This window comes from Dipodomys merriami, unplaced genomic scaffold (assembly GCF_024711535.1).
Source record: "Dipodomys merriami isolate MVZ:Mamm:240054 unplaced genomic scaffold, mDipMer1.0.p SCAF_15, whole genome shotgun sequence".
Lineage (NCBI taxonomy): Eukaryota > Metazoa > Chordata > Mammalia > Rodentia > Heteromyidae > Dipodomys > Dipodomys merriami.
In genome coordinates this window covers 27316797-27388885 of record NW_027202826.1, presented here as the reverse complement: position 1 = coordinate 27388885, position 72089 = coordinate 27316797, and the positions used below count along the sequence as shown (strand labels likewise).

General features: G+C 38.6%; 2 protein-coding genes and 1 non-coding gene across 3 annotated transcripts; 2 read left to right on the top strand and 1 right to left on the bottom strand.

The window, feature by feature from the left end:
- Positions 1-15087: 15087 nt before the first annotated feature.
- Arsj (arylsulfatase family member J) lies at positions 15088-71134 on the top strand. Its single transcript, XM_070022495.1, has 2 exons — positions 15088-15812; positions 68907-71134. The coding sequence occupies exons 1-2, from the start codon at positions 15415-15417 to the stop codon at positions 70300-70302; spliced, it is 1794 nt and encodes a 597-aa protein (XP_069878596.1). The 5' UTR covers positions 15088-15414; the 3' UTR covers positions 70303-71134.
- On the bottom strand, positions 27000-27063 carry Trnaa-ugc (transfer RNA alanine (anticodon UGC)). Its single transcript has one exon. It is a non-coding gene; the product is annotated as a tRNA-Ala (tRNA).
- Positions 47958-49797, top strand: LOC138827006 (pseudouridine-5'-phosphatase-like). The gene has a single exon (XM_070022496.1). It carries the CDS (start codon positions 47995-47997, stop codon positions 48676-48678), a length of 684 nt encoding a protein of 227 aa, XP_069878597.1. The 5' UTR covers positions 47958-47994; the 3' UTR covers positions 48679-49797.
- Positions 71135-72089: the final 955 nt, after the last annotated feature.

Sequence of the window (72089 nt, the reverse complement as noted above, 5' to 3'; positions counted from 1 at the left end):
AATTAATACCAAAAAGTACAGAAGAAAAATTGATTTCTGTGCACTGATTTGTTTGGAACTTGAGAAAGGAAAGCATGCATTCTCCATGAGAAAGCTTATAACTTGGACAATGCCTAGAAATAAAGTTTACCTATGTGCCCAATGTTTTTGAGGTTGTCATAGTGTGTTCTCCTCATGCATGTTTTAACTGGAGTAGGATGTGAGTGAGTGAAAGATGAACACCCTTTGTTAAAACTTGGCGGCAAAGTCTTTTCAAAATATGATTACCTGTGGGACCAGCTTCAAAGAGTTCCTTGTTTAGATTTCTGAATCAAATATCAGCCCCACAATATGCAGCCTTAAAAGAAATTGCAACACAAAACTACCTTTGTTGTACTAAATTCCTCTAGCTATGTCCAGAAAACAAAATTGATTTAACCAATTCAGCTAATAAACATGATACAGAAATAACATTCCAGTGGTTATCATTACCGAAAATGATTTTTTCAATAAAACATACTTCATAATGTATAATGAGAAGAAACATTTTCTAGCTTCTCTTGTAGCTCCAAATGAAACAGCTATGCTCTCAACCCAGTAGAGAAATGACACACCTGGATCCATGTATAACCAGCTCTGCTCAAACCACAGTACATTTAGCTCAAAGAACAGGTAAGATTTTATGAAACAAGTTCATGGACCAGGCCCCAAGTAGTAACAGCTGCAAGGAAGGCTGAAGAGTCAATATCCTATAACAACACGAAGCAACAAAACTACTATGGACACCACATCTGTTAGGGGCCTTGGTGTAAGTTGTTCCCATAAATGTTCAAATTGTGGATTGTTTTCAAGCCTAGAGGAGTAAACACAGATGTTTAACCCCATCAGTTGCAATGCAACTGACTGATCTACTAAAGATAAAAAGTAGGACCCCCAGGCTCTGAGACAGTATGTCAAAAAAGCCTTAATCGTTAGTAGGAAAGCAATAGGGCCGGGCACTGGTGGCTTCTGCCTGCAACCCTAGTTACTCAAGAAGCTGAGATCTGAGGATTGCAGTTTGAAGCCAGCCAAAGCGGGAATTTCCATGAGACTCTTACTCCAGTTAGCCACCAAAAACAAACAAACAAAAAACAAAAACAAAAATGAATAGAGCTCTAGTTCAAGTGGGAGAACATTATCCTTGAGTCAAAAAGCTCAAGGTCAGTGCCCATGCCCTGAGTTCAAGCCCCTGGACAAGCGCGTGCATGCGCGTGTACACACACCCACACCCACACACACACAAACACATAGGAAATATATCCAACATTTAAAAATCTACCAATCTGATATTCCATGTCACATCTTTAGTAGGAAGCTTATTCCCTAATAAGGCCCTCATCTAAAAATACTAGGTATATCCATTATTGTAACATATGCACAAATTTCAACATGGAAATACAAGAAACAGGAATAAACAAGATCACATGATTTGTACAAGAGTTTGTAATCCTGTAGAAATATTGAAAAATAATGAAATGGATTAAATGCTAGTAAATTAATAGAGCAAATAGAGTAAATACAAAAAAAACTAATTGAGTTAATTAGATAATGCAGGATATAAATGAGAAATTTTTTAAAAAAAAAACATAGATATTGTGAAAAGAACCAAACAAAAATCTTACCAATACAAAGCTCAATAAGTTAAAAAAAAAACTTGATGGAAGCCGCATCCACAGATAATCACAAATGGAAGAGACAGATTGTGAGCTTGTAGATGAAACTGATGAATGAGAACTTTAGACAGGATTAAGAAGAAAAGAACCATGAACAGGATATGATTTAGAACCCATATTTACATTATTTTTAATGTAGAAGATGAAGTCAAGTTCCAGGCTAAAGTCATAGAAAACTTACATATTGGAGTATTTCTATTATTATAGAAAATCACCCAAATCTTGAGAAAGTTATGAACATTCAAGTATGGGAGACATTTAGAACCCCAAATAAACATGAGCAGAAAAGAACCTCCTCAAACTACATTATAGTTAGAAAATCCCAAAATACAGAACAAAAGGTAAGATATTGAAAGCTGAGAGTAAAGCACCAAGTCTTAACAACAGATTTCTCAACAGGAATACTATAAGAGCTAGAAGGAAATACAGTGCTGTATCTTCACACTTTAAGAAAATAACCAAGTCCTCATCTCCCTTTCTAAGTCATCTAAAAGGATTTAAAGCACAGATACTTTGTAACCCTCCTGATACAATCTGAAATTTACTCAATTTCAACACTATAAAGATTTCACATCATTTGTTTTCTTGCATTTTGATGGATTCTACTTCCAAGATGGACATTTTAGTCCATTTCCACCATCAATAACACAAATCCACAGATTGGTTAGGCCATAGAGAAAAGAGGCTTATCACACCTCACAATTCTAGAGGTGTAAGAGCAATGGACGCGTGTGCCAATGTGAGTGGTGGTAGATTCCTGAGGGACCTAAGGCATGACAGGGAAAGAGACAGGAAGAATCTTTATCTCCTCTGGTTTCTCTCCTTCTTATAAAGACATCAACATTCAGTAATAGAACCTTTACCACAACAATTTTTAATCCTAGCTATTTCCTAAAGCCTTACCTCTAAACACCAAAAAAGGATTAAATTTCCATCATTTTAATCTAACATTGGGGATTAAGGGACACAAGCCAAACCACAGCTGTGCTTGTGAGCAAAACACTCCTTAATTTCAAATATCATCGAAGTTCACATACATAGAGGAAAGAATAATTAACCCAATCAGAATTGTATTCCACTTAATTGGTGAATTTCAAACATTCCTATCACTCTTCATATACAAAGATACATAATTATTGGTCTTTTATATTGAATACAACTACATGTAAGACAAGTGCATTTCTACAAAGATCTTTTTTGTGTTTAAATGTATGTTCTTACATAACTTTGGGTGAAAACTATTTAAATTTCATTGTAAAGAACTTATGGGTTTCTTTAGTTCATACACAGAGAAACTTATGAATGTTATACAAGTAATTTCCATATGGCATTAAACTGGAAGAAACTTAATAAAGACATTCAATTATTTCCAAAGACTTTTAAGAGTACATCCTTAAATTTAAATCAGACTTTATAATAAAGTTCTGAATATTCAATATACTGTTAGGAACATCTGCAGAAAATATGTTTTCCTATTTATTGATGCAAAATAACACAGATAAATCATAAGGCTCTTTCCTGTAATGACTTAGGTTTATTAGGCATATCTTTGATATTAAAAAGATATCATTCTATTTACAGTGATGCTTAAAGTATGGAACTTTCCAAGATTATTTATCACAAGATTATGTTAATAGAAAAATATGCCAAATAATATTTCAAAATATGAAATGTTGCTTTTTTAAGTTTTAAAAATTCTTATAAGCAAATTTAGAATGTCCTGTTTGTACAACATCTATTGCAAAATATCTTAATTTTTGTTTTAATGTTGCCAAACAGCAGTTTTCTTGCTTTCAGCTAATCCAGTGGTTTAAAGTCAGATCCTTTGTGAGAAAATTGCATAAAATAAAACTTACTTCTGAATCAAGGACAGCATCTGACACCATTAATAATTTGCTTACACAGTGCTATGTTTTCAATTGTTTTCTAAATTAAAATCTTCTGGTGTTTATTAACAAGAACAAAGACATATGCTTTGTCCAAAATGACTAAACATGCATGATGTAATGAATAGAGAAATTACAGAAGCAGAGGCAAGCGACCAGCATGGTTACAGCCATTTCGACACTGTGAAAGCCAAGTGAAAATTCAAAGCCTACCTTTTCTGTTCTGTGAATTGGAAAAACAATAATGGTTATCAGCTGTTACAGGTTTAATGAGCCTGGGTGGGTCTTCCCAAGCTACATAAATATACTCCAGCTTGGCCAGCTTGAGTCCATATACTGCCAAAGAGGCAAGCTCTATCCACAGAGTTGAAACCCAATCCGGATGCTATTCAAGATGGTGCCAGGCAACTCAAGTGAGAGGGTACCTAGCAAGGTTCCCACTGGGAGAGGCAGGCTACCTTCTGATCTCGGCAGAACCAGAGGCAAAGAAGGAAGAAAGAGGAAGAAAACAAAAAGAAAAAAGTTTTAGGGCTGGAGGCATGGCTCAGTTGTTAGAGCTCTAGCCAATGAGGGCAAGTTGTGTGGGTGGAATAAGGACCAAAATGAGCCTATTTTGAGCACCTGCTATAAAATGCAGATAATAGTACCTGAGAGATAAATTATGAGAATTATATGTCTTGACTTTTACTTACAAAGCTTTAGCAAAATGGCTGAAATAGGAAGTGCTAAACCAGGGACCAGTAGTTCACATCTGTAATCCTAGCTACTTAGTAGGCTGAGATCTGAGGTTCAGGGTTTAAAACCCACCCAGCAGGAAAGTCCATGAGAATCTTATCTCCAATTAAATGCCAGAGTACCAAAAGTGGTGCTGTACCTTTAAAGTGATAGAGCACGAGCCTTGAGCTAAAGAGCTTAGGGACAGAGCCCCAGCCCCCAGTTCAAGCCCCACCTCTAACAAAAAAATAAATACATAAATAAAGGATGTAAAGATAATGCTACCTATGTGTAGCGAAAGATTAAATTAATTAATACACATGGCATGAAGATGCTTCTGGGGTGCATCCTGAACCCCACAGTAGGTGAATTCTGCTTGAAAATGTGAATGATAAAGGTAGTTATACAGGGCAGAAGTGACGGCCTGACTCTTGCAGGATAGTTATGATTAAGTAAAATTCACTGGTGGGACATAAAAATTCATGGCCGCTAACAAAAACAGTTGGCTACAGAAGTGGCACACAAAGAGTAGCTGGGGTTTGAATAAATGCTCCCTGTGCATGGAGGAAAGATTGCTTCCCAAGCCATTCATTTGTTTGCAAGCGGGGCTACCCTTCTGTTATTGGGGCTGAGGAGGTCCCCCGGACCTCTGGGCATAGAAGCTACTGCTCTTGCAGTTGGTTGCATCTTAGAACTAGAGAGGGAGCCCTGATTTCTGAAGTCAGGGTTGCAAGTCCAGGACACACAGAAGTCAAGCTCGGATAGAATGAGCTTTGTGGCTCTTGGCTAGTGTTTGTAATGCCAGAGAGAACCACGAAGGCTGCTGTGGGACAATCGTTGCCAATGATCCTGCTCAGCTGAGTTTCCAGGCATCACACTAGCAGTATGGCCTGCAGGATGTGATCACCAGCGAGATAGAAAGTGCAACTAACATGGGTGCCATTATACATTTGGATGGGATTTCAGGCCAACTCCATAGAAGGGGTTGAAATAGGAAGTTCGGGGAAGTGGTGCTGTGGCTCAGGAGAAGTTTGGGTCTGGCTGGCGCCATCTTGGCCACATAGTGGATGGTAGGGCCTGGCATCTTGTCTTCATGGTGGAGGAAGTTGAAGCCCCTGCCTCCCAGGCAGTGGCCGTGCCTGAATCCCTCGAAGCATGGGCAGGCACTTGGCTGATAGCTTACTAACCCTCTCAGTCCAGTATCTAGGACTGAGAATTTCCTGTGACCCTGCCCACTGACCTGACCCTATTTAGGCCTGGACCAGCTCAGGTGCCATTACCATGCCAAATGTCTCAGTGTTCTTCTTCTGGCTCCTGGGTCCTGGCTTCTGGTTCTTCTCCGGTAACCATGTTATCCCAATTCAACTGAATTGGTTTGTTGGTATTTGTTTTTGTTCTTTCTTCTCTGGCCTTCATGGCTCAGTTTCCTAACAGTGTTATGTGTATTTGCTGGCTGCTGGTCTATGAGACCACCATGCAGTTGTAGGCCTTTTAATAGAGACTCCAAGATTCGACCTCTCAAAATGTGGCTTCTCTGTTTTTTCACCTTACAACAGGGTTCTTGTTTGATAGTGTAAGCCCAAGGACAGAAACCTGTATCTGAGCAGGCAATAGGCCCCACAGGGGAAAACCACTGCTATTGTTTTGTTAATTAAATCTGAAATATCGGTAAACCTGAAATATAAAGAATGTATCTGAACCCATAGGTCACCATTGCTGTCAAGCTACAATCCAGGGGAAATTCTTCTTGCAATGGCAGTAACCACAATTAGTCCATGTTTTGGGCTTCAAAAGTTTACTTGCAAACGATCATACAACCCGGTTTTCAACTAATACTACAAGATTAGCATCATCAACAATTGGGACCTCTAGATCAAGCTCAGCTATCACCTCTAACACACAGCAAGGAGAAATAATACATTCGGAGTTGGAGCCAACATCCCTGTTCAGCAGAAAATAGTTGTTATTTTTGTTTGTTTGTTTTTAAGTAATTTACAGCTGGGCATCCATGGCTCAAGCCTGCAATCCAAGCTACTTAGGAGGCTGAGATTTGATGATCATGAAGCCAGCCTAGGCCAGAAAGCCCATGAGACTCTTATCTCCAAATAACCAACAAAAAGCCAGAAGGAAAACAGTGGTTCATGTGGCTTGAGCTGTGGCTCAAGAAGCTCAGATACAGCACCTAGACCCTGAGTTCAAGCCCCTAGATGAGTACAAAAAGCAAAAAGCAAAAAACAAAAACAAAAAACAATCTACAATCCTTCTGTATCTAAGGATATAATGAACCACATTCCTTGAGGGTAGAACAACAGAGCCTATGTAGGAAATTAGGAAACATGATGACTAAGAGTCATGGCTAGGTATTGATTTAAAGAAAGGGAAGTCACATCCTGGCTTGTTGACTTCTAAACAATGACTCCTGACAGACAGCAAAGTCTTGTTGGCCTGCAGCAGCATCTGCACCCTACAAAGAATGAAAATCCCCAGTAGCCATGGTGACTAAGAGGTGGACTGACTACTTAGAACTAGTTAATATACAACTAGCATTGCAGTTAGACAAAAATCTCTTCCCACACAGGTTCTATGACTCTTTGATCACCTAAGACCAAAGCAACAGCCCTGGACATGGGGAAGATATTGATGAAATAATCCAATCCTCATGAAAAATCTTCCCATTTTCCAAGGAGTTTTCACTTGAAGACTCAAGTCTACAGATCCCAATAAAATCTTCAAATCTACAATCCCTCAAAGTACTCTGTATTCTCCCAGCTGCCTATTCTTCTGTTTCTAAAGTGAATTTCCCTTTTGCTTCTCGCTAATATGCTTCCTCTTGCCAAGGTCTTCTCAGTGTATAGCCTTGAATTTTTTCTCCAAGATGATAAAGAAACTTCTGGACCCCTAAACCCAGGAATATACATCTCATCAAGTTTAATTCTCACATTTGTATTCTTTGACAATGATGTTATTTTCATATAGATTCTGGATTTCAATATTTTAGAGCCCAAACTGTGTTCATGTCAGAACTCATAGATAAGAAAACCATTTGTTTAAAAAATGTGTATTCACAAAGGCAAGTCCAGGTGGCTCCTGCCTATAATTCTAGCTATTCAGGAGGCTGAGATCTGAGGATCAAGGTTCAAATCCAACCCAGGTAGGACAGTATGTAAAACTCTTATCTCCAATTGACCCCCCAAAAGCCATACTGGAGTTATGACTCAAGTGATCAAGCACTAGTCTTGAGCAAAAGAGCTCAGAGTAGCCAGGCGCCAGTGGCTCATGCCTGTAATCCTAGCTACTCAGGAGGCTGAAATCTGATGATTGCAGTTCAAAGCCAGGCAGGAAAGTCTGTGAGACTCTTATCTCCAATAAACCACTAGAAACCGGAAGTGGTGCTGTGGCTCAAGCAGTAGAGTTCTCACCTTGAGTTGAAGAGCTCAGGGACAGCGCCCAAGCCCAGAGTTCAAGCCCCATGACCGACCAAAAAAAAAAAGAGCTCAGAGTGCCTAGACCATGGCATCCCTAAGAAAAGAAAAAATATTTACACGAACATTGTCTTAATAATGGATGTGTACCCTTTGACTTATCTTTTTGATCCCATCAACTTCTCCCATTAGTTTCCTTCCTGCAGATCTAGTTTCTCTCTTTCTCTCTTTCTCAGTTATTTGGTATCTTGTTATCTTATGATACTGCTTTGTACTTGATTGCTCACATGTACTTACACACAGAAAGTGGTCCCAAAGGACATTGAGATACTTCCTGTGAAACCACCAAAGCTTACTATTGAGTAATGCTTAATAAATATTACTCTCTTTGCAGTTGCATTTCTCATACTACTTCTTTTTTTTTCTCATACTACTTCTTTTTTTTTTCTCATACTACTTCTTAATCTCCCAGAAGAGTCAGTGTCATCTTCCCTAGCACCTTTTCACTCTTCAGTTTCCATCTTTTCCTGGAAAATATTACCTGCCCTATCCAGACACCAGTCAAATTTCTCATCCCACTCTCCACCCAGAGGTCCATCTATACTGCATTTGGAGATGTTTACAGAATCTAAATTCACTGGTACAAAGTGATTTTTGTCATTTACTCTATACACCTTCTATTTTTTTCTAACTTCTGCTATAAAAAATAGTATATTACCTAGTCCATTATCCTAGGCCAGAATTTAGCTATAATCACATATTCCTTTGCCCTGTTTCAACCACCAACTTCTGTTGATTTTGCCACCAAGTACCTTAAAAGTGCATATGATTTTGCCATCATTTCTTGATGACACATCAGGCACTTATTCTTACTGATTAGCTTCCCCCTGGAGTGCACATATGTGTCTGGTCCCATGGAGATAATACCTCCATTCAATCTCCCTGTCTATGCCTCTCAACACTGCCCTTTGCCACATGAAGAATATCAGGAATCTGGTCCAGACCTCAGTATGGAGATTCCTCTGGTGCTTTGTTAGATTGTAACTAAATCTAGCAATGTCAACAGAATATTGCCTCTGACATTGATTTACCCAGCAAGGCTTTAATGGCCAGATATCAACAGTGATCTTCCTGCCATCTTACACAAATCACCAATTCAGCCCTCAGACGTTCTGACTCTAGAATTATCCATTTGCTATCCAACTGTATTTCTTATATTGTTACTTGGTCAGTGGCAGCCACTTGACCCATTGAGAAATCCCATTGAAAGTGTATGGCTGTTCTAGAAGCCAACCCAATGGTATTCAGCAGTCAGTACACACAGAATCTCCTACAGGGCTTTCAGTAGTATAAATGTTAGGGTGCAAACACAAATATTACTAAATATTTGTACTTGGTCATTTAAATACTCAGGAACATTTTGATATTTTGCTTGAAGTCTTAGGTAGAGTAAAGAATTTTCTTAAAATAGACATCTGAGCTAGTCACTAGTGACTCATGCCAGTAATCCTAGCTCCTCAGGAGGCTGAGATTTGAGGATTGTGGTTCAATGTCAGCCCTGGCAGGAAAGTCTGCGAGTCTTTCATCTCCAATTACCCATCAACAATCAAAAGGCAAAGGTGAAGCTGTGGCTCAAATGATAGAGCACTTGCCTTGAGCAAAATAATTTCAAGGACACTGTCCAAGACCTGAGTTTCAGGCCCCAGAACTGAGACTAAATAAATAAATAAATAAAAATCTGTAAGGGATTCTAAGGGCAGCAGTTTACAAACTGATAGTCTAAGTACAAAGATATATACAAATAATATAGAATTATGTTTATAGTTTGAGCAATAGGCACGTATTTTAAAATGTTAGAAATTATTAGGTTTAGCCACTGTAATATTTTTTGTAAAGCATTTTCAGAAAACACAACTTCTTTTTTTGGTGCCATCCTGGGAGAGCTCAGAGCCTGGGCACTGGTCCTGAACTATTTTTACTTAAGGCTTGTGATCTATACAACTGGAGCCACAGTTCCACTTCCAGCTTGTGTGTGTGTGTGTGTGTGTGTGTGTGTGTGTGTGTGTGTGTGTGTGTGTGTGTGTAAGTGTAAGTGTATATGTGTGTGTTTAATTGGAGTTAAGTGTCTCATGGATTTTCCTGCCTGAGCTGTCTTTGACATGATTCTCAAATCTCAGCCTTTTGGGTAGCTAGGATTATAGGCATGATCCACCAGCACCTGTCCAGGGGAAAATACTTACTGAGTGGACAAATAGTTTCTTCTTTAATAGTTTAGATTTTATAATGCCAAAAACTTATTTTTTGAGTTGCTGTGTATATAATTGAAACTTTAGTACCTCCTTTGTCACCCTCTCTCAATCTCTCTCTCTCTCTCTCTCTCTCTCTCTCTCTCTCTCTCTCTCTCTCTCTCTCTCTCTCACACACACACACACACACACACACACACACACACAAAAGTGACTGAAAGCTAAATGATCCTTTTTGGGCTTATCCAGAATATCCATTGTTACTTGTGATCATTTATTGGTTCCGTGTGTAATAAAGTTTATTTCTATAGCCCAACACAAGCTTTACCATGTGAACTCCAAGCCAGGATGACCAGATTAGGACAAACATCCACTTTTGGGTATGTTCATTAAGTTAAAGTTCATGGCATTCCTTCATTTTAAAGTAGTTAATATACTAATAAACACAGTCAAAAAGAGCAATTGGGTTTAAATCTTTTAAGAGGTCTGTAAAACCTAAGACTGGCAGTTTTCTCATTTTTTTAAACCTACAAAGAAATGTACTCATCATCTTACGGTAATTGTAACTCCTCTGTACATCACCTTGATGATAAAATTAAAATAAAATTTTAAACGTCTATATTATTTCTCAATCATCTGTGTTCCAGTTCAGTTTAAAATAAATACCTATAAAAGAGAAAGAAATAGCCTGACAGTCAAGATGTTTTTGCAGGCATCTTTAGAAAAAGTAATTCGTGCATACAATTTGTAAGCTTAAGCATCTCTACACCTGCATACTGGAAGGGCTCTGGGCAGCATCACTTTTATAATGGGATCTCACACAAATATCTTAAAGAAATTCTGCTCACTCATCTTACCAGCCATAAAGGTTTTCAGTGTCTCTGTTCACTGATGGACTCATTATACCTACACCTCCATTCCAGCCTCCACTCCCAGCCTCAACACTCAGCAAACTTGTTTGTCCCTGGGGATCTTCAGGTGGTCATGTGATTCCTTATGTAAATTCATGGTAGTGAACATCTTCCCAATTTACTCTTTCTTTTTTGCATTATCCATTCAAAAGAAGTCCAATTTGGAGTCCCTTAATCTTTTTATCCCCTCTTTTAAAAAAATCCTGATTAAGCTTCACCAGAAGACGAAATCTGCGTTCATTCTTTTCTGAGAAAGTCTGTTTTTTGCATTGGGAATCAAATAGTTCCTTCAATGTCACATGACCATTCCACAATCCCAGTGTTGTTTCTTTTAATGTAAGAATATCCAAGCTAATAAAACTAAAGATAGGCTTCTGTAAGGATACCCGGCTCATGCACACCAAAAAAAACACAAGAAGGTAGACTAAAGGTGCTTCAGTGTCAAACTTCATGAAGTTGGTAAAACCATTGCTCAAAGAACATGAAAGCCAACTCTATGAAATGCAAGGTTTATGTACTTATGATACCTCTGTGTGTGTGTGTGTGTGTGTGTGTGTGTGTGTGTGTGTGTGTGTGTGTGTGTGTGTGTATACAGCAAAACACAGGACATTTAATACTTCTGATTTCATTCTCCACACCTTTCCCAGAGGTGTGGAAGTAACCACAACATACTATGGGCAGAGCCCTGGCTAACCTTGAATTTCCTTTTTGAGTCACATTTCATTTGGTCTGCTGTAGCATGCTCAGTCTTGGTTTTGGCTCTTTGACTAACTGTAAACAATTCTTGGACTCCTTTCAATAACAGTCTTTAAGAAAATTGGCTGTACTACAAATTGAATTCAGGGCCTTACATTTGCTAGGTAGGCCCTTTCTACTGACTTAGCCACACCTTCAGCCCTTTCTGCGTTCTTCATTTATACCCAAGCCAGCCTGGACCTCAATCTTATTTATACTTCCAGTATAACTGGGATGACAAGTACGAGTTACTGAACCTATCTTTTTGTTGTTGTTGTTGTTTGTTTTTCATTGGTTGAGAAGGGGCTCTCCTGAACTTTTGGCTTGTGCTGGCCTCAAACCATAACCCTCCTGATCTCCACCTCCTGAGTAGTTAGGATTACTGGTGTGGGCCACTAGTCCATTTAGAAATGGCTTCTTACCTTTGTTCTCTGCTTTTATAGGCAGGGTGGGCAGGATAGAATCATAACTCTGCCAGCTCTGTACACTCAGAACTTTGTGGCAGGACAGATTTTAAAATTCATTTGTAGGAAGAGACATCTCTTTGGAAGTGAAGAATCTGTAAGTCAGATGCATTCCTAAGAGTACATTTTCTGCCAAAAGAAGATAATGAGCAAAATAACTTCCCCTCAATTTAATGTTCACTCCTCTGAACTATTTAATCCATTAATGACACTTGGGCAAGTCAGGTTTCTTTCCTTTTTTTTTTTTTAGTAAGTGAATGACATAACATGGAAAAAATTTGAAATGAACAGAAACGTGACAAGAATAGTACAGCAAACAAAGTCAAGTTTCTTAACTTCAATTTTTTTCCCCTTTTCTCAGATATAACTATTGAAGTTTGGGAGTGGATCGAACATGAGCTCAGTGGAGAAGGAAAAGATATATGTACATAAATCATTATAGAAATAATATAGAGTATAGGTGAATGTATGCATAGAAAGTACTATAGCCAGCACAGGATAAATAATCTACAAATATTGACTATGTGTTGTTATTTTTCATTCCCCTGAAATCTAAACAGGAGAGGCTTCTGTGTCACAGAGCCCTTTCCAATTAAATATGACTTATGAAGCTTTCTCCACCTTAAAGCAGGTACATTGATCTGTTAGCATCTCTTCCACTCCACCACCCCATTGGGCCCCCAAAACCTGTAGCTCTTCTTCTTAAGTTCTCAGTACTCAGAATGTTCTTAGCTATCTGGACATTTAAACTCATAGAGTTGGTAAATTTATATTCTTGAACATGTCTTGTGAAAGTGACCATCACATCTCAGACCAATCAGCATGGCTGCAGGGAAGGGCAGAGGCTGAGAGAAAGCCTACACATGGTGGCAAAACCACTGCCTGCAACCCATCCTTTCTTTTGAAGTTGTTTTCATTCTGTCAGGTTTGGCCTAGGAATTCCATAGAAACCTGAGCAGTGAGAGAAGATTCAAGCTAAATGGTCAAATTAAAACCTCAATTTATGTTTTATTTTTTATTGGAAGATCATTGCATGTTCCATAGAAAAAAATAACTAAAGTGAAGATGCTGGGTGCTGGTGGTTCATGCCTAGCTCCTAGAGAGGCTGAGTGCCAGGAGGTTTAGAGGCCAATCCTTTCATAACAGTTCCAGAGACCCTACCTGAAAAATAACAAACAGAAAAACACGTTTGGTTATGGCTAAAGTGGTAGAGTGCAAGCAAAAGGTCCTGCATTAGTAGGAAGGGGGGTGTGGGGAGAAAGTCAGGGAAAAAGAAAAGCACCACAGTGACTCTTGGCATTGATTGCCAAGTCTTTTTTAGAGATAATATAAATCCCTTTCCTGCCTCTAAGCAGTGCTTTAAAACAGTACAATTCTAGTACAAGTACAAAGGTTTTATAAAAATGAGAGGAAGAGGGAATGGAGAGGGGGAAAGGGTAAAGGAAAAATAGGAAGGGGTAAAGTGGGATAGGAAGGGGAGAGTAGGGCAGGCAGGGAGAAGAAGACAGCAAAGGGCAGAGGATGGAGAAGAGGGCCAGAGAGAGGTGGTAAGCAAAAGGAAAGGAAGGGAAGGAAAAGGAAGGGAAGGGGGCGGGAGGGAGGGAATCTCTGCAGATCACAAGAGAGGCAATGATTTCCTCTGTGGAATGATGCCTACCAACTTCTTGGTTGTGAAATGTGTAATTCCTCTTCCTGTCCACATTCTTGGCTAGAGAAGCCTGTGGTAAATTTCTAGAGAGGAAGCCAGAAGCTAACCATTTTCATGTCTTCACTTAGGAAGAAGTTAATGTGTAAGTCAGGCTTTACCAGTCACCTGTTGGTAGAAGAAAGTCGACTTTAAAACATCTAGCTGTAGGCTGGGAAGGTGGCTGGGTGGTAGAGTGCTTGCCCAGCATGCACGAAGCAGCCCTGGGTTCCCTAACTCAGTACCACATATACAGAAAAAGGAGCTGTGGTTCAGGTGATCAAGAGCTTAACCTTGACCAAAAGTTGAGGGACAGTGCTTAGGCCCTGAATTCAAGGGGGATGGTGGGGGGGGGAGGTGGTGAGGGGGGAAAGAAAGGAGAGAGAGAGGGAAGGAAGTAGCAAAGCAAAGAGAAGCAGGAAAAGATGAAACTTGCCAAAGTTTCCCCTCCGTGCAAGAGCACCCACACTGCCCGCCCCCTTCTCCCGTTCCCAAGCAGCGCCCGCCCTCCTCTCCCTTGCCTTCTCGCCCCCGCTGTTCTTGCCCCAGCACACACGACATGGGTTCTGGGGTAGCAGTCCCCTGGTGGTGCTCCTTGGGTGGGTCGTGAGGCCCAGGACGGTGCGCAGGCTCCCCTTGGGCTAAACCTCTCTTCCCCTGATCCATGCCAAAGGAAAGACTGAACCTGGAGCCGGCCTTCCCTTCCCGCTTCCTGGGGGCGCCCAGGCTGCGAGTGCGGGGCTGTGATTCACCGGGGCGAGAAAAGAGGGAGGAGGCAAGCGAACTCCAGAGCTAAAACTAAGTAAGTTGGCCCAGCAAACGCGCTCAGCCTGCAGCTCCAGGACCGGGGTTACCAGCCACCCCACCCCCACTCCCGCGCTCGGCGGGGACTTTGGGACCTGACCCCCCCTATGTGCTTCCACCCCGCTCGGGGGACAAGGAACCGCGGCCGACCACTCTGCAGAGAAAGACGAGACCCTCCATCGAGGGGGTCCGGGAAGCGGCTGCGCCGCCGCCTGGTGAGTGCTTGGAGCCTGGTAGACGCCAAGGAGAGAGCCCTGGCAAAGTGGAGAAGGTGATCGGGCAGAAGCCAGGCCGGTCCCAGGCTGGTGTGGTTGGCTGGGAGGAGAGCAGGAAGCACGGGACCCCTTCGTGGTGCATTCCAGATGTTGGCACCGCTGGATCCGGCGCCCCAGCACCGCGCGCCCAGCGTGGGCCCCCCACCTCTGCCGCCCGCATCTCCGCATCTCTGCCTCTCTACCGGGTGTGACTCGGGATGCTCCCTTTGATTTCCTTTCTTTCTGTCCTGGCTCCCCTCCCCCCCCCCCCCGAGAACTTCTTGATGGAGATACTTTTCTTGTTGTTGTTGTTGTGGTTGTTTTCAATGGAAACAGCTCGTGGAGAGGAGTGGAGGGGGGTAGAGAAAGAAAAGTGAAAGCAGACAGCAGGACCGCTTGTCCTGATTTCGACACCTCGGATGCTTCCAACCACCACTTCTAGAAGAAGACTGGAGTCCAGTCTTGCTGAGCTCGGGGAGGAGCGCAGGATTTCCTTCCAGGTGGAGACAGCCCTCTCCCTTCCTTCCGCACGCATGCCTGCGTGCACTGGTACAAGTGCAGAGTGCGAGGTTCTGCGGGGCGTCTTTGCCGGCACCAGAATAAATGGCCCCCAGGGGCTGCGCGGGGCCTCCGCCTCTGCCACCCGCGAGGGCCTGCGTCTGGCCCGGGAAGGTGTTAGCTATGGGCGCCCTAGCTGGCTTCTGGGTGATCAGCCTCCTCACCTATGGCTACCTGTCCTGGGGCCAGGGCTTAAAGGAGGAGGAGGAAGGGGCCTTGCGAGCTCAAGCCGGAGAGGGACCCGAGCCCCATAACCCGGTCACCTCCCAACCCCACATCATTTTCATCTTGGCGGATGATCAGGGATTTAGGGATGTGGGTTACCACGGATCTGAGATCAAGACGCCCACTCTCGACAAGCTCGCTGCCGAAGGAGTGAAACTGGAGAACTACTATGTCCAGCCCATTTGTACACCATCCAGGAGTCAATTTATTACTGGAAAGTAAGTGCTCCTGGCTTCTTTATTTTCATTCCTCAGAAAAAGTATTTATGATTGGTTCTTAATTTGAGGGAGTACCAGAAAGTATGGTGAACAGTTGAATGAATGAATGAACGAATGATGTACGGCATGGAATGATGGTATTAAAATGGATTACCCTTCAATAATTTAACCAGTCTGATCACTTGTCTCGCAGTTTTGTTAAGCTGATGCTGTGAGCAAGTTGTGAGCTGCTGAATGAGGTCAGGACTTGTAACTCTAATTCACCAACCAGAGAATGGAAAAGACCTCTCTTATCCCAAATCGGAGCATGCTCAGATTTTTGTTTCCAATGTCATGTTAATCATCAACTGTTTAAAACAAATAAATAAAAAGCCAGGCACCAATGGCTTAAAATGCTGAGGTCAGAGAAGCCTAGTGTGAAGCCATCCAGCCTACTAAGCAAAGTTTGTGAGGGTCTTATCTCCAACTAACTACCAAAAAGCCCAAAGTAGATCTGTGGCTCAATGGTAGAATACTAGCCTTGAACAAAAACAGTTAAGGGTTCTTGAACTCTGAGTTCAAGCCCCAGAATCAGCACAAACACACACGCACACACACCACACACACACACACACCAAAATTACTAAATCTAGAGTCATCACAGACAGAAGACGGCCACAAAAACAAATAGTACCTAATGTAAAATGTGACCAAATGGATCTCTGATGAGTGACTTTCTTTTGTGGTGTAACTAATAAGACATAATTTAATTAAGAAAGTAGTTCTCAGAGTGTGAATAAATTCAATTATTTCAAACTTCAATTAATTCAAACTTCATTACAAGTGTCTCATATATATATATATATATATATGTGTATATATATATATGTCTGGAAAATGTCTGCATAGCTAACATGGTTTAGATTATTTGGATGTTTATCTGTTTAACATTAGAGTCTCTTTGCTTAATAGCTGTTCATATTTGTTTATATCTTAAGTAGTTCCATCAAAATATAGGCGAGTGTGACTAGTTACATCGTGCAAATACAGACTGGCATGAGATAAAGCCAAGGGTCAAGCTTCTCTTGGACAGAGGTGCAGGAGAAGCCTTGCTCATTTCACCTAAGTACCTTGTGATTCCGTTACAGGACAGGGAGCCCTTGCTTCAGTGATGTTGTTCTTGGAATCAGATTCTAGAGGAGTAGCCAGTATCCACTGGAAAAATAAAGACTACAGTCATTTGTAGGAATATCTGCTTTGCAGAGACTTTTGCTCGTAACAGAATTTCCACTGCCTAGCAAACTGTCAAAATTTAAAATCACTGCCAGGAGAAAAAATTCTATCCTTAGAAAGAGAATAAGGAAGGTTAGACATCTCCCTGTACTTGAGAGTCAAGTTAAAAGTTGACCATGGCATAGTAAAGTCAAGAACATTTGCTATTCATAAAGGAACAGAACCTTGGCTGAGAAACAAAAATTCCATGTGGTCTCCTGAGGGTCAAGTCCCTCCTGTCTAATCCTGACCACCTTTATGCTTGGCTCACGATAGAAGTATGTCATAAAGCAGCATCAACTAACTTACAGAATTTCAATTTGCACAGATGGCCAACAGTAGTTGAAAATATGTAACTGAATCATATGAATTTATTTCTCACAAACAAGCGTATGCTCAGAGCTTTTCACCCAACAAGAAAATATACATCTTATACATAGATTTTGTCTTTGGGTCTTTTTTTTTAAAGAACCTTATTATTTGATGAAACAAAGTCTAAGCTGGAAATAATTTCTAATTTTTCTCTGCAGTCGAAGGTTGGTCCTTTTATATTTTCAATGCAATCAAACATTTGATGAGAAAGTTTTATTTCTCTTCATTAGGAAAATTTTCTATTCAGTGCAAAAGTTTTATAACTGCTTTGTAGATAGAAAATTCAAATACCTACTTGTATAATTTGATTTAAACTTCTCCCTAAAGGGTTGAAGTTTCCCTTGTAGTTCTTCTTTTAGACAAACTACTGGAACTTCTTTTATTTTTGAATGAACACAAATGTAAAAGAAAAGTGGGGTTTTTTGCACTTTCATGCTGGTGATTTTTCTCTTTAAAATGTAAGCCACTAATGTTTTTAAAAATTAAACCAAAATTGCCTATTAATATTATACACAAACTGAAACATAGTAACTTTTAGCACAGTGTATACATGCTTACATAAACTTAAAATGTGTTACACATTTTAAACAATTTGCTTTAACATATGAAAGTTCTAAAAAACATAAAAGTACAGTTAGGAAGTCTAGTTTCAGGTCTATTTTTAATAACACAGGGCCTTAAATATGGCCACTTACTTCATATGAGCACATGCAGATGCTTCCTACGGTTAGCTTTCATAAGAACTTCCACATAGTTCCCAAAGTGATGCTTTCAGTTCACACTATTATAATTTGTGAGAAACTCCATCTTTGCCAACATTTGGTAGTGTCTTTTCTCATTTTAGTCTTTCTAGCAATTATGCACTGGTACAACATCTTGGTTAAAATTTTTATTTCTTGGTGACCTCGTAAACTTGAGTGTCTCTTAAGGCATATTTTTTGAAGTCTTTTCTTTGACTATTTTTCTCTTTAGGGATTGTTTGTTCCTTACTGATACATATATATATATATATATATATATACATATACATATATACATATATACATATATATGCGTGTGTGTGTATTTAGAATATATAAATAATTATATGTTTTGTTTCTTTGTCAGAAATGTGTATTACAGATTTCTTCCAGGCTAACTTGCTTTTGCACTCTCTTAGTAGTGGTTTTTGGAGAATAGGTTTTAATTTTACTGTAATCCAATTTCCATTCTTGTTTTTATGTCTCATCTAACATAGTCTTGATTCCATTCTGGTAAATTTATTTATTTATTTATTTATGCCCATCATGGGGCCTGAACTCTGGGCCTGGGCACTGTCTTTGAGCTCTTCAGCTTGAACCACAGCACCACTTCCAGCTTTTTCTGCTTATGTAGTGCTGAGGAATAGAACCCAGAGCCTCATGCATGTGAGGCAAGCACTCTACCACTGAGCCACCTTCCCTGCCCCTACTTTATTTTTTTATATTTAAGTCTACAATGAATTTAGAAGTAAGTTTTAGTATGTTAGAAATCAGAACTCAGGATGATTCTTTTCCCATCGCATTTGCACACTGATATTAAAAAGACGTTACTTTCTCTGCTGTCAGCTTCTTTAGAAATCAGGTGAATGAACTCTTGGCCTGTTCTTGGACTCCTTTGTTTCATAGTCTATCCTATGTCAGTGTTGTGTTTTCTTACTTACTATAGCTTCATAGTAAATGTTAATATCTAGAGAAAGTTTCCCTGTTTGTTCCTCAAAATTTCTTTGGTTATTCTTTAGTATTTTGCTCACATTAATCGGAAAGAAGAAGAGCAACACATGGAAGACACAAGTAGATTGGTTGAGCTAGTTGAGGGAACGTAATATAACTCTCTTTTGAATTATTGTACTTTGTGAGTAATACAAAAGTGAGATCACCAGCTGAGAATGAAAATATGGAGATGTAAAAGATAGTGAGTTGCAAAACTGGGAAGTGTGGGTGCATGTTTCTTTTTGGGGGGTCCAGTCGTGGGGCCTGAACTCTGGGCCTGGGCGCTGTCCCTCAGCTCTTCAGCTCAAGTCTAGTGCTCTACCACTTGAGCCACAGCGCCACTTCCGGCTTTTTTCTTTTTTTGCTTATGTGGTGCTGAGGAATCGAACCCAGGGTCTCAGGCATGCAAGGCAAGCGCTCTACCACTGAGCCATCTTCCCTGCCCCAGGTACATGTTTCTTATGCCTGAAATCCTATAGCCTTAGTAGCCTGACAGCTGAGGATGGCAGTTCAAAATCACCCCATGTAGAAAATTCCATGAGACTTACCTCCATTCAACAAGCAAAAAGCTGGGAGTGGAGGCTCAAGTGGTAAAAGACTGGCCTTGAGTGGAAAAATAAATAAAACAGGAGTGAGAGGCCCTGAGTTCAAGCTCCAGTAACCAGCACTTAAATCAGATGCAATATAGAGAAATTTATTTTCATTTGTTTCAGTCTTAAGTGAGTGTGCATACATAGGTACTTTATGTGTTAGCTAAGCCAGTACTAAAACAGAATAAAATCTGGTTATAAACACCAAGCCATCTATCGTGATACTTTGTGTTTTCCTTTGTCAGTCATGGGGCTTGAACTCTGGGCTTGTGCACTGTCCCTCAGCAATTTAGCTCAAGGCAAGCACTCTACTACTTGGGCCACAGCATTATTTCCCCTTTTCTCATGGCTTACTGGAGATAAGAGTCTCATTCATGGACTTTCCTGCCTGGGCTGGCTTTGAACTGTGATCCTCAGACCTCAGCCTGCTGCATAGCTAGGATTACAGGCGTGAGCCATCGGTGCCCGTGGTACTTTTATAGTCTCTGCTTTTCATCATCTTATCATCTGCTTGATTACCTGTTCATCCTTATAAGATGGGATAGCACAAATAAAGCTCCGATCCAATGGTAAACAAAAAGAAATAGTATGAAATGAATCTGGGGGAGAAGGAACAGACAAGTTGGGGGGACTGACGGGACAGGTGAAATTGTAATCTTCTTAGACAACCATTTGAAGTTCAGAAAGAAAATATTTCTCTAAGAGAAAGTGAACTGGATAAAGAAGTGCAGGAAAAACGCTGAGTAATAATGAAAATCTTCTCGAGATTTGAGTTCATACATTTTTCAGAGACTGACATCATTTGTTAATATTTCTCCCACCATACTGAGGTGCTTGTGCACAATGAAACCTATTGAAGAGTGTGAGTGTAAGTCAATCTGGTGATTTCCCAAATGAGTAGAGTGGTGGATCAGATAGATAGACTATGAATGTGGCAAGGCAAAGAAGAAGATGCTGTGAGTGTGTGTGTGTGTGTGTGTGTGTGTGTGTGTGTGTGTGTGTGTGTGTGTTCTGAAAGACATGCTCAGGGGGCAACACAGCTTGGCTGCCTTTGTGGGGTAGGGGAGGGGAAAGCAGAGAAAATATTACAGTGCATTTGGAAAGCTGGAAAGATAGATGACAACAATGGTGAGCTTAAGTCCAAAATTCTGTCAATTCCCAGTAAGGTGTGAGAGAGGAAAACATCTTTGAGAGTGAGACAAAATATTAAGACAGGATGATAAAGGGATAATTTTATGGAAGCCACTGGGAATCATGAGAAAAGTAGCAGTAAAGAGGAAAGCAACAAATAATGGGATTATCCATGAATGAACAATCAGGAGAGGAGGCTGCAATTGGCTGAAGGTGTTATACAGGAATTCAACTCGAGATACAGAGAAGCCACATTTTAGAGGTCATATCAGGAGTCTTTATTGGAAAGCCAGTGATTGTAGGTCACTGTCCCCAAAGAACATGCAGCTTCGAATACACTTACTACTGTTAGAAAACTGGGCCATGAGGGTAGTAAAACAAAGAAAAAGCAGAAAAACAATCTCAATCAACTAATCATGAACTCAAGAGGGACACCACGGTACCTGAGGAGAGTCAGGAGACACTAGGCATGGTGCAAAATGGTAGCTGAGCTGGTCAGGCTAAATAAAGTCCTGTTCAGGGAGCAAGGTTACGGGGAGCTTACGAGTCTCAAGAGTTCATGGCACAGGTTTGGCAGGTCCAGTAACCTATTGTCCAAGTCCCTGCCCCTGCCTCTAAAAATTCAAGCACTACCCTCATCTGAGGGTGGGACTTCATCTTCATTCACCAAGAAGACAAGAAGATGCCAGTTAGACCCAGGATCCTTTTTTCAAAGGAACCCAGGAAGAAAGAAACCAAATCTATTCTATTGCTTTGCTTTTCACAGCAATGGAGTTTTCAGAGGGAGTCAGTAGTGAAACTGTGTAGAAATGCCAGTGAAGACTGAAGCAGACATCCCTGCTCACCTCAAGATGTGACAACTGGGGGGTCTGTAAAATATCCCCTTCCCCTGCATGAATGATTAGAATGGTAGAGACTTCCAACAACTGGAGAGCAAAATGGTAGAAGGAAGAGATGAAGTCAAAGAAGGTGTTGTAAAGATCAGACCTTCAAGAACAAAACTCTTGTTGGAAAGGGCTGGGGAGTTAGGATAGAAGTGCTGAAAGAGCATAGAGAACACAGAGATATCGAGGTTTTAAGGCTGGGAGTGAACACAAGTTTGTTGAGAAGGTTGGAGTGATAGTGAAGATGTAAGTACATAGGGTTGAAGGAATAGACTGATTGTGTGGAAACTCAGGAAATAGTAAGCTGTTGATTATGTTAGCCTTTCTCTGGAGCTAGATTGAGCTGGGCTCCCCACCATCCATTCTGCAGCTGATTCTGCAGCCCCATTGTATGCAGACAGGAGCACAGTCAGATGCTCCGGGGCTTAGCACAGTCCAGGAAGAAAAAGACGCAAGTAGGCATCTCTGTGTGCTGCAGAGCATTACCAAGGCATGGGAACATGAGTTTCCATCATTCACAACTGGACTATTTGGGAAAACTCAAAAAGAAAGCAAATTCTTTGACCTTCTGTCACAGAAGACTCAGGAGGACATTTAGGGAAATAGGGATTGCCTTGTGCATTTTATGAACACCTTAGTGTATAGTCTGAGCATGAAAGCCATGCTTAATTCCTCATCCACCTACTCGTTATATTGAAGGCCTGATTTTAAGGAGTATTCTACACCCAAATGGTCCTCAGTAAATAGCAGTTGCTGATACATAGAAGAGCTCACGCGTCACCTTCACAAATATCACATTAATACTTGGACATTTTGAGAAGCGTAAATGTTTATGGGTAAGATATTCCGATGACATAAGAATTTCTTTCAAGCCTAATTTTTCTTTTGGAAAACAGATGCAACAAATGAAAAAAAAAAGGAGGGCAGAGAGCTTTAAAACCCCACACAGGCCTTATGGCTCAAAACCCTTGGCCTATTCTGATTTGACCTTGTGAGCTATCTAGGAGAAAAATCATGGTCAAATAAACACTGAGCTCACCTTGATGATCAAAGCAAGCACCTGATATTTTAAACAAGTCTTTCTTAAAAGACATCCTTTGATGTGAATGTCAACTCAGGTACTATTCAGTACCTGCGTAGCTGTTGTGCAAGAGAACAACCATTCAGGTGCAGGTGGCATGCAGTTTTGGTTTCCTTCAGTGACCCTTGACAGAGCTGAAAGATGGGAAGGCCCCCACTTTTAATGTAGGGCAGCATATGAAAGCTGTTTTTATTTCAAAGTTTACTTTAATTCTGTTGTTTCCCCTCCCTATAGCAATGCTCTACAAATAATCTTTATTTGATCTTCTTTGGTCTTGGGCTGTGATATCATTAGTGCGTTTGAAATGTTCTTTTATTGGTTGTAGATATTAACAATTCCCAGTTGTGTTACCTCACAGACGTAGCTATTTCTTTTGTGCTGTACTGATATCAACAACAACAAAAATGTTTCTGCCCTTTCTATCCTAATCCACCCCATATATTTGCTTTATTAAAGCCTGATTCTCATTATATGATCCCTCTCAGCGGAAAATCTCTTTGGATTCTCATCAGCTACCGAAAACAGAAAAAAAAATTAATTTTTCCCAGAGCCTTTCATTCTCCACTTGAACATTTCATTGCTACATCCACATAAAAGGTAAACTAATTTTTATCATTTTGAAAATACCAGTGAATGATGAAACAAACACAGGTCCTATTTTTCTAGATGGTGTATTAAAAGTTGTCGGGAAGCTGGGCACTGGTGGTTCACGTCTGTAATCCTAGCTACTTATGAGGCTGAAATCTGATGATTGTGGTTCAAAGCCAGCCTTAGCAGGAAAGTCCTTGAGACTCTTATGTCCAATTAACTTCCAAAAAGCCTGGAAATGGAACTCTGGTTCAATGGTATAGTGAAAAAAGCTCAGGGATAATACCTAGGCCCTGAGTTCAAACCCCAGGACTGGCATACACACAGAACAAAAAGTATAGAGAAGTTATCTAAGGTAGTTGTAATTATGCAATTCCTAAGATGCAGAGCATATATCTATACCCCAATTAACCCTCATTGTTTCCATCACTGAATCCTGTCTCATACTTACATTGTAAGTACCTCTTCCATTCCTCAATTTGGTAAACCTCTTCAACGTTTCCATATAGAAAAGTAGGCAGTTTGCAGTTCTCTTTTCTTTTTCTTGTTTATCATTCTAAGTAGTTGCACAAAAGGGGTTTCAATTCAACAAGCCAGAAAATGAGTACAGTGCATCTTGGTCAATGTCGCCTCTTTGATCATTCTCCTTATCTTTTCCAAGATATGTAGTTCCTTCGAGATATGTGGTTCAACTTTCCCATATGTATGAATAAAATGACTATACGTCCCCTTCCCCTCACGATTTTTTGAGCAAATCTGGCCATCCCTGTTTCTTTGTGCATGGGAGAATTCAGATCCTTTCTTTCTTTGTGCACATGCCAGCCTCTCATTAAGACGCAGCTAAAATACCACATTCTTCATACAGCTTTCCATGATACCTCAGCCAGAAATAATTTATCTTAACGATGATCTCCCATAATTCTTTCTATATCTGTCTTGCTGGGCAGGATTTTCCACTCCTTCACAGCTATTACCGGATCTTTTACCTCCCTTACAGGTCTGCTGAGAAGTAAAACTTTGATTTATGATCTCCATAAATCTCACAGCACCCAGTGCAGTGCTCCCTAGTAATAAGTACTAAGTAAAAGTGTGAAGAATGAATGAGTGAATGTAGCAATGAATAAGAGAGTATTTATTTTCCTCTGGCAGGCAATGTGATGGCGCAAAAATAGCATAGGAATTTATAGTGAAGAAATCTAAATTGCAGTTGTGGATGCAATGAACAAATTACTAACATGATCTTGAATTAAACACTTAGTTTCTTTTCTGAAACACATATAGTTCTCGTCATAAGCTTGGAAGTAGTAATATTACTTGTATTTCCAAATTCCAAAGTGATTCTTCAGAACAATTGAAGCAATATATATGTACTAATGCTTTGAGAAACCGTGCCTATTATATAACTAAACTTAATTACTTTAAGGTTGGAGCTACATCTCCAAGACATAGATAACCTTAAAAATCAGTTGGCTATTTGTCTTCTTCATAGTTTTCTATGAAGTAAAGCTATCTGTCTTCTTCAATTTCAACAGCGATAAATAGTTAACAATTAAACCCTTATGTCTTTTAATTTTAGTGTATTTTATTTGGAAATATTTTCCACCTGATATTCTTGTTCAGTATGATGAATTATTGCTAATTTTATATGTATAGATGCATATATGTATGTATGAATGCATGCATATATGTATATATGAATGCATGCATGTATGCATGCATGTATGCATGCATGTATTTGTGCATGTATGCATGCATGTATTTGTGCATGTATGCATGCATGTATTATAGTTTTGGTGATTGCATCTAGGGCCTTGCACACACTTGGCAAGACTCTAACACTTGTGCCACACCTCCTACTCCTATCTTTAGAAACATTTCATTGAATGACCTTAAGTAATCTTGCTGAGCTTTGAATTCCAGTGCACCCCAGGGACCGCCATGCAGTAGGTTCAAACTTGGTTTTGAATCAATACGTTGTTCTAGGCATCGTAGGTAAGGGCCTTTATGAGCTCCTAAGCTCCTAAATAATTATTGTGCCTGCAGCATCTATGAATGTACACTGCACAAAGAACCCAAGTGAAACTTCTGCAACACCATCCAAGCCACTCTACTGCCTAACAATTTTGGCAGCTCCCATTTCCTCCATAGCCCCGTTTCTAAGCATGCCATATAGAGGCCTGCAGCCTTCCAACACTTCTCCATTTATCCAGTCTTTGAGTGATTACTGTCAAAAGTGCTTGTACTTTCTCAGGTGACTATTTCCCTTTACCCTGCTCCCTTCTAGAACATTCGTCAACCTCCTCTGGGAAAAGGCCCCTGCATTCTCCTATCTTTTCCTGATCACTCTCTCACTCCAAAGCAGGCAAAGTTGAGTGCATCATTTTTATTGTTTGTTTGTTTCTATGGCCTCTTCTGCATACCTATATATTAATTTTATAGGACATTAGAACCACTTACTTTTCCTAATTCCCCAGATGTAGAACAGTGTGCTAAATTATAAACTGTCTACAGAGGCTAGTTAAAATAAATAACAACAAGAGCTGAACATGATAGTTAACTCCTGTAATTCCAGCACATATGAGGCTGAAACAGAAAGATGAAGAGTTCATGACAAATCTGGACCATATAACAAAACTCTATTTCTCTGTAGGCAGAGACTACTGGCTCTCCTAGAGAATAGCATTAAATGCAAGGTACTTGTGTTATGCCAACCTTATATCTTTATCTGTGCTTCAGGTTTCTCATAGGAAAGTTTCAATGATAATTACAATCTTATCTTGGTGGGTTTTATGGGGGGACATTAAGAGAGATTATATACACACAGCTCAGGGTATGCTGTATAGAAACTTACATAATCTTGATTATCTCAGTTGTCAGCACAATGAGTAAACGTAAGTGATCCTATTAATAAATAGTGTTTGCTGATAAGTAGACTCTCAAGTAGGTAATTAATGATTTGGGAGGATGAAGTGATAAAGATATGAATGAGAAAAAATTCAAAAATGCTTTGAAGTACATTATGACTGAGATATTTGATTCATCCTGAACCTCAAGGACTATCATGCTTTCACCAAAAGGTAAAATTAATATCTGAAAAGAATGTTTTGGTTTAAAACTGGTGAACAGGCCAGGCACTGTTGGCTCATACCTGTCATCCTAGCTACTCAAGAGGCTGAGATCTGAGGACTGTGGTTCAGAACAGCCTGAGCAAGAAAGTCTGTGAGACTCTTATCTTCTGTAAAGCTCTCTGAATAAACCAGAAGTGGTTTGTGGCTCAAATGGTCAAATGGTAGCCTTGAGCAAAAGAAGCTCAGGGACAGTGCTTAGGCCCTGAGTTCAAGCCCCAGGACCTGCAAAACAACAACAACAACAACAACTAAACACCAAAAAACTTGTCAACATGTATGTCACCATGCTTTTTTTTTGGGGGGGGGGGAAGAAGTTCAGTCATGGGGCCTGAACTCTGGGTCTGGGTGCTGTCCCTCAGCTCTTCAGCTCAAGGCTAGCGCTCTACCACTTGAGCCACAGCGCCACTTCCGGCTTTTTTTCTTTTTCTTATGTGGTGCTGGGAATCGAACCCAGGGCCTCATGCATGCAAGGCAAGCGCTCTACCACTGAGCCACCTTCCCAGCCCCACCATGATTCTTTAATGGAGATATGATGCTGCATTTGATATGGTTAGATGGGCATAGACATTAAGATTGGTAACAACCTTTAATAATTACCCAAATATAATTTAATCTATTATGTTCAGGGAAAGCAGTCATATTGAGTGCAAACTATCTGAAAAGTGGTCAGCACTGTATCCAGTCCTTAGGTCTTTAACAAACTCCCACTTGCAGTGAAGTTAAGTCCTTTGGAGAGCTAGAGTCTCCTAGTCAAATGTAAGAAATGAGCATTTAGCAGCCTGCTGCCTTCTGTGTGGTTATCTTATTCAATAAGGACACTTTGTTGGGTGCCAGTGGCTCAAGCCTGTAATCCTAGCTACTCAAGAGGCTGAGATCTGAGGGTCACTGTTCAAATCCAGCCCAGGCAGGAAAGTCCGTGAGACTTTTATCTCCAATAAACCACAAGAAAACTGGAAGTGGTGCTGTGGCTTAAGTGGTAGAGCACTAGCCTTGAGCTGAAGAGCTAGGGGATAGTGCCCAAGCCCAGAGTTCAATCCTCACCACTGCCAAAAAAAAAAAAAAAAGAACACCTTGCCAAAGGTCTATGGAGCATTGTCTCACTTAAATAATAGGTGCCCAATACATGCTAGTGTTAGGTTTAGCTGAATTCTTTCTGGTATTTATTTTAAACAGAAGCGCAACATGTCTTAATTACTATTATATGTGTATATTATTTTACAAATTGGGCAGGCATATGAAGAATTCTTATCAGAATTATGACCATAGGATCATGCTAATGTGCTCATGATCATCTATATGTACTATATTATATATAAAATATAAATAATATAAAAATATATAATATATGAATATAATATATAAAATAAAAGTAAACATGTATTTATAAATTTTTGTTTATATATTTTATAAAAAGTTATATATTTATAACATGTAAATATGTAACATAAAATATGTATGAAAATATCTAATACATATATAATACATATTCATGTATTATAGATATACATATATGCTATAAATAGCATAGATGGATTATATATGGTATACATATTTTATATTATAAATGGATTCCTTTATAGTTTATAATTAAGAGGACATATGAAGAATTTTTATCAAAAATTATGACTGAACTGATGAACCTTCATGAAATGAGTGTGGGTGGGTGTATTTTACAAACTGAACATGTAAAGCATTTGTATCAGAAATTGTATTTTTAATAAGTTTTTAATTGTGAAAATACTGTACAGAGGGTTTCTAATTATATGAGCAAGGTAGTGAGCACATTTCTTATCAAGCATTGTTGCCTCCTCCTGTTTTTCCCCTACCATCCCTTCTCTCCCCTACACTCTCCCCCTTCCCCTCCCCGCTTGCCTAAATAGTAAAGTTCATTTTCAGAAAGTGAAAATATGCTCAAGAACCTTCATATTTTTGTTTTTTTCTATGAAGTGATTCATCACGCAAAGCTATTATTTCCAATTTGCTCATTTGTTCAAATGGTCAATTACCTCTCACCAGTGCATTGCTTTCCTTCAAAGTTCCCTAAACGATTAACAAGAGGAAAGAAAAGAAAGAAAAGAAAAGAAAGAAGGAAGGAAGGAAGTTTTGCACATTAATAATACCAAATTTATGAACCTCCCAACATTAACTTCCATGTTTTCTGTCTTCTTTCCTGTGAGTATGTATGGATCACTCAAAAACATACACCTTCCCAGCTGATAATGATGTGATGCCTTTGATCTCTTTCTTTACTGATTTCCTGTCTCTACTTTAGGTTAACTCAAGTAACGCACCAGCAGGCAAAATAGACATATTCGAAAAATCTACAAATTCATTTTCAACCTGGCTTTCTTATATCAGTTTTGGAGATGAGAATGAATTCCTGTTTTCCTTTGTTTTACACATAAGAATGATACTGTTTACCTTCCAACACTTCAACCACTAGCCAAACTGTACTTTCTTTTTGTAAGCTATGAAATGTCTTACTCTTTTACTATTACTGCAATATCCTAAATATTCAACAAATGTAGATCCTCATAAGCTATTTAAGACATATTTTGAGTTCTTTATATGTTATGCTTTAAAGTATGTTACCTAGCTTCTATAAAATATTTTACTGATTATGGCCTGGAAAACTTTTAATAATTTTTCTTACAAATTGCTAACAACTTCTTAAACTTAAGCATTTAAATATAAATAGTATGTAAGAATCTCATAGAAGATGTTAAAACATTATTCATCTTGACCCCACCCTAGAAATTTTATTGCAGAAGGCTTAGGGTGGGGACTGAGATTTTTACATTTTCAGTAAGTTCTCTGGTGATGCTGAAGTTGTTGGTGTGAGAACCTCCCATGAATTACCATCTCCCCCTTTTATTTCATATTGCCATTGATTTAACACCAGCTGTATGCACATAACCATTTAAGTGCCCAGCCAAGTAGCAAGTCAGTTGGCTCATGTGTTTTGCCTCATAATACTGTGCAAGTGAAGGCTTGTCTCAGGCTTCATAGATCTGTCTTTTAGAAAACACATGGTCTCAGTTAAAAGTGCGTCTGTTCTCCAATAAGATGAGTAATAAAAAGATTCCCATTTTAGGTAAAGCAATTGGTTCAAGAACAAAGAGCAATGGAATTTCTGAGAAGTAAATCATGAAATTAAAGTTAAATCATAAAATTAAAGTTAGTAGGCGACGTTTGGGATATTGCATTTTTTGAAATCTTATGTGACGATGCCAACTTGAACAAAAATGGGTGGTTTGTCTGGAGTCTTGTTTGAATGCTGACTTTGATTTTTATCATCAGTTCTATTGCATATAAACACACATACACACACACACTCCACACACACATATTCTGTGTAAATTATTTTTCTCATCACTCTAATATGACATCTGACATGAACAGCTTAAAGGAGGAAGATTTATATGGGCTCCTAGTTTCACACATGGCAGATCTTGGTTATTGGCTCTATAGATTCTGTCGAGGATGCTGCAGAAACTTATGGTAGTGGGCACCAGTAATGGAGAAGTTTCTTATTTTGTAGTAGATAAGAAGAAAAGACAAGAAGACTGGAACGACCCAGTGATCAGATAACATCAAAGACTCTCCCTTATTTACCTACTTCCTTCCTGCTAGATACTATTTCCCACAAGTTTCCCTAACCTTCCAAAATATCACCACCCACTGAGTATTTTTAAACATGCGTTTTTAAATTGTCATTGTAAAGGTGATATACAGAAGGTATATCTGACTTATACAGTTATACAGTATATCTGACTTATACAGTCAGTATATAGCTGACATACAGTTATATAAGTCAGATAAAGAGAACATTTCTTTTTGAACAACTTCTCCCCTCTCCGCCCTCCATTCTCTCCCAGTTTTTCCCTCCCTTCCCCACTTACAAATTGTGCATACAATTCATTATCAACATAGTGTCTAGTGGATACCACTGCTGCATTTTTTCACCCTTTCTCCCTCCATTTACATTTCTCCCCTAAAGACAGATATAGGAACAAACAAGACAAAAAGAAAAGAAAATACCCAACTACAATGGTAAATAGAACCCTTTTGCTTCCATTTCCTGGAGTTCATGTCTATACATATTACTTTATATGATCAAATGCACATAGCTATTGGGTCTTTGTGATTCTATCCTAGGAATATCCTCCTTTCATCTCACTCCATATGAATGCCTAGAAACTTGTTTAATTTATCATGTCCCAGTGTACTTTTTTTAAAATTTTATTTTATTTTATTTGTGAACATACTGTACAGAGGAGTTACAATTACATGGGCAGGATAATGCGTACATTTCTTATCAAGCATTGCAGCCTCCTCCTGTGTTTACCCTTCACATCCCTTCCCAGCCTCCCCCTTCCCCCCAATCCCAATCCTTCTCTTTCCCCCCCCCCTTCCCCCCCCCCGCACCGACGTTGTAAAGCTCATTTTGGACATGACAACTTGTACTTCTCATTGTTGCAACAGGTCCACCTGTATCCTTAAACAATTGGTTTTTCCCCATCTCCTCCACAAGTTATACTGACATCAAATATAGTGAAAGCAGGGGTTATACTGTGGGGGAGGGACATACAAAGCAACAAAGAGATAATCTTATAAATGCATTAGAAACACATGCATGAAAGAAAAAAACCTTAAAATACACATCTAAGGGTTCATTTTCCTGACATCACATTATCTGACCTTTTCCACTTGACTCATACATATACTAGATATTACAAATAAGGGAAACCATTGGACCTATGTTTCTTAGGGCCTGGCTTACTTCACTTAATATAATTTTTTCCAAGTTTTTCCATTTCCTAACAAATGGGGCAATGTCATTCTTTCTGATGGAGGCATAGAATTCCATTGTGTATATATACCACATTTTCTTGATCCATTCATCTACTGAGGGACATCTGGGTTGGTTCCATATCTTAGCTATGGTAAATAATGCTGCAATAAACATAGTTGTTGTAGTAGCTTTAGTGTGGTCTTGTTTGTAAACATTTGGGTAAATGCCCAAAAGTGGAATTGCTGGGTCATAGGGGAGTTCTATGTGAAGTCTTTTGAGGAACCTCCATACTGCTTTCCAAAGTGGTTGAACAAGTTTACATTCCCACCAACAATGAAGTAAGGTTCCTTTCTGTCCACATCCTCTCCAGCATCTGTTGTTGTTAGAGTTCTTGATTTTTGCCATTCTAACTGGAGTGAGGTGATATCTCAATGTTGTTTTGATTTGCATTTCTTTTATGGCTAGGGATGTTGAACATTTCTTCATGTGTCTATTGGCCATCCTTCTTTCTTCTTCAGAGAAGTTTCTCTTTAAGTCTTTCGCCCACTTATTTATTGGGCAGTTGTTTCTTTGAGGATTTGTTGTTGGGGGGTTTAATTTTTTGAGTTCCAAGTATATTTTAGATATGAGACCCTTGTCCCCAGTGTACTTTTTTAAACCATGCTGTGTGTTTACTTGTAGATTTATAAGCGAATGTCAGCTTACCACAAATGAGGAAAACCATGCAACCTATGTTTCTCTGGGTCTGGCTTACTTCATTTAATATAATTTTTTCCAAGCTTTCTATTTCCTTATGAATGGTACAATATCATTGTTTCCATTGGGCAAGCAGAATTCCATTCTGCATATATACCACATTTTCTTGATCCACTTGTCCACTATGGAGCATCTGGGTTGATTCCATATCTCTCTCTTTTTTTCTTTCATTCTTTCTTTCTTTCTTTCTTTCTTTCTTTCTTTCTTTCTTTCTTTCTTTCTTTCTTTCTGTCTTTCTGTCTGTCTTTCTTTCTGTCTTCTGTCTGTCTTTCTGTCTGTCTTTCCTTCCTTCCTTCCTTCCTTCCCTCCTTCCTTCCTTCCTTTCTTTCTTTCTTTTCTTTCTTTCCTTTCTTTCTTTCTTTCTTTCTTTCTTTCTTTCTTTCTTTCTTTCTTTCTTTCTTTCTTTCTTTCTTTCTTTCTTTCTTTCTTTCTTTCTTTCTTTCTTTCTTTCTTTCTTTCTTTCTTTCTTTCTTTGGGCTTGCCAAGGCCTAGGCACTGTCCCTGAGCTTCTTTTCAAGGCTAGCACTCTATTTGAGCCACAGTATCACCTCAAGCTTTTCTGTTTATGTGGTACTGAGGAATTGAACCCAGGGCTTCATGCATGCTAGGCATGCACTCTACCACTAATCCACATTCACAGCCTTATTCCATATCTTGGCTAAGGTAAATAATGGTGCAATGAACTTAGTTGTAATCTACAGCCATACTACCCTGAACACACCCAATCTCTGATCTTAGAATCTAATTAGGGTCAGGTCTGGTTACTACTTGGATGGGAAACTATGTTTTAATATATGAGCCTTGTAGGGAATATTTTGTATCCTGATCATAACAGATAATATACTTAAATTGTTACATATGTGTGTGTGTGTGTGTGTGTATGTATGTATCCAGAACTGTTATAACCATATGAATTTGTCTGCAAAAACTTTGCTATTAACTGTCTTTAAAGGAAAACTGGATCAATTAGATCAGTGGTCAGATATTTCCTAGAGCATTTCAGTGAACCATTACCAAGAATAGAAAAGTTTATATTTTCTTTCCTTTCTAATCTGCTTCTGAATTGTTCCAAGTTTTCAAAACAACCACAAATGACAGGATTTTGAGACCCATATGTGGACTTATTTATTCCTCCACACAAATTTACAAGACTGCTGAGTATTATTATTTCTCAGTTTTATAAAGGATAAAATGTCCAGGATAAATTCATATCCTTATACTCCCATGATTAAGTACATTGTCTTAGAACTTCCATAAAGGAGAAGACTGCATTGACTTACATTGTAAGACATCATGGAACTTTCCATTATCAATTAGTGGTTTCAGAAATAACAACCTTGGATGTAGTTGGGCTTGGGTTCCTTTTTCTGAAATATATTCATCATTGATTCATTTGTTCACTATTGAGATCTAAGCATTGTTGCATATAGATTTATAAAATCTACAAAAATCTCTGTTCTCATATTTATAATCGAGTAGAAGACATAAGTAGAATATATGATATGCTAGAGGTTAAATACACTCTACATGAATAATGAGACCAGAAAGGGAATGGGAAAGTCATAGGGATTGAGAGAGCACTACTGCAGATGGTGGGAAAGTCCTATGAACCAAGACAAGAGAAGACACCTTGTGTTTAGTTGATTTGAGCAGAAAGAACAGCAAATGCATATTCCCTGAGAGAGAAGAATCTCTGATGTGGTAAGATATCATATGGGGCCACCACAAAAATGCTGGGTTACAGAGAGGTTAACAGAGGTTAAGAGATGGTAGACGTCAAAGCAGTGACAGAACCAGAGCCTATTACACCAGGTGGGACAAGGCCAGATGTTTCTGAGTTAATGAGAGTCATTGTGAATATTGCATGAATGGGGTGACATGACCTAACTTAGTTTTTATAGAATTTCTTTAGTTGCAGTGATAGTTGCAGGGGTAAGTTTTGCAACAGGAAAATATATCACATTGACCTGTTTGAGATATAGTGGGATATGGCATGGGATGATAGGAAGGGGTACATTTAGTTCGTATTTCACACAGCAGGCAAAAGTTTGCTTCAAATACCATGGGAAGAAAAGGAGGTGTCAAAGTCAACTTCAAGGTCATTTATGCAACTAGGAGAAAAAAAGAAGTGCTTGCTCAAGCAGATAACTAAAATTTATTTGATGATTATACATTTTTATTTAAAGCCCATCACTAAATAAAAGCCTTTGTTCCATCTCTTTTCTTGACAGTGGTAGGTTTTATGGTTGTGTGTGTGTGTGCATGTGTGCATGCGCACACGCGTGTGCGCACATGTACATACCGGTATTGGGTCTTGAACTCAGGGCCTTGAGAACTTCCTCTATCACTGCTCTTTTAAGCCACTCATCTAGTTCCAACATTTTGCTGAGTAACTGAAGGTAAGAGTTATAACGATTTGTTTATGTGGGCTGGATTAGAAATCTCAAATCTCAGCCTTCCTAGTAGCCAGGATTATAGGCCTTTACTATCAGTGCCTTCCTAGAATGATATAACAATTTAAAGATAACCATAGTAGGTAGGTCAAAATATCTGCAGTAAAGGTGGGGTACTTGCTAATGTTTCAAAAGAAGACAAAGCAGTGGTGGTGGATGCTGAAGAGGGGTGCTGTGGCACCCAGGTTTTACTAAGTGGGTGAACTAGCATTCTCCTTCACTTTTCCACCTTGGGCTCTCAAGCACAGACTCTCCAACTTTTCCACATATCTGATTTTGCCTTGATTGTTGGTAAGGAAAAGGAACAATCAAGATGAAGCAATGTGTAAACTTAACATTTCTGTTTCCATCCAGTAAAAGAGCTTCTACTTAGACTATTGATTAGTTGAACATCCACTATTCACACACATGGGTGTGTGCATGCATACACATTTCTCTCTCTTTCTCAGAGTCACATCACCGCAGAAAGACTCATGACAGAGTATTTTGTGTCTCCCTCTACCATTTGAATTTTTTGAGTGATGAGTTTTAGGGATTTACTTTTAGCAAGATCTCTTTTTTGTTTTTTGTATATATTTTTATTGTAAAAATACTGTACAGAGGGTTACAGTTACATAAGTAAGGTAGTGAGTACATTTCCTATCAAGTATTGTTATCTCCTCCTTTGTTTTCCCCCTACCATCCCTTCCCTCTCCACCTCTCCAACTTCTCCTTCCCCACCCCTGAAATTGTACAGTTCATTTTCAGCATAGTGTCTTGTATATCTCATTGTTACAATGGGTCATCCTGTAACCTTATTTCCACTCTCTTCCGCTCCCCAAATTATAAAAATGTATATACAAGATGCAGGGCACCAGAATCAAATACAGTGAAAACGGAGGTTATAACCATGGGGGAAGAACATATAAAAGAAACAAAAAAAATCACATAGTACATTATAAATACACTAAAACAACAGCAAAAAAGATAAAACCACTTGTATCTCTATCTGGGGTTTCATTTCGCTAAGCATCTTCTTATATAGTCATACGTACATAGCTTCTGATCTTTTCTGCATCCCAGATATACTAGTTATTGCAAATAAGGGAAAATATGGGACCTATGTTTCTTTGGGCCTGGATTACTTCACTTATTATAATTTTTCCAAGTCTTTCCATTTCCTAACAAATGGGTCAGTGTCATGATGGAGGCATAGAATTCCATTCTCTCTCTCTCTCTCTCTCTCTCTCTCTCTCTCTCTCTCTCTCTCTCTCTCTCTCTCTCTAGAGAGAGAGAGAGAGAGAGAGATAAGTATAGATATATTACATATATAAATATATATATCACATTTTCTTGATCCATTCATCTACTGAGGGGCATCTGGGTTGGTTCTATATCTTAGCTATGGTAACTAATGCTGCAATAAACATAGTGGTCCTGGAAGCTTTAGTATGGCCTTGTTTGTGATCCTTTGGGTAAATGTACAAAAGTGGGATTGCTGGGTCATAGGGGAGCTCTGTGGAGTCTTTTGAGGAATCTCTATACTGCTTTCCAATATAAACAAGTTTATATTCCCACTAACAATGCAGTGTGGGATTCCCTTTTGGCCACATCCCCTCCAGCATCTGTTGTTATTAGATTTCTTGATTATAGCCATTCTAACTGGGATGAGATAGAATCTCAATGTTGTTTTGATTTCCATTTCTTTTATGGTTAGAGAAATTGAGCATTTCTTCATGTCTATTGGCCATTCTTATTTCCTCTTCAGAGAAGTCTCTCTTTGAGTCTTTAGTCCATATATTAATTGGCAGTTGTTTCTTTGAGGATTTGTTGTTGGGGGATTTAACTTTTTGAGTTTTAAATATGTTTTATATATGAGGTCCTTGTCTGTTGTATGGCTAGTAAAAGTCTTCTCCCAGTTTGTGGCTTTCTCTTGATGTTGCTAGTTATTTCCTTTGCCATGCAGAAGCTCTTCAGTTTCATGCATTCCCATTTTTCCAACCTTTCTTTGATTTGTTGTGTTTCTGGATCTTTATTAAGAAAATTTCAACCTATGCCAAGAAGTCCTAGAGTTTATCCTATTGCTTCCTGTAATGTTTTCAGGGTGTCTGCTTTGACTTCAAGGTCTTTGATCCATTTGGAATTCATTCTCATGCAGGGTGATATATAAGGATCTACCTTTGGTTTTCTACAGGTGTTTAACCAATTTTCCCAACACCATTTACTGAAAAGGCTGTCTTTCTTCCATTCAAATTTTTTAGCTCCCTTATCAAAGATCATGTGGCTATCGGTCTGTGGGTTCTGGATCTTCAGATCTATTCCATTGCTGCTCATGTCTTTTCTTGTGCCAGTACCAAGCTGTTTTGATTTGCTTTGTAGTAGAGTTTGAAATTTGGTATTGATATTCCTCCTGCACTGTTCTTTCTGCTAAAGATTGTTTTTGCTATTCGAGGTCTTTTATTGTTCCATATGACTTATTGGATTGCTTCTTCTATTTCATTGAAGAATGAGGTTAGACTACTGATAGGTATCTAATTGAATTTGTAGATAGCCTTTGTCAGTCTTGCCATTTTCATGATGTTAATCCTCCCAATCCAGGAGCATGGGAAGTTTATCCACTTCCTTAGTTCTGCTTTAATTTCCTTTTTCAGGTTTTTAAAGTTTTCATCGTAGAGGTCCTTCAGTTCTTTAGTTAACTCCTAGGTATTCTATTTTTTTATGAGGTTATTACAAAAGGAGTTGCTTTCCTGATTTCAGTCTCACTCTTCTTATTGTTGGCGTACAGAAAACTGGCAAGATCTCTTAAAACTGGAGGCACACCCTTTGGTGTCTCATTTTTAAATGGCTAAAAATATATTACTTAATTTTATTTTTTGCTTAAAGAAAAAAAGAAAGAAAACAAATTCCACATGATGATGTCTCCTTTGTTCTCCAGAAACAAAGCATTTGCTCAATAGTTCATGCGCCACCCTGAGTAAGTTGTATTAACTTCTATCTCCTGCTGTTGTTTTCTGGGCTAAAGAATTTACAACAGCTGCACAGACACAGAAAACATTTTAATGCAATGAATGTTGGTTTCAATGAATTTACCTTAATCACCACATCCAGTTTCAAAAAAAAAGACAAAATCTATCCAACAGCCATCTGATTAAATCATGTTAGCCAGAAATTCCTTTGCTTGGATTTTAAGGACTGCAGTATTTTTTTTTTGGTAATATATATATTGTTTTTATTGTAAAGATACTGTACAGAGGAATTACAGTTACATGAGTGAGGTGTTGAGTACATTTCCTATTGAGCATTGTTACCCTCTTCTTTGTTTCATCTCTCCCCTCCCCCCTTCCCCAACTCCTCCCTCCCGGCCCTGGAAGTTGTAAGTTCATTTCAACATAGTGCCTTGTACATCTCATTGTTGATCCTGGGGCTTGAACTCAGGATTCCCTACCTTTATTTGCTCAAGGTTAGCTCCCTTTCCGGTTTTTTGGTGGTTAATTGGAGATAAGAGTCCCCTGGGCTTTCCTTCCTGGACTGGCTTTGAACTTCGATCCTCAGATCTCAGCCCCCTGAATAGTTAGAATTACAGGCATGAGCCACCTAGTTCCTGGCAGAACTCCTAATTTCCTTCTTACCTAATGCTGAATCTTTCAGAAAGGAATCTTTACAATTCCAAATCCTTCCACGAAGTATTCTTGCTTGAAATCAGATTGTGAAACTTTCCACATAGCCATGTTGTCTCATCATGCAAATGTTATTTCACTTCTCATGTGATGAATCTGTCCTCCAGGCTTTTCCAGCCCTGAGGATCAGGCTTTCCTAAAGTCTAAGTGAGAATTACATTTTTCTCTCATACTTAGTTTTGACCTAGATGGGCTGGCAAGTCTGCACAGATTTGTCTGCCATAGGTAAATTGGCTTATTTCCTTCTTGGACTTGAAAGTTGTTCTGTGATTTATAAAGTCTTTTTTTTTTTTTTGCTGCTAAACGTTTCATTGACAGAAAAATTCAGGACATAAAACAGATGAAGAGTAGAGATGCCAGAAGATCCTAACACCCCCTCTTTCCCTGAAAGGTAGACTTGGGTCTACCCAAGCTTCAGGGCTCTCTTCAAGGCCACTGTCTGAAACCCTCTAGCTGACTTAATTCTTCAAGCAACATGTAGTTAAGGTACTCATATCCAATAAATAACTCTACAGTATGAAATTAACTGCAAAAGCATTGACAAAAGCCTATCAATCTCTTAAAATACTTATAAGAAAGAAATTTTAATATATTTCTTTATTTTTATATTTACTTTATATTATATTTATTTATTTTATATGTATTTATATATGTGTATTTATATGAAGATAAATATATATCTTTTAATGAAATATAACTTGTATTTTGAATTGTTTAGCTCAGAGATCAGGCAGGTCAATGATCATCTTACTACATGGAAGTAGACTCAAAATCTAGGGTACAAGAGGGGTTTGGGGAAAGTAATGAGGAAACTGCAAGGTTAAGAAAGTTGAGACATAGCTGGGCGCCAGTCCTATAATCCTAGCTACTAAGGAGGCTGAGATCTGAGGATCATGGTTCAAAGCCTGGGCAGGAAAGTCCATGAGACTCTCCAATGGGTGCTATGGCTGAAGTGATACAGCACTGCTTTGAGCTGAAGAGCTGAGGGACAGTGCCCAGACCCAGAGTTCAAGTTCTATGACCATCCAAAAAAAAACAAAAAGGTTGAGACAATTTGTCCAGTAGCCAGTTTCCAGATTTTCTCTTGCCATCAAATCCCATTCCAGTTGCCTGGTAGAGAGGAAAGTGTAGAAGGAAAGGATTATTCAATAACTAAGCTTTTGATAAACTATGATAGAACACACGCATAAAATATGCTCTCCATTGGTGTATATTTTATGAAATGTCTATTACAAAGCAGTGTCTACCATCTTTACCATTTCAATATGGCCGTAGTCTTTCCTTCATGTTTCTTGACCAATTTTCGAACTAGAAATCCTGAGACCAATACAAAGCTATTTTGAGATGAGAAATGAGAGAGAAGAAAAAAATTGTAAAATTACAATAAGAATGGAAGAGAAAACATCGTTACCTAATAGCCCAATAAACATAGACTTGTGACAAAGACGAGAAAACTAAAAGATTTTCAGAAGGAAGAAAAAAAAACGTGCTTGGGTGGATGTAATCACATTAACCAGACTACAAGGTGGGGAATATTCTAGACTCAAGGTCTGGCATTTGGCTTCATATTTCTACTCCATCTTCCAGAGAAACAAAATGCCAGTTGCTAATAGGCCCAGTATCAACACAATCTGATGAAACAGTTATTCCCAGGCTGACCATCACTTCCAAATGGTCTGAAAAAGAAAATCATGGTAAATTAACATGAAGTAAAACACACCAGCTGTCTGTAAAATTTTTGTTGAAATGCCACACATGCTTATTGCAGTCTCTCTAAGTTAAAAGGAAAAAAAAGATGTTTCTCCAGATAAACATTGTCCATTCAAAAATAACAATAAGATACTAATACAAAAGATACTGTTTTTCACTCACCCCAGAGTCCCGGAACTACAAAAATTTTTGCAAGTTTACATATGTCCCTAACGTTCAAATATCTAAGTGTCCCAAGAGACCTTTATTGCTCTGAGTCATATCTGGCCAGATGATTCAATATTAGGGAATTGAACCATTGAGTCAGACCAAGTCTGCATTTGAACCATTAAACAAGAAGATCTTTGAAAGGAAATGTCATGCATTTTTAGCAGCAAAGTGTTAATGAGATGGAACTTTGGGCTGAGAGTAAACAGAAATGATTTCTCCCCACAGTGTGCTATTGGATTATGAGGTTTCTATTTTGTGTGAGCCATTAAGAAAAGTACCCATAGTAATGTGAAGCATAGCACACTGTTTGCCTATAAAGAAATTCTGTCTTCAGAAAGTCCCAGTTATTATTCAGTTTTCTTCCTTGTGTGTGTGTGTGTGTGTGTGTGTGTGTGTGTGTGTGTGAGAGAGAGAGAGAGAGAGAGAGAGAGAGAGAGAGAGAGAGAGAGAGAGGGAGACAGAGAGAGACACAGAGACACAGAGACACAGAGACACAGAGAGAGTTTAATTGCCCTTTAAACAGGAAAGATTTTGATTTTTGTTGACCACTCCTAAAACACAAATGGCTATGATTTTGATGGTTTGTTATAAGGCTCACAGAGCTGCAATAGAATGGACAGTCTACCCAGAGTGGGGGGCTTGGCTTTGAACCAAGGGAAAGAGAAAATACATTGGTAATTAGAAAGTTTAGCAGGTTCAAAGGCTTGTAGGTGTGAGTGAAGGCAGTGACAAAAGATGGAAGAAAGAAACTGGGTGGGCTGGGAAGGTGGCTCAGTGGTAGAGCGCTTGCCTTGCATGCATGAGGCCCTGGGTTCGATTCCTCAGCACCACATAAGTAGAAAAAGGCCAAGTGGCGCTTTGGCTCAAGTGGTAGAGTGCTAGCCTTGAGCTGAAGAGCTGAGGGACAGCGCCCAGGCCCAGAGTTCAGGCCCCACGACCAGACCCCCCCCCAAAAAAAAAGAAAAAAGAAAAGAAAGAAAGGAACTGGGTGCCTGTAGCTCATGCCGGTAACCCATGCTATTTGGGAAGCTGAGATCTGAGGACTGGGGTTTGAAACAGCCCAGGGAATGAGTCTGTGAGACTCTTTTCTTCACTAAACTACCAGAAAAGCAGGATGTGGAGTGGCTCAAGTGGTCAAGTGGTAGAGCACTAGCCTTGAGTTCAAGCTCCAGGACCAACCCTCTCCCCAAAGAAAAAAGAAAACAAAAGATGGAGGGAAGAGGAGAAGTAACCATGTTCACATCACCCTCTTCTTATCCTATTTGGAATTTACGTTATCTTTGAAGATCCAAGCCCACCCATGCCTTTCTCTATCACTCTATGCCTGAACACACTCTCTCTCTCTCTCTCTCTCTCTCTCTCTCTCTCTCTCTCTCTCTATATATATATATATGTAACAGCTAAAGACAAATTATGCAAGTTAATATTTATAAAAAAGAATATAACAATTCCATGATGCACTAAGGATTTAAAAACTTTGTTTCCCAAGTTTTTTTGTGAAATAAAAGTTTGTGGGTGAATATAGACTATAAAAATAATTAACAGATTTGTTTATTTTTCTATACATAGAGACAAACATGACACCACATTCTGACTTTAGCCATATAACGACAGTAGTAATATGTTACTGCTAATACACCTGAGGTGTTTTTTTTTTTGGGGGGGGGGTCTGGTAGTGGGGCTTGAACTCTGGGCCTGGGCACTGTCCCTCAGCTCTTCAGTTCAAGGCTAGCGCTCTACCACTTGAGCCACAGTGCCACTTCCGGCTTTTTTCTTTTTGCTTATGTGGTGCTGAGGAATTGAACCCAGGGCCTTATGCATGCAAGGCAAGCGCTCTACCAACTGAGCCACCTTCCCAGCCCCCTACACCTGAGTTTTAACACTAAGTTTCTCTGCTTCTCTTCCCCTTTACATAGGATTTGTATGAAACTATGCTCTCTTTCTTTTCTTTTTATAAGAACACTCAGAAATGACTGGATTTTCTTCTCCTTTTATATAGTAGACTGCTTTTCTTGATTCCAGTTGGGTCAAGAGAACTGCTGTTCAGATTTCTGGTATGTTTGGAGGGAAAGCATCACTAATTAGATTCCAGGCAAATTCAGGCTGCATTTTGTTAGGTTTCCATTTGCTGCCTTATAATTTCTTTCAAAAGGTTCCCTAAAACCACATTCACATTTTAAAAGATGTTCTACACTTGTTTATGTCATTCAACATGAGGCTGCTTCCTTTGAGCATGGAAGGCAAAATAGCAAGCACTAAATCTTAACTTAGCAGATACTTCTCCAACAGGACTTCTTAACATCTGTGGGCTTGCCTGCTTTGTAATTTATTCATAAAAGTTTTAAGATTGCCATTACATCATAAAGTTAAAAGAGGTATTTAAAAAAAGACCTTGTTGATGAAATTCTAGCTTGCTTTTCATAAACACATGTTGTGCGCTGGTGACTTTGTTTTCTTTTGTGTGTGTGTGCTCAACGATAGACAGATGACTTAGAATTGCTGGGTTGTGTTCTTCCATGTCCTATCCTGAAAAGGTAAATTTAGATTTAAGATCTTTTGATTACTTAGTGGAACCAAACATGACATTCGTTGTAAAAAGAACAACTGTAAAGATCTATTTCCAGATCTCAATGATTTAATCATTCTGCTTATTTTTACACTTTATTTTCTAGTAAGAGGTGTTGTGACTATTGACTTTGCAAACTTATGTCTCTTCACATTTCTTAGGAAAGGTCTCTCTCTCTCTCTCTCTCTCTGACATAAACTTAAAAAATAAGGAGAAATCCTTATTGTTGAAGCATGGTAATAGAATGTTCAACTTTAATCAAAAGAAGAATAAATCTTGATTGTTGAAGCATGATAACAGAAATATTCAAATCAAGTGACCGTTTAGTGCTGAAAACAAAGGAATTGTGACCATCCAATTTATCACAATGAAGATTCTCTTGTTCTGAGTTACTGTAGAATGAAGTATTCCCAATTGCCTCTTCTCAAATCTAGCCTTAGCTGAAAATATTTCATGCTACAAACTGCACACGATCATCACATGATCTATTCTAAACTAATTTTATGTTCCTATACAGGATTCAACAGGTTCATTTTGCCACTAATTTCCAACTATTGAGAAATGGCTCATTGACATCAATCTCTCAGGCATTTTTCCTCCATTGAGCCACCAAATTGTCTTTTCGAGTCACACATCACATAGTATCTAATGAAAATATAATTCTCTCATTGAGGCACAGAGAGTCACAACAGCCCATATTGGTAAAAAGACCCTTCGGAGTGTGACAGCCAAATGCTGTCTCACCTCTCCTGCAGGTACCCAAGACTACCTGTTCCATGTGTGTCACTGTTTGGTAGACCTATTCTTTTTCTTCTATGTTTCTATGTTTTTTTCCCAAACTATTCCTTTTGAAGGGCCATTTACCCATTACTGATCCTGTCCATAATCTGATTTCAGCTTTAGAACTCAAATCAAATGATAATTCTTCATCTTATTACTGCAGGTAACGTTCTCATTTTCAATCGGCTATTTTTTTTTCTTCTTAAAATATTTTTGTAGTGCTGAAGATCAACCCTGATTGAGAAGGGCTCTCCCATGATGCTGCACATCCAGCCCTTATGAGCTTCACCAGCACTAACTAACTGTTCTATTCCTCGATGTACTTTGAGGTCTTTGGTGGCCTTATAAAGATGCCCAAATATCTGGTAGTATATGACATAAGGCAAACAGAGAATAAATATTTATTAGCTGATTTTTATCACATGTATATTTCTTCACCTTATTTTTAACATCTTAGATCCTTGTCCTATTAAAATTGATGATGTTCTCAAGAAAGTAAATTTTAAACACACCTTATAAAAAGAAGAGGGTTGCTTATGAATAATTTGAATCCTAATCTATCATACTCTATCACATAGTCTTTATCTCATTTGCTTGTTGGGTAATTACCATCTCTATTCTCTCCAATATCTTCCATCTTTTTTTTTTTTTGGTCGGTCATGGGGCTTGAACTCTGGGCTTGGGTACTGTCCCTCAGCTCTTCAGCTCAAGGCAAGCACTCTACCACTTGAGCTACAGTGCCACTTCTGGTTTTCTAGTGGTTTATTGGAGATAATAGTCTCAAGGACTTTTTTGCCCGGGTTGGCTTTGAACTGTGATCCTCAGATCTCAGCCTCCTGAGTCTAGGATTACAGGCGTGAGCCACCGGTGCCCAGCCATATACCATCTTTAAAAAATTGTACCTATAATTTCAAATGTTGATTTCAAAAATTATCATAGCAAGGTGCCAGTGGCTTATGTCTGTAAATACTAGTTACTCAGGAGGCTGAAATATTATGATGAAGGTCCAAAGCCAACTCAGGCAGACAAATTTTTTGAGAGATACTTATCTCCAAATTAAACATGAACAAGCCAGAAATGGAGGTGTGGTTCAAGTGACTGAGTGCCAGCCTTGAGAGATAAACCAAAGGAACAACATTCAGGCCCTGAGTTTCCCAGTACCAGCACAAAACAAGAAATATATTTTAATGCATGTGTCTTAACTTGCCTTATCTGCTACTCATCCAGAGATGGTTAATAAATGAAACTTAACAAATACTTTATTATTAGTTTGAATTATATCTGGATCAATCAAATTAGGTATTTAACTAGTTCAAGCCAGTTGGAAATTTCAACATAAGGATAAGCCAAACAGCTGCTTTTTGGGCAAAGATGAGATGGTAGATTTGAAGAGATATACCTTTATCTCCTGTAAGTTACAAATAAAATAATTCCAATTCATAAAACTTCTTTGTCTTAACCAGTTTTCCTATTGCTTTTACTTATTATGATTGGAAAGAATATTTATTTGCCATATTTAATTAATATGCTAGTATTCTGATTAAAATCACTACAAAAAAAAAGCAGAGTTTGAATTATCTACTTTGTGTTCCCAAAAGAGATCCAAATTATTCACAAACAATTAGGGAATTAGTTTTAGTTCTTCCAGCAACAGTTTTGGAAATAGTCCATTTGGTATATTGAGCTGGTAATATAAGACAGATAAATGATCTCCAATAGGTAATTTTCACTATTTTTTTTAAAAAAGAAGAATCTGTAGAATTCCAGAACTTTCCCTGATGTAACATTATTTTCAGCTGCATAATGAGAAAAGTTCCCCCTCACTGACAATTTAAAATTCCAGTTAGTCTGCTTCTATGCTCCTTCTTACTCTTAACCATAAACCATCATTTTCATGCCTTACAAATACTTTAATTCATTCCTTATTCTTTATTTCCTTGAGGTTTTGATTTGGAGAGCCTTTACTTAAAAAAATCATAATTAGACTGCACACACAGCCAGAGCTCAATGTTAAATATTAACAATGCACTACGGTTTTTTAATAATCCTATTGATTATCCTACATCTAGTTATTTATGGTTGATACATAACAAATACATTTTGGGACACAGAAAGTTCTCTTATGCTGCAAAAAAAAACCCCCACAGGATACAACAGAATAAAACAGTACTATCCGTATTGCTTTCTTCATAAGAAATTTTTCAGCTAATTAAATATATATATATTAATAAATTAGGCTGTATCATTTACATCATATTTGCACTTGTCTAAAATATAAAATAGAGCTATTATACCTCAATAATAAAATATGCCACAATATTAAAATGTGGTAAACTATGAAGAGTATTGTAAATATAATAAGGTATATTATCAAGATATAAAAGTAACTGAGAAGAGGAAAGAGGAATTATTATTTTTGGTGGTGTTATTTTGTCTTTATTTGGTTTTGTTTTGTTTCCGTGCTAGTACTGGGAATTGACTTCAGGGACTTGAGCTCTTGCTTAGTTTTTTCTGCTCAGGGCTGGTTCTCTACCAGGTGAGCTACATCTCCACTTTTGGCTCTTTGCTCATAGACATTTTTGCCCAAGCCAACTTTGAACCAGGATCCTCAGCTCTCAGTCTTCTGTGTAGCTCGAATTACAGGAGTGAACCATTGTGGCAGGGATTATTGTTTTCTAAATGTTAGGCAGGGAAGATAGCTATGAACAGGATGCATTTGAAACTGGAGGAAATGAAGATCTAGCTAAGCAGAAGTTGTTCCAAGCCAGAGCTCCTCCTGCCAGAGAGCCTGGAATTGGAGACATGCATAGGAAATTAGTTATCTCCAAAGAAATACAAGTGGCCAATAAATATATGGAAAAAGAATGCTCAACCTCAATAGTCACTAGAGAAGTACAAATTAAACCTACATTGAGAGATTCCATCTCCCCTTAGTCAGAATGGCTATCTGATGGAAAGAAACAAGTAATTGCTGACCTGGGATGAGTTGGCTGTTATGAGATACAAATTAGTTCAGCCCCTATAGAAATAACTATGGAAATTCTTTAACACCGTAAAACTAGAACCACCAGTGTTGTGCCTCTCCTGTGTATGTGCCTGAAGGTGTGAAAGCCAGTGTACAGTGAAGATACCTGCACATTCATGTTGATGGTGGCATAGTCACATAGCTATGTTAGGGAATCAGCCATCTACAGGTGACTGGATAAAGGTGTGGCATACATACACAATAGATGATTATTTCTCCATAAAAAGAATGAAATTAAGTCATTGGCGGAAAACATAGATGGAAAGGGAGACCATATTAAGTGCCATAAGAAGACTGGAATAAGTATCGCATGCTTTCACTCAGATGCAGAATCTAGATTTTTTAAAATGACATGAAATTAGAAGGAAGGTTATTTGGAAAGAAGTCGTCAGAGAGGGGGGCAAGAAGTGGCAATGGGGGGACAAATATGATCAATGTCTTATTTTGGTACAATCAGAAGATGCGAATAAAAGCCCATGAAACAAGATTAGCAGAAAAAAACAATCAAATTTGTAAGGTTTTCACAGAAAATAAAGGAGAATAGTTGTCTGTAGGTTCATGTGACCTGCTGACTTGTGGTAAGAAATATATACACAGACCAAATCAGCAGTGGCCTAGCTAGGGACTAACAACCCTAGATCAGGACCTGGAAAATTACCTTGAGCCTGATAGGAGGGTTCTGTGAGCTTTTCCCACACAGATGGAACATGGTCTATTTTATTTTCCAAAATGGGTTTTTCTAAAACCCCAAACTGTATGTGGCCAGGAGCTATTGTCTCTAAAGGAACGTTAAGTGCCTCCAACACAGAGTGGAATTTGCTTCCTGTCCTCCTGACCACTGGATTATGAAGATGCAGAAAGCATCGTATTTGGGGTGCAGAGTGGGCAGAAGGGAAAAGGGAGAGAGGGGGTGGGGAAAGGGGAAGAAGATGACAGAGAGGAGAAGTAGAGTGGGGAAGAGAAAGACAGAGGAAAGATCGGGGAGGAAGGGGGGGTAAAAAGGGGGTTGAGGAGCAGACAGACAAGAAAAGGAGGAAGGCAAAGAGGAGAATGGGGAGACGGGGAAAGATTACAGAGAGTAGAGGGAGATGAAGAGAGAGCAGGGACAGGGGAGAGAGAGGGAAGGGAGTAGAGAAGAAAGAAGAGGAAAAAATGGAGGAGGGAGGGGAGGGAATAGAAAGGGAAGGGAGGAGAAGGGAGGGGAGGAGAAGGGAAAGGAGAGGAATGAAAGGAGCCGTTCTCAGGAGAGGAGAGAAGAAAAGAGAAAAGAAGGACATGAAAGAGGTGGAAGGGAGTGAAAGAGATGAAGGAGGCTGGAAGGAAAGAGGAGAGAGAGGGAGGGATGGAGACTGGGAGGGAGGGAGGGACTGTTGATGATGCTTATTTCTGTTAACACGCTGGAACGGTCGGCGCACGGGTCAGGGGCGCGTGGAGGGGGGGTCTTCCCACACCCACAGGTGCCGGGGAGGCCGCACCATGACTGCCCTCAAGCCTGTCACCCATGTCATCTTTGACATGGACGGGCTGCTCCTGGACACCGAATCCCTGCAGACCCAAGTGTTCCAGGAAATCTGCAAGCGCCACGGGAAACTGTTCAACTGGGTGGTGAAGTCGCGGGTGATGGGCTGCAGGGCGCCGGAAGCGGCGCAGACCATCATCAACATCCTCAAGCTCCCCATGGCCAAGGAGCAGCTGGTGGACGAGAGCCAGGAGATGCTGAAAGAGCTGTGTCCCCACATCAAGGCCATGCCAGGGGCTGAGAGGCTGGTACGCCACCTGCACCAACATGACATCCCCTTGGCGGTGGCCACCAGCGCGGGCACCGAGTCCTTCGAGAGGAAGACAGCCAACCACAAGGAACTATTTAGCTTGTTTCATCACATTGTGGTGGGCGATGACCCCGAGGTCGCCGAAAGCAAGCCAGCCCCTAATATCTTTCTCACTTGTGCCAAGAGGTTCACTCCTCCTGTCGAGCCAGAAAAATGCCTAGTTCTGGAAGACTCTCCCAACGGTGTGGACGCAGCTGTGGCAGCTGGCATGCAGGTCATCATGGTTCCTGATGAGAACTTGGACAGGGATTTGACCAAAAAGGCCACGTTGGTGCTAAACTCCCTCGAGGATGTCCAGCCGGAGCTGTTTGGTCTGCCTGCCTTCCAGTGAGGCCGAAGAGTCATCTCTGCCGCTCTGGGTCCCATCCCTGACCCATGCTGTAAAAGGAAAGGAAACATCTTCCTTCCCTTGATTCAAGACCTGTCTCCTCATTATATTTAACCTGCTCAAGTCAGCCTTTCTAGCCCGGATTGGCTTGGTTCACTCAAATGTTGGCAGGAGTCCAATTAACGTCTGAAGGGAAATAGAGACAGCACAGAACATCTGTCTAGCTTTCCATCTGAATAATGAAGCGGATATCATTTAAGATAAAGAAGAATTCGCATGCGTGCCTGCGTGCATACTCCCCTGCCAACACCTGTACACGTGGCTGTACATGTGTGGGTGGATGCATATGTGTAAGCCTGCGTCTGACCTCACAATTCACCAGGACAAAATAAGCATCTATGTGCACCGGCAGCTGGAAAACGTAAACTACCTTTGGATATGCCTATTTGCTCTGGTGCATATCCCTCTACAGATATCCATTTGTAGATTGTGTATCACTCCACCTTCTGCAATATTGACGTTTAACATGCAATTGTAACTAATGATGGAAGTAGTAATTCTCTCTGCTCTGAAATCTAGGTGGAAATGCCTTGCTAGAGATGACCGTGACGTGAAGCCCCTGAGTAGCTTTAAATTTGTTTTTTTTGTGTATGTGTGTGACTTCAAGTATGTCTTTGGATGTTTTCCTCACTGACTCAATGAGCCAAACCATCAGCAGTTTTTGTCTGAACATGTCTGCAGCAAATTCTTTTTTATCTACCTGCTTATCTATGTTGGACAATGTTTTCTGTCTCAGGAAAAAAATTATCTCTTTGAAGAACATGGATTTTCTACTTGTTAGTATAAAAATAGATGCTGATTTCTGAATTGCTACTTGGTAAGACTGAGAACCAAAGCAGTACTTTTTGCATAATCGGTCATCATGTTTTTAGGCAGATTTACTCAGCCTCGGGAACTGGGCTCTAGTTTGCCAAGGCATTCAAAAAGCAGAGCAAGGAGCACTAGCTTTTTCTAACTTAACTCCAACTCCCTTCTAAGGTTTTCTGCCTTTTATTGTTTTTAAGCCATTTATCAGCTCTGTAAGTGTTGGAAACCATGCATTAAAAACCTATGCATGTCTGGTGGGATGTGTTAATGAATGCACCTAGCTTTTCACCAACTTTACCTCAGCTTAGAAAATTCAGCATTCCTGTTTAAACTGTGTACTTGTCTGTTCTTTGCAAATTAGATGATAGCATCTTAATGGTTTATCTGTAAGTTAATTTATTTAAAATCTTTGTCAGTGCTTAAAAAATAGTGTTCTTTCCTTATATGTCTGTGAGGTACTTGAACTCAGGCCTCACACTCTGGCTTAATTTTTATACTGAAGACTGGACTCAATCACTGAACTGCACTTCTACATATCTATAATTTTGTATTTATATATGCTATATACTATATTATATATTATACAGTGTACATATATGTGTACATATGCACATGTATGTGTATATATACATATATGCATATATAACCCACATATATGTGTGCATAAGCGCATGTATGTGTATGTATACATATATGCATATATAACCCACATGTATGTGTATATATGCACATGTATGTGTATATATATACACATATATACAGAGGTGGAAGCAGTAGTGAAATTTGTGTTCTGCCACTTGAGTCATTTTCCAGTTTGTTTCTTACTAGTTATTTTGAGATGGACCTTCACAAACTTTTCACACTGGCTTGGAACTGTGAACTTCCAGATTTCCACCTTCTGAATATCTAGGATTGTACATGTGAGCCACCAGCACCCATTAAAAACAACGTTTTTTTTAAAACTTAGAAGATTTTATTGAAGGGTGGAGCACTGACACTCCAGGACTGTACCTGAGGTTCCCGGGAGACCACCCTGGGTGCAGATTCACCTTGGCTTTTTAAATGAAAAACAACATTCTTAATTGAACTGCTCAGAACTGTACAAACAATCCCCTATTTCAACTATATATTTTCATATGTTACCCCAAGTAAAAGTGAACACACATTTCTTTTAAAGCAAGAGTTAAAAACTTGTCCTTTAAAATCTGCCCTGCACTCCTCTTAAATATTGCCATGACAGAAGGATTTCAGGCCTTTACATAAAAACAAGCCCAACTTGCTTAACATAAGAATATAACTGTCTTGGAAGATGCATTGCTGGAAGACACGTTTATCTACTATGATTATATATAGTATATATAATATACATAATTTTAATAAACATACGTTTTTCATCTTTAGTTCAAAAATAGTGACTACTAATGCCAGGGGCGCAGGTGGCTCACATCTGTAATCCTAGCTATTCAGGAGGCTGAGATCTGAGGATGGCAGTTCAAAGCCAGCCCTGACAGAAAAGTCCATGAGACTCATAGTTCCAATAAACCACTCAGAAAACCAGAAGTGGCATTGTGGCTCAAGTAGTAGAGCACTAGCCTTGAGCTGAAGAGCTGAGGGACAGCGCCCAGGCCCAGAGTTCAAGCCCCACGACCAACAACTACAAAAAAAAAAATAGTAAGTACTAAGATAGCTTCTTAGGTAAAGATGTTTTAAATGAGTATGCTTTGAAGGTTTGGGGTTTTATTTGTTTGTTTTTGGTACTGGGAATTGAACCCAGGATATTGCATGTTCTAGGGCAAGCATTTTACCACTGAGCTACATTGTAGCTCAACACACTCACTTGAAACCATTATTCTTCACTCTTGGACTTTGACAGCCCATATAGATGGAACACTAGTTCATAAATATGGGAGTCCCTGTGGTTAGGGTTTGATCAGTTTTCCATGGCTACAGTCTATCTAAACTACCAGCTTCAGTATACAGCAAAAAAAAAATAATAACTTTGGCCATAAGTAGAACCAAACAAAAGCATTTGAATGAGTTTCAACAAATCATTCCCTCATCATAGCATAGATGGCTCAGAAATATTATCTTCAGAAAATATTAGTTTGCAGCTTCTATGGCTGGGAGATAACAACGGACAGTGTTTTTTGGTCATAAAATTTCATTAAGAGATATAACTCCAGCATTCTTATTCCTGCAACCTTGACCATATTTAGACATTTTTGAAAAGGAAGCAAAAGGTGGGAACCATCATACTAGATGTGGTATTAAATAACTTATTTGGCATTGAAAAGGTCTGGTTTAAAGTATTACGTTGAGGGTAGGTGATTTTCACTAGATTTATTCTCCTAAGCCTCAGCTATAGCTTGAGCTATAAATGTGAATTACAACCATGTTGGTTAAACAAAGCGACATATGGACTGGGTCATCCTCTAGGATGCTAGTCATAACTTACATAGTATTTACTGAGTTCTGTCCATGTGAGTTTGGTGCGGGGAAAAACCAGGCTCCCCACATCCCAATAGTTAAATCATAATCATAATCATAAACTATAGCTTTAGCTCCAGAAGAAGACCTGGCCTTATTCCCCAAGATGGCTCCTTTACTATCCTATGTCCTGTTTAATTATATCATCACTTAGATTACCCTGAGTCCATATAGACTTAAGACCAAACTGAGTAAATAATAGCAACCAAACTGCCAGTGTATTCTGGTAGATTTTTGCTTAGAATTTGGGAAAGAGAAAAATAAGTGCAGAGTGTCTGTAAGCCCAGTATAAACTGGGTTTTTGCCATGCTATTGGATCTGCTGAAACTCTGACCTGTGGTTTTAGTTTCTTCCTGACAATCACTGTCTGCTTTATAGTTCTTCTTTCTCTTCTGATGGTATTAAAAGTACCTCGGTCTCCTTTCCCTCAGATTTTTTCCCCCACTAATCAATGTTAATCCATCTGGCATGCATTTGGAAGCAGATGTTATATGGTCCCATATGCTAAAGAAAATAGTCAAGAAATTGAGAAGAGAATAAAAAGAACATAGATAGGTTTATACAATGAAAGAGGGGAATAAAATAACTCCAGACAGATATGTATCCAGAAAATAGCAAAAGGAGAGATGTTCATCATTGCAGTAGAATGAATTCAAAATCACTTGTGAAAGGTTGCAGGCCTCTGGTTCCTAGAACATAGGTTTGTAGGTATTGAACACACTTTAGAAACAGCGCTCTTATCAAAGCCATGGCTCAGCTCACAGCAAGTTAGATGCTAGTATCAGTGGAATTGAGCTGTAACATAAATCTCCACCTACTGGTAACATCTGTAGATCCATACATGCCCCTAAAAAAACACAAAACAGGAGAAATCTTTAACTTCCAGATAATTTATGCAACTAGTTTAAGGAAATGGATGTGGATTTGTAAGATATATTTACTTCATCTGAAATGAAATAAGGGAAGAAATTTTCGTATCATGAAACAAAACATTCTAGAGGTTTTGCTTGACATAAAAATTGAACAATTATAGTATTTAGAGCTAGAAGTGGACTGTGTATGTGCAATGTGTAGATGCATACAAATATCTATGTAATATTTAGATATATGTATATACATATATGTAATATTTAGCCATATTTATATATAAATATTTAATACATATGTACATAGAAATATTTATATCTAAATATCACAGAAATCCATCTCAGAGCCATAGAAATTCAAACTATGAAATGCAATATGTAATATTGCATTGTTTTTCATAGTTTGAATTACATATGCAATATTACATACATTATAAACATATGTGATATGTAGATATATGTTGTATGTATATAGTTTCATTTCTTTTATAGGCACTTGAAAATCCATATACTTATAAAAATGAAAATTCAAGCAAATATTATAAATATTAGTTCATAAATCTGATTAATTTTGTCTGTTTTCCATCTGCCTGGGAAAGTCTGTTGTTTATTTTTGGATGAGAGAAAGCTGCTATGGAAACATTGTTCATTAACGTCATGGAAAAATTTGAATCAGTTGCAACAAATGTCTTAGAATGCTCCCAATACTTCTAAAACTGCTGTCATTCTGAATTCTTAAACTCTGTTTTCTTGAACAATTTTATTCAAACATCTCATGTTTCGTCAATACCAGGGACCTCAGTATTGCTTGAGATATCTTTCTGAATTACTTGGATTGTTTTTTTCATAGCTCTTTGTTTTCACTCTTAACTTGTGGAAGGCTCATCAGTTTTAGATCCTATTAAGTCATTCTTTCCATTTTTTCCATCTACCTAAAATTAGCTTTACAGATGCTAAATTTAAGCATGATTTTATCTCCTTCAAATATTTCCTGCATTAATTCCTAAATATTTGTTTTTTCATGTGGCCACTCGTGAAATTCATGGTTAATATTTGAGTCAAAGGTACAGGTCCTATTTAATATTAAACTGGTTAGAGAATCTTCACACTGTTTCTATTAAGTACATAGAACTACACAAAGCTCACAGCATGTATATTGACTTCAAAACTTTAAAGAGAAAATTGAAGTCCTTCTCAGAATATTTTCATTACATCGTCCTTAAACATAACAGAAATCACAATGGCAAGAGACAATGCAAACAGGTATCAGTAGCAAAAAACAAACCCCAAATGAGATGCATTATCTCTACACAAGTTCTAAGAGAGAAGGCCAGGTCTTGGAAGAGATTGTCTACCAGGCTTTCGACCATATTCCCTTCCCGAGTTCTCCTATGGAATCTGGCCATTCAGAATGGAGAGTAAGTGCTTTTCCGCTCAATTGATATCTGTCCACGTCCTAGCTCCACTGCTTAAATTTCTTAAGCCCCTGTTTTCCCCTTTGTTATTTGTAATGTAACGATACTACTTTAAAACAAAAAACATCATTCCAAGAATGGATAGTTGCTTCATGGCTAGACGTCTAGTAGACGCTCCAAACAAAGACCTGTAGCCAATGTTTACAGATCCTGCACTTTGTTGATCTGAGCTTTGAACACAGACTTCAACCATGATACCCAGACTCTTCATCTCAAGGCTATTTCATCTGGCATTGATAACAAACAGACTTCCAAAATATGTCATAGCATTGCTTTGTGGTTCAGTTGAGTCCTGGCTGGCTGATCCACATGAACATGGTAAATTCTACCCAGGTTCTTTTGTGAGCATGATCTAAACCAGGATTCCAGGTAGGCTTGGGTTTGCCATTCTTAACAGAGGACTTGCATTCTTTGAAGAAAGGTCCTATTGGTCTATTGGTATCGCCAACACGGTCAGTCCTAGAACTGTTTCTCAGCGTTCTATCGCCCTCTAGTGCTTACTTTCAGCACTACATTACTCAGGGTTACTCGGTACTGAAGCTCTTGATTGGTTACATGGGTTGAAGGATTCGAACCATTAGCTTAATTTAGAATGGATTAAATGATGTGTTCTATTTTGGGCATGAAAACGTGCTGAAAATATTTTAAAGCAGTCACTGAGGACTTATAATAACAAGTCTGCCATAATACTGAATATGTATTACATCTCAATTTCATAAAAAGAAAAACATACATTTGAGCAACAAGGTTAGCCAATAGATGGATTAAAGTTGTCTGAACTAAGAATAAAATAACTTTTTGATGAGTTAACTGATTGTTATAGAGTAGGTTACTAAAAGAATTGGTGATCATTAGAATTCATCTTAGGTTACTTGAGAAGAAATCACATCCAAAAGATATCAGGTAAATTTGTTCTAGCATGGCGTATATCAGGGGAAACTAAACATACATCCTATTCCAATTTCAATAAGACTTGTAGCAAAGGTAATGCTTTTAAATTAAAAAATAACATACTCCTCAGGCTTTGTTCTATGCCAGTTCTTGATCTTCAAATCCCTTAACACAAAATTTAGTTTAAAGACACTGACATTTTCCCAAGTGAATAGAAGGAATCACCAATATATTGGCTGACAAAAGCAAATAACTTTTAGACTTTAAATAATAGGAAGAATGAGATAAAGAACTGATAAATGAGAAATTCTTGCCAAACATGGTGGCTCATGCCTGTAATCCCATCTACTTTGAAGGTGGAGATCAGGAGGATTTTGGTTAGAAGCTGGCCAGGGCAAAAAGTTACAAGACTCCAACTCAATTAAATTATAGGAAGTATAAATAGGGTGGTATAGGCTAGAGTGGATATAAATGTGAGACCTTAGCTTAAAAAATAAAGTAATATTCTTCTGTAACCATTTTCTTTCCACTGTTACCATTCAACAATATGCCCCCAAACAGCCCTCATTTTATCATTATGACATATAAGAATACATTAAATGTATGTAGGAAAACAGTACAATGGAACAAAACTATTGAAAAGGAGGAAGCAGTTAAAAAAGTAATATGATGGCATTATCTGATCATAGTATGTTCATATTATAAGCATCACAGTGAAATTCCTTTGCATAGTTAATGTATACTGATTAGTTTTTATTAATAAAAATAACTTGCCAGGTGCCAATGGTTCACACCTGTAATCCTAGCTTCTCAGGAGGCTGAGATCTGAGGATCACAGTTCAAAGCTGCCCGGGCAGGAAAGTTTGTGAGACCCTGATCACCAATAAACTACCAGAAAACTGGAAGTGGTGCTGTGGCTCAAGTGGTAGAGTGCTTGCCTTGAGCTGAAGAGCTGAGGGACAGTGCCCAAGCCCAGAGTTCAAGCCTCACAACTGACACACAAAAAAATAAATAAGTAAAATAAAAAAGAAGAAGTAAAGCTCCTGCCTAAAAATGCACCGAGCTCAACCCCCAGTACCTCTATCCACTTAAAAGAAATGGGAAGTTCTCTGTGTAGATTCACAAAATAAACTGACTTCCTACAAGATGCAAAATACTGGGTTTAAGAAGAGCTTAGCAGGGAAGAAAATGCTTTGGGTTTCATCTGCCTGAAGGCTCCTGCTCTAGTGTGCTGCCATGAGAGATCTGAAGTATCTGTTTCAGATCAAGGAACCTAGCAATTAGCAATCCCATTGAACTTCACACCGCTGAGACCACATCTGTAACAATGTGATCAAGGTGGCAGATTTTAAAAGGACACTGACAATCTCAAATACCCTTCAGGAGCATGTGGATAGGCTGAAATAACAGAAATCTCAGAAGCATGGTAATCTTGCTCATGTAGTGAGAAGAATTGTAATTTCCAAGGAACTCGCCACTAATCAAAGTTCCAGGAAAATAGAACCTAAATGAGTCCCAATAAATTATTTTCAATGAATCAATGCTTCAGAAGGAAAATAAGCTGTCTGGGTGAGTAACTGAATCTCACCCTACTAGGAATATTCTAAAACAGTCTAGAGGACTAGGTGATAAGTATGGTTCTTTGTTCATTTGATTCTGTTTATTTGCAGTACTGGGAACTGAACTCAGGGTTTATTGCTTGCTAGGCAAGTGACTCTGTGTCATTGAGCCCCACCCCAAGTTCTTTTCTTTAATTTAATTTTTTATTTTATTGTGAAAATACTGTATAGAGGGGTTACAATTACATGGGCAAGATAATGAGTACATTTCTTATCAAGCATTGTAGTCTCCTCCTTTGTTTCCCCTTCCCATCCCTTCCCATCTGCCCCTCGCCCCCCCAATCCTCCCCCCTGCACCGAAGTTGTAAAGTTGGTTTTCGACTTGTACATCTCATTGCTGCAGTGGGTCCACCTTTATCCCTAGTTAAACTATCCCTAGTTAAACTTTGTTTTTTCCCTTCTCCTCCACAATTTATACCAACATTGAATACAGTGAAAAAAGGGGTTCTTTTGCTCTTTGTATTTTCTTTTAAAAAAAATCTAATGATTTTGCATGGCCTGCTTTGGACTGTGATACTTCTGTTGGGGGCGGGGATTGGGGGAGGAAGGGGTACAGCCACAAGTTTCTTAAATAAATGGGATTATAGGCATGTGCTACCACATCTCGTCTGTGTTTGAGTGAATATCACTGATTTTTTGTTGATGCTGGTCTTGATCCATGATCTTTTCTCCACCTCTTGTATCATCAGGATTCTAGGTTTACCACTTCTCCTGTTCCCCTACATTTTTTTATAGCTTTCTGTTCTTGGATTTAAATTCAATTATAACCCTTAAGATTATTTTTCCTTTCTGTTACATTAATTAATTATATTTTTACATTTTTCTGTGCCAATCCTGGAGCTTGAACTCAGGGCCTAAGCTCTGACCCTAATTTTGATTATTTTTTTTCAAGAGGCTAGTCCTCTACCACTTTTTAAAAAGAGGCTAGCCCTCTACCCTTTGAGCCCCAAATCCATTTCCAGATTGTAGGTGGCTAATTGGAAATAAGATCCCCACAGACCTTCCTGCCTTGGCTGGCTTGAATCTTGATCCTCAGATCTCAGCTACCTGAGTGGCTAGGATTATAGGCATGAGCCACCAATGCCTAGTTACGTTTACTTTCTCAAACATAAGAAACTTTTATTTACCCAATTTGCTTGCAAATTCTTCTTCCCAATTCCTACTCATGGACAGAGGTGGCACCATTTAGTACAAGGACCAGAATTTCTCAGTACCATTGCCATGCTGCTTCAGCTACACAAATGGATGCTGAATACAACGCTGTCTGAGAACAAGTTCCAGAGCCAGAGGCCCCTTCATTTGCCTCTCTAACTCAGGAAGGCAGGCACAGCGTCTTCATGTACAAGCCTTTATAACCGGTAGTTATAAAATTAAAGGAAACTATCACTGCAGCAGTTTTGATATTTACATGAATGACCCAACAGATTTTACATACTTCCAGAATTTGCAGCCTTTAGAGCAAAATCAGTGTCTAGCTGTCTTTCTTTCTCTCCTTCCTTCTCTTCCCCTTCTTCCCACTCTCTTTCCCTCTCTTCCTCTCTGCTTCTTTCTCATATTCTTTCCTCCCTTTCTCCTTCTCTTCCACTTTTTTTTCTTCTGTCTTTCAATATTGATCTCCCAGCTGTTTGTGTGGAATAATTCAACGTCACATTTTGATGTTTCTCCATAACCCTTTCTTATTACCAAACCAAACCTACTACTAGTTCAGGACACATCAGGCTGGGGTTTAATACCTGAGCTGTGATAGGTCCCCAGAGGACCGCGAGCGGGGAGAAGGATGCAGGAGGTGAGCAGGTGTTGGAAGAGTATGAAAGCAAAGGTGATTGTGGAGAGAAAATTCCTTTCTTCCTTTCTTCTGTGTGAAGGGTTTCCTTCAGGAGAGTTCAGCATATCTAAATCACTTCAAAGAGGAGGAAATGGAGGATCTGCTCTTCCAGAAGCAGATTCCTCCTTATTGGCAGCTGATATTATGAGCTCTGTGTAATCACTTTTTCGATACATTTTATGTGGACTTCCTTTTATTTCCAGAGAAACCATAGTGTGTACCTGTGTGTATCATGTGTGGCTGTGGCTCCATAGAGCTTCAGCTGGACTCCTTTCTCTGATTAAAAGGAGGAAAAACCTAGAGGAAAGAAAATTCCCTCATATTCCTCATTTTAAAATCAAGTGGAGCCAGGTTCAGGTGGCGCACTCTTGCGATCCTAGCTACTCAGGAGGCTGAAATCTGAGGAACATGGTCTGAAGCCAACCCAGGCAGGAAAGGTCTTACCTCCAATTAACCAGCAAAAAGCCAGTCATAGATCTGTGGCTCACATGGAAGAAGGCTAGCCTTCAGTGGATAAAGCTGCAGGACAGCACCCAAGAATTCAAGCCTCAGTACAGGTGGAAAAATATGCACACACACACACACACACACACACACACACACACACACACACACACACACACACACACACACACTTGAAAGAGACATTCTCTATTATTGACCATATCTTAAATTCTAGCCAGAAAGTATTGCTGAGAGATAGCAAATGTTATACTAGTGAACTTTAAGAAACCGTTTGAGCTTTGTTGCCATGCCGGCCCTCAGAAAATGTAAATATTACATGTCAAGCTGAGAAGCAGTCAAGAATGGCTGCAGTCTTTCTGTTACACAGCAGATGCTTCGCAGAGCTTTCAGAACTATAGAGCTATTAAATTTTCCAATATATGCTGCTCAAATATGATAGCCTGCCATAATTGGCATAAAACCAGTAGTGCACCATAAACAAGCAATTCCCAGGAATAAGACAGGGATGATGTAATGCTGGGAAAATAGTCTAGAATCCTGACTGTTTTCAACTATGAACCGAACATTTTCTATAGAAGCACTTGCTGTGTAGAATAACACAGCATAGGTACTAGGAAATGTGACATTGAATATGCCTGTAAGAGTTCCAAGAATGCTTAAATATTTGTTAATTCTAAGGAAGTTTTTGAAGAAAGGCACATGAATGAATAAAGTTTTCCTTCCTGGTGCAGGTGTAATGCTAACTACATAGGAGACAGATCTGAAAGTTGCAGTTTGAAGCCAGCAGGAATGTCCATGAGACTCTTTTTTTTTTAGTAAGTTTTTTATTGTGAAAATACCATACAAAGGGGTTACAGTTACATGATCAAGGTAATGAGTACATTTCTTATCAAGCATTGTTGCCTTCTTCTTTGTTTTTCCCCTACCATCCCTTCCCTCCCATCTCCACAACTACACTCCCACCACCCTGCCAAAGTTGTAAAGTTCATTTTTCAACATAGCATCTTGTACATCTCATTGTTGCAGTGGGTCCACCTGTATCCCTATTTAAACAATTTGTTTTTTCCCTTCCCAGTTCCAAATTATACCAACATCAAATACACAGAAAACAGGGGTTATACTGAGGGGGAGGGACATACAAAGAAACAAAAAAAATCACCTTATAAATATGTTAGAAACAATAGCAAGAAAGAAAAAAACCATTTGTGTTCTTATCTTGGGGTTCATTTCGCCTATCATCTTTTTTTTTTACAGTTGGAGTTTTTTTTTTGTTTTTTTTGTTTTTTTCATTTTTTTCATTTATTTTATTTTATTGTGAACATACTGTACAGAGAGGTTACAATTACATGGGCAGAAAGCATTGCAGCCTCCTCCTTTGTTTACCCTTCACATCCCTTCCCAGCCTCCCCCTCCCCCGTCCTCCTCCCCCCCCCACCAACGTTGTAAAGCTCATTTTTGACATGACAACTTGTACTTCTCATTGTTGCAACAGGTCCACCTGTATCCTTAAGTGACTTGTTTTTCCCCATCTCCTCCACAAGTTATACTGACATCAAATATAGTGAAAGCAGGGGTTATACTGAGGGGGAGGGACATACAAAGCAACAAAGAGATAATCTTATAAATGCGTTAGAAACAAATGCATGAAAGAAAAAACATTAAAATACATATCTAAGGGTTCATTTTCCTGACATCACATTATCTGACCTTTTCTGCTTGACTCATACATATACTAGATACTGCTTGTCTCAGATGTATACTAGTTATTATTTCCAATTAATCACAAAAAGCTAGAGGTCCAGCTGTGGCTCAAGTGGTAGAGTGCCAGTCTTGAGCAGAAAAGCTAAGGGATACTCCCTGGCTCTAAGTTTAAGCCCCATACTGAGGCTTAATAATAATAAAAAAAAAATTTCCAAACCTTTGGTGATATAGAGAAGTCTTTTAGGTTTGCTAAAACTTTAAAGTCTTACTTTTCAAAACCCTGTGATTAAGGGAAGTATTTTATATCCAGAAAGATACAGTAGTAGTATTTTGCTATATCACACTTGCTCAAACATTTTGTTTTAATATTCTCAAATTAAACAAAAGATAAAGATGTTTTATTAAGAGACTTCTGAATTATAGAATACTATGTTTTTGGTTATTTAATTTATTATTACTTTTAAGTAGTTGTACAAAGGGGTTTCCATTGGACACACCATTTGCTGAGTACTATGCACCTTGTTCAATTTCACCTCTTCCTTTGTTCTCCCCTTCTCTCCCAGCCCCACCCTTCCCCTTCCAGTTACCCAGTCTGGATTTCTCCTCTGTTGAAGCTGCTTTTGTCCACCCTTCCTCTCTCCATTCACCTCTTAAGCCCTACCCCACCCTCTTAGACAAAACAAGTTTTAACTTTCTTCTATTCATTTTTGTTAAATTCTGCAATACTTGTTTAGGACGTTTACCATCTCCCAATTTTTTTTAAAAAGCCACTATTTCAATGTTAAAGCATTGTTAAGAGTACCTAAAATTATGGCTTAAAATATTTGAATATATGTACCTAAAATTATGGCTTAAAATATTTGAATATATAAATATTAGATAAAAATTGTTATTTATTTATGTTTTATTGAGGAAAATTAAAATTTTTGTGTTCTCCATTAAGTCAACAGAATCTGTTATTCATAAAGTAGTATAGTGAATCACCAACTTTGATTACGTTCCACTTTGCTGATATCTTACCTCTAATTGCTGAAGGTTCAAATACTGTATGTTAATTTAATAATGTCACTTTTTAATGGAAATTTTTAACACATTTAGAAAGAGAAAAAAAATCCAGAAACCACCATACAGGAAACCAGAAGAGTCATAAATTCAAATAACCAAAATTAGTTTAAATATTGCATTTGTTTTCTTATAATACTGTGTGTGAAAACAAAGTGTCCTATTTATGCAAATACAAAATATTATGGATGTATTGGTATTCTTGAGGCAAAAAGTAATGTAGATTTATGTAAGTTTGATATAAAACTTGGAGAGTATAGTATATTAAATATATGAATCATATTTACTGTCATGTGCTTATATATAACATATAGACATATTTACTGTGTATCGATTAGCCCATCTTTCTTGATTTCTTTTTTTAACTCTAAAATGTTCACTGGAGACTGTGTGCATAATTTTGGATGCTGGTCCATTTCAAAACATGATATTTGGGTTATATTCAATATGTTGACATTCTTGTCTTTCAATTACATGTGCTATGGCATTAAAATGACATTGGATGTGCGAAATGTTCTTGGTATGAGCATGTCTTTATGCAAGTGGTTTAGAAGACATGGTTACATTTAGGATTTCTGTTCTTTTTAAATTTGGAGATCAAAAACTCTGTTCTTTCCAGTTCAAGAAAACTATAAAGGAGTTAGATATTAAACTGGAGAAAAGACACCAGAAAGATTGAAGGAATAAACAGTCACTTTTTACTTTCTTTACACAATTAGGTGAATAGTGTTAGAAAGAATTTACCTCTCATTTATTTTTTTTATTGTGCTCTCATTTATTTTTAGTTCATGATCCCAAAAAGAGCAAAGCAAATTATTTTGGTCCTCTGGATCTCAGCTTCCTGAGGAGTTAGGATTATAGAAGTAAAACATTAGCATTCTACCTAAAATTGTAGTAATTTCTGGCCTTTCCTGACATATTACCAGGAATGGGTATTTGAAGGGAAACCAACAAAGAACTCACCACAGCATGGCTGTTTGTATTTGGGCTTCAAAATTTGTTCCTTGGGTTGTTTCAAATTTTTTTAATGCGCTATTGTTTTTCTTTAATGTGTAAGTTCAAAGGGTACAAATATTCCTACTCAAATATTCCTATTAAAGCCAGTAAAACAGTAACTAAAGAGGAAACAATTAAAATTCCAATTCTATTTCAAATGAAAATTTGAAGAAAAAGCTGGTTACTATGTATAAAATAAACTGTTTGGAATGATCTTTTGTATAGGGAAGAGATCAAGTGTATCTTATTGAACAAAATTCATTTGCATTGCTACCAGCAAAAGTATTTTGTCTTACTTTCAATTTCTTCTACTATTTCTTTTTAAAAGAAAAGAATTAAGTATACTGTGATCTCCTTGATCATGAAGATTTCAGCTATTTTCTTCAAATTTCAACTTTCATATTATTTTATCCTTAAAATTTAGTTCAAGAAATATCAATGATCAATATCATTCAAAAGTGAATACATTTATTTATTATTATTTCATTTTATTTTTTATTGTGAAAATACTATACAAAGGGGTTACAATTACATGGGCAAGATAATGAGTACATTTCTTATCAAGCATTGTAGCCTCCTCCTTTGTTTCCCCTTCCCATCCCTTCCCATCCCACCCCAGCCCACCCAATCCTCCCTGCTACCCCCCCCCCACCAAAGTTGTAAAGTTCATTTTTCGACATAATGACTTGTACATCTCATTATTGCAATGGATCCACCTGTATCCCTATTTAAACGATTTGTTTTTCCCCTTCCCCTCCACAAATTATACTGACATCAAATACAGTGAAAGCAGGGCTTATACCATGGGAGAAGGACATACAAAACAACAAAGAAATCATCTTATAAATCATGAAAGAAAAAATCATTTGAATACATATCTTAGGGTTCATTTCCCTAACATCACCTTACTGACCTTTTCTGCTTGTCTCAGACATATACTAGTTATTGCAAATAAGGGAAACCATGGGATCTATGTTTCTTTGGGCCTGGCTTACTTCACTTAATATAATTTTTTCCAAGCCTTTCCATTTCCTAACAAATGGGGCAATATCATTCTTTCTGACGGAGGCATAGAATTCCATTGTGTATATATACCACATTTTCTTGATCCATTCATCTACTGTGGGGCATCTGGATTGGTTCCATATCTTAGTTATAGTAAATAATGCTGCAATAAACATAGTTGTGCTGGTAGCTTTAGTGTGGTCTTGTTTGTAAACATTTGGGTAAATGCCCAAAAGTGGGATTGCTGGATCATAGGGGAGCTCTATGTGGAGTCTTTTGAAGAACCTCCATACTGCTTTCCAAAGTGGTTGAACATGTTTACACTCCCACCAACAATGCAGTAAGGTTCCCTTCTGTCCACATCCCCTCCAGAATCTGTTGTTATTAGAGTTCTTGATTATAGCCATTCTAACTGGAGTGAGGTGGTATCTCAAAGTTGTTTTGATTTGCATTTCTTTTATGGCTAGGGAGGTTGAGCATTTCTTCATGTGTCTATTGGCCATCCTTCTTTCCTCTTCAGAGTAAGATATACTTGGAACTCAAAAAATTAAATCCCCCAACAACAAATCCTCAAAGAAACAACTGACCAATAAATAAGTGGGCTAAAAGTGAATGCATTTATAAGACACTTTTAAAGACAACTTTTGCTATTACAACTGAAAATTTGTATCAAGTTATGATTTTCTTTTTTTATTGTGAAAATACTGTACAGAGGGGTTACAATTACATGGGCAAGATAATGAGTGCATTTCTTATCAAGCATTGTAGCCTCCTCCTTTGTTTCCCCTTCCCATCTCTTCCCATCACCCCCACCCCTACTCCCCTACCCAATCCTCCCCTCCTTCCCTCCTCATCAAAGTTGTAAAGTTCATTTTTTGATATAAAACTTGTACATCTCATTGTTGCAATAGTTATTATTTTCTTGAAAAAGAAAGTAGAATGGATCAAACAATGTATTGATACATGTTCACTTATGCACACACACACACACACACACACACACACACACACACACACACACACACACACACACACTTATACAGAGAGAAAAAAGAGACAGAGATTAATTTTAAGGACTTAGTCCAAGGGTCCCTATTTCAATTCAAAATCAGTAACAATGTGTTGACACAATTCTTTATTAGGGAGAGATTATCTTTATCTATGTTTCTCAGCTGATTTCATGAGGCTCACCCATACTGTAAAGGGTGAGTCTCATAAACAGATTACTTTATTATAATTATCAGACTTCCTTGATTTAAATGTTAATCTCACCTCAAAAGCACTTAAAAAAATAAATATAGAAGAATGGTTGGCCAGATATCTGGATACCATGCTTTAGCCAGTTTGACATTTAAAATTAGCTGACATGTGGTTCATTTCACTTTTTTGTGTGTTTTTTTTTTCTTTGCCAGTCCTAGGGCTGGACTGTAGGCCTGGGCATTGTCTCTGAATTTCTTTTGCTCAAATGAGTGCTCTACAACTTGAGCCACAGCACCAATTCTAACTTATTATTTTGTCAGTCATGAGGCTTGAACTCTGGGCCTGGGCACTGTCCCTCAGCTCTTCAGCTCAAGGCAAGCGCTCTACCACTTGAGCCACAGCGCCACTTCCAGTTTTCTGAGTGGTTTATTGGAGGTAAGAGTCTCGTGGACTTTCCTGCTTGGGCTGGCTTTGAACCACCATCTTCAGATCTCAGCCTCCTGAGTAGGATTACAGGCGTGAGCCACTGACTCCCGGCCAATTCTAACTTTTTTGAGTAGTTTATTGGAGATAAGAATCTCACGGACTTTCCTGCTCAGTCTGGCCTCAAACTGCCATCCCCAGATCCCAGACTCCTGAGTAGTTAAGATTACAGGTATGATCCACCAGTGCCAGACTTCACATTTTTTTTAATGTTACAGTAAATTGTATTGTTCTGTAGACTGCATTAGAAAAGAATTTGACTAATGTTCTAAAGTAAATTATTCAAATAATGAAAGTTAGGTCCACTTTGATTCATGTATTCTAAACCTCTTCATTGTAAGTTATTCTTACATAATATTTTATTGTGTTCTATGTATGTGTAAATGTCTAAAGAATGCACATATTCATTATCCCATGGTGAGAGTATAATGGTGGTCACTGTTAAATCTACTCTTCCAATAAGGAACTACAGATAAAGTCACCAATATTTTGGGAGAAGACAGGATAGCAATATATTTAGAAGGACTTGCCATAATTAAACTTGGAACAATAGTTAATCATGGAAGAATCATTAGCATATCTGCTAGTAATCTTCTTATTTACATTTCAAATATGGAAATCAAATATTAAATTAGATGTCTGTGTTGATTACAAACACTTCCCAATTAACACTATTTAAAATTAAATAACCGTTTTTGATTTGGGCTGGTTTATAATTTCATACCCAGAATTCAACTCAGTACTTTTCTGACATAAAAATCTTTGACAAGTACATGAGATCTTATTTAATCAGAGCATCACCCTGGAGAAGAGAATTATAGTAGAAACAGCTCCTGGAAGTGTATGTGTATGTGAGGCTTGAACTCAGGGCCTGGGCACTGTCCATTAATATTTTTGCCTCAGCCTAGTGCTCTACAATTTGAGACACAGCTCTACTTCCAGCAATGTAGAAGTTAATTGGAGAGAAAATGGAACTTGCTGCCCTGACTGGCCTTGAACCATGATCCTCAGATTTTAATCTCCTGGGTAGCCAAGTGTATAGGCATGAGCTAATGGTGCCTGTCATTTCCTGGATTATTTAAGAACGTGCTCTCATGTAGTAGGTATGATTTTGTTCACAAACTATGAATGACAAAGATGGAATTGGAGGGGAAATACAAACTTCTCTGTCTGTGTTGATTTTCCATGTTGGCTGTTATTTGAATTATGCTTGTAATTGTTTCAGAATCACTTAGAACTTGCTAATTTGTTTGGATTCATTATACAATGGAAGTATGGTTTTTTATAGATATTCTAGTGGCTGTTGTACAGTGGGGGTCTGCATGGGATTGTGGTAAAAGATGAAAAATGTATGTGTTTTTTACTGAGTGCAGCCTTTTATTGCGTTTACAAACTATTCATGAACAGCCTTCATGGTCAATATTCCTCAAAGTAAGACCACTTCATTAGTTTTGCACTGACTACAGCCCTGAGTCACTTGGTTAAAAATTATATTCCTCGAAGATTAAATACATTTTGTAGTTTCAGGTGAATAATTGTGAAAATGTCCTGCTCTATCTTTATAAACATCAAAGGTGCAGTCATCCAAGAAAATAATGATGATGATGATGATGATGATGATGATGATGATGATGATGATGATGATAAAGTGCATAAATAAAGTGAAAGAATGTTAATTAAGTCCTTTCCCAACACTCCATTCCTACTCCTTAGTATTCTACCAGCCTCTTCCTTTATACCTTTCTATTACTACAATGAGAAATATTTAGTGGCTTATGGAAGCTGTATGGCACTTATAGCTTCTTCTACTTCTAGTCAGAGATGACTAAAGGTTTGAAGCTTCTCATTTTTAGTTTTATACTCTATTTTCCATGAGACAGTCATTAAAAATCTACGTGTTATGTGTTTCAGAAAAGTTTAAACAATATTCTGCTCTCTGTATCTGAGGAATCTAAGTCACCTCCATATAATATCAAGAATGTTCAACTCTCCATGTATCAAACCCAGCTTTGCAATAGTGATCAGTTAATAGCTCAAGTCCCACAAAACCATCAGAGTATGCCTGCCATTAACACTCTAAACCCAATCATCATTACACTGCAACACCATCTGCAAATTTAGAGGTGAACTGACCCATTCATTTAAAGCATGGATAATATTTTAGCCCCTCAGGATAAATGGCTGTGAAAATACTGTATTTTGGGAATCAATGCTAGTTTTTGTAATTTCATTCCAAGAATTGCCATCACCTTTACTCTAACAATCTTCTGCAACTTTCTCTTCTTCCTTTTATTTCTATATTATTCTATAGCAAGTATTTTTTGAATTTATAGAATAACTCCAGTCCATCTCTTTTAAAGTGTCATGAACAGACACATCTGGACCCATCTGAAAATGCATGCGTTTGTGGAATAATCATAGCTTCTGAAAGAAAAAGCCCATGAAATGTTAGAAATGAACAATCACTAAATTGTAACCTATAGAAACCTATCTTAGGCAATAAATGGTTGAAATACAAATGGCAGTGGGAAACAAAGACTCATTTCCTGTTGTTATTGGGAAAAATATAATTCTCGGCTCTAGCTCCCACATCTATTTCAAACTAGCCAATTAAGTATTCTGTCATCAGATGCCCTCTTATTCTCTTGTTAGCTTTCCAATTGGCTAGATACTAAATGTGAACTATCGTTGGACAAACAATCAAGACGTTTTTGTGCAATTTTGCATATATTCCTAAGAGTAAGTTTGAAACAATGATCCAGGGGAATAATTTAGAAGCTAACGTAAGATCATAATTGGAAAACATTAGCAAGAATTCTCCAATGTTGTGCTTTCATTGTTAGTTTCCTGTCACATAATGAAAAGACTAACAATGATTTGAATTAATTCTCTTATAACAACCTTCAAAAAACTTTGAGATAGGCAACGATATCTTAGCTTAAAAAGTACAGACCCAAACTGGGAGAGAGCGAGAAAAGAGTGACATTGTCCAAAAGAGAAATGCACTCTTTACCTGACTTATGTAACTGTAATCCCTTTGTAAAGCACCTTTGCAATAACAATAAAAGGATGTAAAAAAAAAAGTACAGATTCAGATCCCAATGCATTTTCGATGTTAAATATCAAACTAATTAGAGTATCACTTCTCAGTGAAGAATAGGAATACTGAGTTGATTATATATGACTTGGGTAAAGCTCATCTTCCTAGAAACATTTGATATGGATACCATTCGTAATGAGCATCATCTCTTTTGCCCTGCCCTGACGAAGTGTTTACTTTCTTCTCAAGGTATCAGATACACACAGGACTCCAGCACTCTATCATAAGACCCACCCAGCCCAACTGTTTACCCCTGGACAATGCAACCCTACCTCAGAAGCTGAAAGAGGTGGGCTACTCAACACACATGGTTGGCAAGTGGCACTTGGGTTTTTACAGGAAAGAATGCATGCCCACGAGGAGAGGATTTGACTCCTTTTTTGGCTCCCTCTTGGGAAGTGGTGATTACTACACACACTACAAATGTGACAGCCCTGGGGTTTGTGGCTACGACTTGTACGAAAATGACCACGCAGCCTGGGATTATGACAACGGCTTATATTCCACACAGATGTACACTCAGAGAGTGCAGCAAATCTTAGCTTCCCATAATCCTGCAAAACCTATCTTTTTATATATTGCCTATCAAGCGGTTCACTCACCACTGCAAGCCCCAGGCAGGTACTTGGAACACTACCGGTCCATCATCAACATAAACAGAAGGAGGTATGCCGCTATGCTCTCCTGCTTGGATGAAGCCATCCACAACGTGACCCTGGCTCTGAAGGCATACGGTTTCTACAACAATAGCATTATCATCTACTCTTCGGACAATGGGGGTCAGCCCATGGCAGGTGGAAGTAACTGGCCGCTCCGAGGTAGCAAAGGAACGTACTGGGAAGGAGGGATCCGAGCTGTTGGCTTCGTCCATAGCCCACTTCTGAAAAACAAAGGCACAGTGTGCAAGGAACTTGTGCACATCACGGACTGGTACCCCACCCTGATCTCCCTGGCCGAAGGGCAGATCGATGAAGACATTCAGCTCGATGGGTATGATGTCTGGGAGACCATTAGTGAGGGGCTCCGTTCACCCCGAGTAGATATTTTGCACAACATTGACCCCATGTATACCAAAGCAAAAAATGGTTCCTGGGCTGCGGGCTATGGGATCTGGAACACTGCCATCCAGTCGGCCATCCGAGTGCAGCACTGGAAGCTGCTCACGGGCAATCCTGGCTATGGAGACTGGGTGCCCCCGCAGTCGTTCAGCAACCTCGGGCCCAACCGGTGGCACAATGAACGGATCACTTTGTCCACTGGCAAAAGCCTATGGCTTTTCAACATCACAGCTGACCCCTACGAGAGGGTGGACCTCTCCAGCAGGTATCCAGGGATCGTGAAGAAGCTTCTACGGAGGCTTTCCCAGTTCAACAAGACTGCGGTTCCAGTCAGGTACCCTGCTAAAGATCCCAGGAGTAACCCACGTCTCAATGGGGGGGTCTGGGGCCCCTGGTATAAAGAAGACAAGAAAAGGAAGGCAAACAAGAATAAGGCCGGGAGAAAGAAAAGTAAGGCAAAAAAGGAGAAAGGACCGAAAGCACGCTCATCATTCCCAAGCTGCCATGCAGGGGTCACTCGTGGCTAAGTCAAAACATGTTTCCAGATTGGCTAAGTTTAAATCATATCTTCCCCTTGCACGTGTTCGACAGGAACGCCAGCAGAATTTGGGCTCAGACATACCACTGCCATAGGGGAAGTCAGGTTGTCTGTATGTGACACCCGCTCACCACAGGGAAAACTATTTATTACACCAGGTGCCAAAGGTGCTACCTCTTTATAAAACGTGTGCTTTCGATCCTGGCGGGGACTGAGAGCCTGCAATGCTAATTTGATGGGAATTTACTGGGCAGTACGATTAAAAACGAATTTTAGAAGTGTGTCATATCAAAGGCTTTGAAAAAAATATATTTTCTAAGTGAATTTTTTGGTATCTCTATCATACGAAACTTGGGTATGTACATTGATTCTGTTCCATGTATCATTCCTTTCCTTTGAGAATAAGCTGTTTCTCTCACATGAGACCCTCCTGTGATCATACCCAAGGGAATGTCAAGGACCTTTGAGAATACTGCCCAAAATGAATGTAACTACTTTCTAAATACTTTAATAGAGTAACGTTTCAATATAAAGTATGTAATTTATTTTTGCACAAGAAATATTTTTGTCTCCGTAAAACTTATGCAAAAGACATGAATTATTGTATTTCTATTTTCTACCTATCCTTAAAAGAATTTTATCTCATTTCTTCCAGATTGCCAATCACTGTAATATCATAACTTACTGTAATACGGTGTAAAGCCATCGAATATAATGAGAAAATTATTTGGAAGATATAGTTATAATCGTGATTGTTCAATTATTATTGTGAATGTGATTAGATGAATATAATTCTTAGAAACCACTTGGAAATTGTGCAGAGTTGGTACAACTTTATTGTTTTCACCACAAACTATTTATATCTGTTAATTATTAAAAGGAATTATTTAATAGAAAATTTATTGTGATTTTTCTGATAGAACTTTTACACTTGAACATAAAATTATGCTATTCACTACAATAAGCAAAGACTTATTACAAATAAGCAATTGAGGGTATGGTACATTAACAAGGTAATAAGGATTTTTCAAACAAGAGATTTTTTTTCCCACCTAACTACTCTATTGAGAAAAGTGTTCATTTATTGGTTAACAATATTTCTGATATCCTTACTTTTTTTTGTTAGTCATAGGGCTTGAACTCTGGGCCTGGGTGCTATCCCTGAGCTCTTCAGCTCAAGGCTAGCACTCTACCACTTGAGAGCCACTTCTGATTTTCTGTTGATTAATTGGAGATAAGAGTCACAGGCTTTCCTGCCCAGGCTGGATTTGAACCACAGTCCTCAGATCTCAGCCTCCTGATTAACTAAGATTACAGGTGTGAGCCACCAGTGCCCAGCTATACCTACTTTTATACAAAAAAGACCCAAGTTGGGAGAAATGGCAAAGGGAGGTAGAGGTCCTTCCTGAAATAGTTAAAAAAAATCTACTTTGCTGTTTAAGCCCACAAGCATGAGGATTACAGAGGGATTGCCTGTAATGGCATTTGTCCTGGGCCATCGGGGAGCAGTCACAAAGTCAGAGAATGAACTGTGATCTGTGAATTAGAACCTGTATGTGTTCTAATGTGTGGCAGAGTACCACTAAATGCATACATATAGAAACTCTACAGAGATGTAGTGTCTGCACATCTCCAATAGAATCTGTAATCTAGGGCTGAACATATTTACTAAAATAGAAATTTTTCTTAATTTCAATAGTTTACTTTCATAATGGATAGCTCCATTTTTCTCTATAGCATTAAGTTACAGCATATGCCATTTAATAAAAATCCTAA

Excerpts from the sequence above, each read along its gene's own strand:
- Arsj (XM_070022495.1), top strand. The coding sequence starts at position 15,415 with ATGGCCCCCAGGGGCTGCGCGGGGCCTCCGCCTCTGCCACCCGCGAGG. Across the intron at positions 15,813-68,906 it reads AGTCAATTTATTACTGGAAA|GTATCAGATACACACAGGAC; the intron begins GTAAGTGCTCCT and ends TTTCTTCTCAAG.
- LOC138827006 (XM_070022496.1), top strand. The coding sequence starts at position 47,995 with ATGACTGCCCTCAAGCCTGTCACCCATGTCATCTTTGACATGGACGGG.